Here is a 72089-nt window from a genome sequence, read left to right on the forward strand (position 1 = left end):
AAGTCGTTCTACATTTTTGCCATTCTAAAATCACCACAATTTCTTCATTCCCATTATTTAACAAAACCATTTGCCTTTTTTGTAGATCTTCCTTCTCAATTTATTCATGATATTCCTCACTTCTACTAACCTGTACAAAGGCAATGTTAGTCACTAGCAATTGACCTGACCTTTTCATTGCCGTTATCTTTTCCACTCCACCTAACTTATGACCGAAAAACACTTTCTAACACATCAAGTATGTTATAAATTTTAGCTGGAGACAACTGAAGCTTGTGATAGAGGCTGGAAGTAGATTAGCTTAGAGGGTCAGGAGGAATGGATGAGCTCAGGGTGCATGTGCATAAATCAAGCATTCAGTGATGCTGGCAAAGACTAAAATACCAGCTCCAGCAGACCAGCACAACTTTAAGGAGATTCAAAGAGAGGTTAAGGGGATCAGAGAGCATGGAGGAGAGTAAAAATATCAATGAGAGAGCTTTTGTTTATGTCTACTTACCAGATATACAAATTACTAATGATGAGCAACACTACAAGCAAATCTTTTAATGATGCCTTTTTCTAGCTACCAGTGATGACAGCAGCATTGGCAACCCTCCCGGAATGGCACATGTGTGGGTTCCTCAGTCTGATAGTGAGCAGTGGATATAGCCTACTATCTGATGTAGCAAAACTTTTTTTCAATTTAGGAAATTATCATTTAATCACACGCAGTTTGTTCTATTCTGAATGGTTTAATTTTGCCACTGGTTGATTTAATGGATTCAAGTAACCCCAGGACATCAAAAACCCATGAGAAGGGTTAAAATTGCTTGCTTTTAAAGATCTTCAAAAGCCTCACTTAGAATTTACCTACTTTGAAAATTTAAAACAAAAAAAAAAAAAAATGAAAGTTAAGCTTACAAAGTAAGTGTATGGAAATCATTTTGATTTCTGCAATTACTTTCATGTGAATTTTTGCATTTAACTATGCATGAATTCCTTAATAAATACTTTTTAATTTAAGAGAATTTAGTAATCATATATTTGAAGTTTTTCCCTTTTTAAAAACGTCATTATAACCCAAAATAATCTGGGAAAAAAACAACAAATAAAATTGAATTATTTTCTGAAAGATCAATTTACTTCTCTAACATGTTTAACAATTAATGTGACATATTTATGTTAAAATTAATTTATATTGGGCTGAGGATTTTGAATCTTTAAAAATTATTGTTTGGTCACTCTTACTAGAAAGGAACTGTCATTTTCTTCCCCAAATATCATTAGAGTTTAAAGTTCTTGGATTCAGACAGGTTTTTCTCCATTTGAGAAGTGATATTATATTCTTTATCATTTATCTTTAGTGCTACCTGGTTTGTCGTGAATGGTTCATAAGTATTTTTTAAGTCAATAAAATTTAAAAGGGACTTTAAGCTCCCAAACTTTGTGACTTAGAAATATCAGATAAAGAAGCAAAAATAAAACCCCATTTTCCCTATGACCATGTAAATCTAGCTACCCAGTACCACCAAAATATATTTAACATCTTAAATGCCTAACTTATTGTTAAGGCATAATTCAGATACCAAGGGAACATAATGTGTGGCAAAAATAAAGTGTCATTAATATGTACCAATTAAGTTCCTGACCAGCTTGACTTAGTAAAATGACTGATTCTTTTATGTGGGTGATAGAAAGTACAGAGCTGAAGAAAGATACCGGGATCAGAGGGGTAATCACAGAGAGATCTTGAACTGGACCTGCTAAAGGATGTCCCAGAACTTCAGAGACCCAGTTCAGTGATGGCAATGAAACTCAAATTTAGAGTGGCATGTGTGAAATTAAATAGTAAGAAATATTGACAATTATAATAATTTAATAAATGCTTTGCTTATTTCATGATAAAAATAATGTCCAGCTAGTTGGCTGAAGGCAGCCATTTCTATATGATATTTTACCATGCCTTTATTTCTAATTTATCCTTTTACTTTCAATTAATTTTTTCAAACGGATTGTAATTTTCTTCCTACTCAAAAGAATCTACCTTGGCTTTTTATGGTTACATATATAATAATCAGTAAATCTGCTCTGTCGCCTTTATTACCAAGCCTTTGGGCACCTCATAAAGTCAACCTTATCAATAATTTGCTAGTACATCACTTTTTTCAGTGGAAGTATAATTTTATCTTTGCAATTACATGGCATTTACTATTAAAGTCCAAAGTAGACATTGATATGTTAATATGCAGAAAAATCACCTTTCTGGGTATGGCAACAAGAGAATATAGTCTACAGCTTTAACACAGATTTAAACTTTTTATGGCATTGCTATACTAATATACTAATATTAATATAATAAATGTTCATTGGGTTGGACTCTATGACTATACTGTTTTTTTGTTTGCTTATTTGTTTTTGTCATTTTGTTGCTTTAATGGTGGTTGTCAGGAACAGCATATATATCTTGCTCACTACTTTAATGATAGTATAAATTAGGGGAATTTTTTTAGTTTTTTTTTAAGTTTTATTTATTTATTTTTGAGAGAGAGACAGCATGAGCAGGGGAGGGGCAGAGAGACAGTGAAAGAGAGAGAATCCTAAGCAGACTTCACGCTACCACCACAGAGCCCGATGCAGGGCTCCAACCCACAAAACCGTGACATCAAGACCTGAGCCAAAACCAAGAGTTGGATGCTCAACCAACTGAGCCACCCAGGTGCCCATTTAGTCTTTTTAAAAGATGATCAACAGAAGAATCTTGGTCTCCTGAATCCTAGAGTCTACTCTTTTTGAAGTTCATATACAAGCTAAATTCCTCTCATAAAGAATTTATTATTCTAGTTATGAAACAATTCCACAATATCCCCATAAAATAAAGAGAAGTATCCTTATTTTAGACAGGAAGAGTTTAAAAGAAAATAAAATGCAATAAGCACTATTACAACCCAGTCTGCTATTGTCTGTAAACCACAATGATAAACACACAGCATTTCCCTTGTTACCCACCAAGAGGCCCTTAAGGAACATTCCAATATTCTTTCCTTTCATCCCTTGCAGTCTGAACAAGTCCCAGTACAGTACCAGAGTTGAGGATCCTCTTATTTGGAAAAAAAAGTAAAAGAACTCAGAACCATTTTCTGATCCTTTTTAAAAACTCAAATGTTACCATTCAAATCTACCCATTACCCCTCTAGAAAAATACAGAGGTCTGCCTTTGCTAATAGGCAGATGATTGAAACCAAAAGAGATCTACAAACACATGAATGGCATGTTTTCATTTAACTCAATGATGCCTCAAATATCTATCTTTCCTCAGTCATTTCCCACTTTCTCAGACTCAACCAAGAAACCTCCCAAATGGCAAGTTATCTGGCAAACTGTTCATCTTTTCTGCAAAGAAAATTAACCACAGCCATTGCTCTTTTAAAAACGTGGGAGATATAAGGGCGCCCGAGTGGCTCAGGCATTGAACGTTGGACTCTTGATTTCAGCTCAGGTCATGATCCCAAGCCCCCCATCGGGCTCCATGCTGGGTGTGAAGCCTGCTTGTGATTCTTTCTCTCTCCCTCTGCCCCTCTCCCCTGCTCACTCTCTGTCTCTCTCTCTCAAATAAAAAAAAATGGATACACACACACACACACACACACACACAAACACATATGATATATATACACACAGAGATATGTACCACATCCTCAAAATTATTCATTGGTAAATTTTGCATGTTTCATGTTGATTTTTTGAGAGAAATAACAGGAAAGCACAAATAACAAAAACTGAAAATTGTTTTTCTTTGTGACCTCCCTATACACAATATTTATGAAAACAGTCATTCTTACAGCATAGAAACAAGGCAATTAGGAGGAACCTTAAGGTTGTTCTGGGTCCGTCTAGACATTGGCATGACTATGAAGGTTCCTGCTGCTTTGTCTATAAAATGGAACTGGTAATACTTACTCACTCAGCACTTTACATCTTTAACCTCCTTTGCAGTGAAGGCTGATGTACATATTTCCCTACTGTGTAACAAGGATAGTTCCTCTATGGAAAACAGTCACAATAACTTCTTAGGTATAGCCCACCATTACAAATCTTTGAAACAAGAAATGGAACATACCACCTGAAATAAAGCAGAAAGATGGCATTCATTTTAAGCCACCACAACTGGCAGGCCAAGAGTGAAGAAAGAGTATGGTCATTAGCATTAAGAACAGGGGGTGCTTGGGTGGCTCAGTTGGTTAAGCTTCCAACTTCAGCTCAAGGCATGATCTTGTGGTTCATGAGTTCCAGCCCCGTGTCAGCCTCTGTGCCGATAGCTCAGAGCCTGAAGCTTGCTTCAGATTCTGTCCCACTCTTTCTCTGCCCCTCCCCTACTCTCTCTCTCTTTCTTTCTCCCTCATGCATGCACACTCTCTCTCTCAAAAAATAAATAAACATTAAAAAATTTAAAAAAAGAATTGCCTATAACAAAAATTTAGGGTTGCATGGGTTGGAAGGTAGGACTGGGGGAAGAGAAGATATTTTCTCCTCAGGTTGAGGGCTAAGAAATTTCAAAATTTTAGATGTTAATAGATGAATAAGCTTCAAAAAAAATCTTAATTTTTTTCTATACTTGTATAGCATAGTATTCACCTCTAGAATGAAATTGGAAGTTTCAAAACAAAAATTTCAAACTAAGCCACTCTACAGTTCTAGCAGATATTCCTGGGAATTTGAAATCAAAAGAATTTGAGAACTGTTATGAAGGATTCAAAATCATAAATTCCTTCACTTAATCCAGGAAGCATGTAAAGTCATGGATATTTTCCCTAGTTTTTAAAATTTTTAAAAATGAGTTAGCTTTTAATGATTAAACACATTCCCTATTATATGGTTTATTACACTTGTTACTTAGAATAATTGGGTGCTTCTGGGAAATGGCCCTCTAAGAAATTTAACAGTCCACTTGATTAATATTTAATATAAGACTATACACTCAAGTCAGTTTAATAGTATATTAATATACTTAAACACTATTTACTGAAATCCTGAAGTAATCCCCTATTCCTCTGAAATGCATGGTTATTAAACAGGAGTGAGTTAAATATGTACAAATGGATTTTAAAATATATCACTTGTTTTTAAGTTTACTAAAGAAAAGATATTTTTGCAACCAGGATCCACTGGTCTGCTTTATATAACCCCCAATCTCCCCACCCCCACCTATTCCACCCAAGGCCTGAGCTATACTAAAATTTTGCAAAGCCTTGCATTGTTCTCCCTGACACCAGATCAACCAACACAAAAAAGCAACTGCCAGCTCAAAAGCAATCCGGTGATAGAGCCTGGTGCTATCTAATCAAGGGCAAAAGGTCACTTCCGAACAACTGGGCAATAAAAGATTATTTCTAGGGACAAAACAGAGAGGCCCAGAGGTGGGGGGTAGAAAGTGGGGAGGAGCTGGGAAGGAAGAAGGGCAAAAGGGCTCCCGTCTGTGGGAGGAAGTGCATTGACTCTAGGCAGCAGACGGGAACCATCTGGCTCCTTCCGAGGTCTGTTCTTAAGACAAGAGAGAAAGCCCCTTTAAAGGGGCCAGTGACTCTGGGCTGTGCAATTCAAATTTTTTAATAATATAAAACCAGCTTTCCCAGGCATAGAAAAATCAGAGAGAGAGAGAGAGAGAGAGAGAGAGAGAGAGAGAGAGAGAGAAAATAAGTCTTTTCCCAAATAGGAGATAGATCCACAAATGCTAACTGGAGGATGCATTGCTTTTCAGTAAACAAACTCTCTTGATAAGTACTAAGTACATGATCCAGCAAATAGAGTTTAAGTATTATTTAAAGTTAACCTTAAGGTAAAACACACACAGAGACACACATAATTTTTAAAAGAATATGAAATCCTCTTTCAATGATACAGTGGTACTAACTTCTTCTTCCCTCCTCCTTCTACTTTACCACTCTCCTCCCCACCCTCCCCAATCTTCTTCCTACAGTAGTAGTCTTCTCACTTGTTCTTATTGAAGCACCTTGGAATGGGTACAAGGTAAGTCAAGGGCCCTATTGCAGTCAGCCTAGATGCCTTGGTCTAGAGAAAGCCAGAATTACAGACAGTGTACCCTATTCCCCCCCCCTCAACCCCCCCAAAAGAGTCAGTACCAAGTCAACTATGTCCTCAATTTTCTCATCTGTGATTGATTTTTTTTTTTTAACCACTGAGTAATTACCAACTGAAATAGAAAGTACCCAGGCTGAGAGACTACTGCTGGCTGTGTGGCTGCAAACATGAGATCCTAATTACAGTAATTCAAAATCCACAGGACAGGAAGCCCAATCATTTTCAGACATTTTTTTTCTTTTTTCTTTTTTTTTTCTGGAGGAGTACAGCATAGCTAACAGGCCAGCTGATTGGAGACAGTTCAGGGTGGGCCACAGCATGATATTCATGTTTCTAAATACGAACATCTCTTAAAAATGGCTCTGTTCAAGAACTGGGATTTGGAATAAATGTCTGCCAACCATTCCAGCAGTTCTGCTAGGAAGGAAATAGAGCTTTAAATGTCTTCTCCTAGGACAACTAAACCTTTGTCCCAATAGAACACACTGAGAAATTATTCTACAGAGAAAATTTCATATAAGTAGGAAATAGAAAAGTAGATAAAACTGAAACTTGCTTTTTGACATCCTCGTAATCATAAGAAAAAAATTATGAGAAAATATTCAAATAATGTCATAAGAAATTATAGCACAAAAATATGTTAAGATTTCCTCTCAAGAAGAATATTGTCATAGGTAAATGCCATACTGTACATAAACAAGTAATATGATAATGGTGGTCGTGGTCAACTTTTATCAAATGTCAGTACACATCAACCACTGAACAGGAGATACAATGGGATTGCCACAGAAAGGTACCCAGAATCCATTTCTTCAAGGAGTTTATCATCTAAAAGTGGTGGAATAAACCCACCTGGAAAACATGCAAAAGAATATACAGATAAGCCCAAAACTAATAGTTTCTTAATGCTTAAGGGATACGGGAATACACTGTACTCTGGATTAGGGGGTTCTTTTGGGAAGGACTCTAATGATGAAACGAATTTCAAACAGAATTTTAAAGAAGGGTAAACACATGCTTTGGCAGAGTAGAGAAGACATTGGTCTTTTCTAGCCAAGGAAGTTTAAAGGTAGGATGAGAATATCTGGTTAACTGGACTTGATGCTCTAAACTGAGGAGATACAATAGTTGAGGACAGTCTAGGGAGCAAGGTCTACTGGAGAGCAGGACACACAGAAGGTTATAGGTTAAAAATCATGAGCTTCAAGTGCAAATCAAAATCACAAGACACTCATTAAGATGGATATTATTTTTTAAAAGTAACAAAATAACAAGTGTTGATGAGGATGTGGAGAAATTGGAACGCTTATGTATTGTTTGTTCGTAGGAATGTAACATGGTGCAGCCACTAAAACAAAACAAAACAAAACACAAAAAACAAAACAAAACAAAAAAAAGTACAGTGGCTCCTCAAAAAATGTAACATAGAATGATCTTATGATCCAGTTTCTGGGTATACATCCAAAGGAATTGAAAGCACAGACTCAAATGGAACGGTGTATATCCATTTTTGAAGCAGCATTATTCACAATAGCCAAAAGATGGAAAACTACTCAAATACCTATCCACAGAAAAATGAATAAACAAAATGTGGTATATACATACAATAAAATAATTCAGTCTTAAAAGGAAAGGAAATTCTGACACGTGCTACAACACTCTTGAACTTCGAAGACATTATGCTAAGTGAAATAAGACACAAAAGGGGATACATTGTATATGACATGCCAAATTTATAGGGACAAAAAATAGGATAATGTTTGCGAGGGGCTGCGTAAGACTGGGGAATTATGATTTAATTGGCATAGGGTTTCAGTTTGAAATGAGGAAAAATTTCTGGAAATGGATAGTGGTGATGATTGCACAACCAAGTAAATGTACTTAGTGCCACTGGATGATACAGTTATTAAAAAATGGTTAAAATGTTAAGTTGTATGTTATGTATGTTTTATCACAATAAAAAGAATGCACTAAGACAAACTTTAGAAAGAAAACAGAGGGAGCTTCAAAATAAACAAAGCTAGCTTTAAAACCATGTTTGCCACTTAATAGCCATATAACCATGGGCAAGGTACTTACTGTTTGAGGTCCAAATTCCTCAGCTATGGAATACAGATAATGACCCTCACAATACAGGTTTATAAATACAAGAAATAATGTAAAGTCACCACTTAGAATAAGAATTAACCAGGATTCTTGGTTTCAAGAAATGGAACCACAAATGAAGTACCTCAGGGAAGTTATTGACTTATTGAAGCAAAGAACAAGAGGGTGGGCAAGGCCAGATGCTGGCAAAAGGAACAACAGGAACTAAGCTGTTGTCTAATAATATCAAGTTCTTTTCATCTGACCTGCCATTTCTGCAGAGTAGTTTCTCCGACTGCTAGAGAATATGACTAATGGGATTTTATACATACGTTCCTATGCTTTCACAACTGGGCCAAAAGAGAGCTCTTCCTTTGGTCCCATTTGAAAAACTCCTGGGGAAGACTATAGATGCTGGCGAGGATGTGGAGAAACAGGAACCCTCTTGCACTGTTGGTGGGAATGCAAATTGGTGCAGCCACTCTGGAAAACAGTGTGGAGGTTCCTCAAAAAATTAAAAATAGACCTACCCTATGACCCAGCAATAGCATTGCTAGGAATTTACCCAAGGAATACAGGAGTACTGATGCATTGTACCCCAATGTTTATAGCAGCACTCTCAACAATAGCCAAATTATGGAAAGAGCCTAAATGTCCATCAACTGATGAACGGATAAAGAAATTGTGGTTTATATACACAATGGAGTACTACGTGGCAATGAGAAAGAATGAAATATGGCCCTTTGTAGCAACATGGATGGAACTGGAGAGTGTTATGCTAAGTGAAATAAGCCATACAGAGAAAGACAGATACCATATGGTTTCACTCTTATGTGGATCCTGAGAAACTAACAGAAACCTATGGGGGAGGGGAAGGAAAAAAAAAAAAAAGAGGTTAGAGTGGAAGAGAGCCAAAGCATAAGAGACTGTTAAAAACTGAGAACAAACTGAGGGTTGATGGGGGGTGGGAGGGAGGGGAGGGTGGATGATGGGTATTGAGGAGGGCACCTTTTGGGATGAGCACTGGGTGTTGTATGGAAACCAATTTGACAATAAACTTCATATATTGAAAAAAAAATGAAAAACTCCTGGGGAAAGACTGATTGGACCTGGTCACATGCAGAACCCCTAGCCCAATTACTGTGGCTGGGCCAGGAGGTGAGAAAACCCCATTAAAAGCCCAAGTTAAGGAGGGAGGATGGAGATAGCCACTGGGAGAGTAGATGTGAACCCAGCAGCTACCTTATTGGATGACTACTACAACCAGTTTGGGAAATAATCATCTAGATTTTATATACAAGATAAATAGGAGCCATCTTAGATATCTGAACAGAGAAATTATCATTTTATCTAAGAATTATGCATTTTGGAGCACCTGGGTGGTTCAGTTGGTTAAACCTCCATCCAATTCTTGATCTTGGCTCAGGTAATGATCTCATGGTTCATGAGTTTAAGCCCTGCGTTGGACTCTGTGCTGACAGCATGGAGCCTGCTTGGGACTCTGTCTTTCCCTCTCTCTGCCCCTCCCCTGTTTGCACTCTCTGTCACTCTTTCCAAATAAATAAATAAACTTTTTAAAAAATATGCATTTTATGTTGTTTTGAACTAATTAATTCAATCACTCATTATTAACACTATTTGAGATAAGTTACTACATACAGGATAATTTTCTGAATAACTGAAATTTGCTTCCCTAAGTATTAACTAACATTTTTATTTTGAACTTTACCTAAAATATATCATTTTATGGGGCACCTGGGTGGCTCAGTCGGTTAAGCGTCTGACTTCTGCTCCGGTCATGATCTCATGGTCCATGAGTTGGAGCCCTGCGTCAGGCTCTGAGCTGTCAGCTCAGAGCCTGGAGCCTGTTTCAGATTCTGTGTCCCCCTCTCTCTCTGACCTTCCCCTGTTCATGCTCTCTCTCTGTCTCAAAAATAAATAAACGTTAAAAAAAATTAAAATATATCATTTTATGATAAAGTATAAAGACAATTTTTATATATTCAAGATAATTTATCATGAAAATAAAATATCATACTGCATTGCACTAAACCAATACTCTCAGGAAAAATTTTCGTGCTCAGAACTGCTCAAATCCTTCACTCCAAGACTCAAAGGGCATCTTTAGGTCATTTGTTACTTCTTTTGTTACTATTCTCATTTTTCTGCTGCAAAAAGCAAACAAAAAAACACAAACAAAACAAAACAAAACAAACACAACCCTTTCTTCCTATCATCTTTCATCCTGCTTCTAACTGCTGAGTATTGAACATCAGATAATTAATGACTATAAGTAAAATAAGACTTTCAGGGTACATTTCATACGAAAAAAAGTGGACTGGCTTTGATCCAAAGAATTATTATAGGTGTTCAAGGATCTGTTCTTCAGGTTCACAAAAGTGTTTGGAAAACTGGAAGCCAACCTCTGCCTGAAATCCAGGTACTTCAAAATACTGAGTCAAGACATTAAATAGTATGGGGGAATCAAAGATCACTGACACACTGAAAGTTTCTAACCTAGTCATTAAAACATCAAATTAACTATATAGAGAATATCATCTAGCTTAAACTGCTTAGTTTGGAAATACAGTAGAAATTCAAAAGAAACATGTTAGAATATTTGCAAGGCAAATTTATTTCACCCAAGATATACTGGTTATTTGAGTTTGTCAACTAGATTTTCAGAAGAAATATTAACCAGATTAAGACAATCTTGACTCTAAAACAGATCATTAGTGACTGACAAAGTAGCTACTGAAACAGAGAACTCTCTCACAATTAATACAGTAATCCTTATTGGTACTTAGTGATTTTCACAATTTCTCTTCAAGGTGACTTTGATTCTGCTCTTGACCAAAGCATTGATGGTTGTGGCAACAATAACGTGTTTAAGGGAAGAATGACCCAGAAGGAACATGGAGAACATGTGTGCTTCATGAACATGTCTCTTCAGAAAGGCTTGTGATATTATCATCTCTCACCCAAAAACATAAAGTACATGGCCTAGTATTCTCAACAGCAAATGCTCAAATACCCAAAGAATTTAATCAAATCTGTGGTTGCACATTCTTAAAAGAGGAACTGAGTGTTGAAGGAAAGATTAGGGAGGACAGGAGAAATCCAGAAGAGCTCTCTTCCTTGTTTTCTCTTTCAGAATGCCTAGTAGGCATAGAAAATATTATTTTTATCATGTGATTAAAAGAAGAAATAAGTGATAAAATGTCAAGAGTAACCACATGCAAAAAGAATACAGTTCCTACGTAGGCTAACTGGCTCCCGTTCTAGGAGGGTAAATTCGCAGATAAAACCTGTGCCCCTGCCAAGGCCTGCCAAGGCGTTAAGTCTCTCCAGCTATGTAAACTGCAGAGAGTTTGCAAAGGAACAAATCCAGGACATAACCCCCTTGAAAACAACAAAAGGGATACTTGTCCAGACATTCACATTGCATCATGCCACTTCACAACTTATAATGAGTCTAGAAAAAGAGGCATGGTTTTGGCATGGCTAGTCCTGTAATTCTCATTCTATAAGACAAAACAAGCACATCGTTATTTTCTAGACTACATTTTATCTGCTTGAATCTACCTAGTGAGACATTGACAAAGCTCTTCAATCAAACTAAGCCAAATCAATGTGGGATTTTTTGCTATAAACTGCAAAACTTATTAGCAATCGATCAAGGCCTGATACACTTATTTTAGGGGTTTATTCAAGAGTCTTTTCCTTTCCTTCCCCTGTCTATCTCACTAATAATTGGCTCCAGTACTGAAAGTTTGAGGGAACTTTGTTATGTTTTCTGTGTATATGGGGGTTTTTTTGTATGTTTTCTCTATACAGTTCACATTATTCTAGATACTTAAGTTGTAAACTATACTACTGCACAAATACTTAAACTCAAACCTTTCACAGTGAGGAAGAAGAATTTTGTAGATAAAACCACATACAGGGACAGATGGAAAGATAGAGAAACAGACAGGTAGCTAATCAATGTGCCTTTTACCACCATGAGATTTAGGGAAGACTTATACCCTAAGTCTTCCATCTTTATCCAACAGACTAGATATTTATAACCTGCACATTGAAAATAGCTACTATGTGGAAAGGGCCATATCTGACATTCACAAAGTTAATAAAGTAATATCGAAAGTGTCAAAACATGCCCATTTTATTAAATTTTTTTCCCCTAGCATTTTTGAGCTTGTCAAAATTTTTCCAGATTTAACACAATTTTAGTTTCAGGTTTGTATAAATTCAGACTCAAATTCTTCTGTTTTCAGTAAACTTGGGAAAACTTACCTCACTGCCAATATTTGCAATATAAAATAGTAAAGGTCACAGCGATTTACAAGAGTTTTTAAAACCCAGTCTGAGAGATTTATGATACGTTGTGTATTCTTATTTCTTGCAATCTGTTATTCAAAAGATTAGAGGAGAATTAAGAAGGCTAAAGTCACAACTTCTTGCCATAGGCTTATTTTTCCTGCTTTCATCTCTTTGGTCTCTCTACTTATTCATTGATGAAAGTATGGAAGGAAAAATATATTATTCCCTATCTTAGTACATCACCAATACAGAAAACATGCAGTTCAACAATCCTTCTCCTGCTGAATAGTGAAGAAGAGTGTTTAGCATGGTGAAGATTAGTTATATATGGCCCAGAGCCATTCCTGAGAAGCTTATTAACTAGTTAAAGAGTTGGAACTAACGTATAGTAAACATTACATTGCCAACTGAAGGCAATCCATTTGCTCTGGAAATCAGGAGCATTGGTAGGGCTGATAACCTCTTCTGAAAGTGGAGGAGCTGCCTAATGGAGATTTGATATAGGGAAGAGCCAAGATGGCAGAATAGCATGGAAGTTGTTTTTGCATCTCGTGTCCGTGACATACAGCCAGATCAACACTAAACCACCCTGCACACCTAGAATACTGATTTGAGGATTAGCACAATGGAGGTCTGATATAAAGACACTGGCTACCTCTGCATGCAGGTAAGTGACTGAAGTGCCTACAGATTGGAATCCTTATCCTAATGTTTGAAGGATTATCTTTTATCTAGAAGCCATACTATATTAGTCTGCTAGGCTGTCATTGCAAAATACCACAGACTGGGTGCCTTAAGCAAAAGAAATTTATGTTCTCACAGTTTTAGAGGCTGGAAGTCCAAGATCAAGGTGCTGGCAGGATTGGTTTCTGGTGAGGCCTCTCTTCCTGGTTGATGGATAGTCACCTTCTCACTATGTCCTCACATGGCTTTTTCTCTGTGCTAACAGAGAAACAGAAAGAACACTCTCTTATGGCTCTTCCTCTTCACATAAGAACACAAGTTCTGTTGGATTATAAGGCTCCATCCTTATGACTTCATTGAACTTTTATTGCCTCCTTATTGCCCTGTCTCCAAACACAGTCATACTGTGAGATCGAGCTTCAACATATGAATTTGGGGGGAATATAATTCAGTCCCTAATATATACCTTAAGTCGAGAGAGTTATGGAGGACTAAGACTACCAGAAGACTATGATACTTAGGCCACAAAATGTAGGCCCTTGTAAGTTTCCTTGGGGGAAGAAAAAATCAGTCTCCATTGAAATATGCTTTAAGTTTATGTCTCTAGCTTTAATAAAAGTTTGTCACATGAACTATTTCTCCCTTTTTTTAGGGATATTGTCTATTCCCAATATTCAATTCCTTCTACATAAGTTCTGTGCGAGATTTGTCTTTTAGAATTTAGTGCCAGGGGCAAAATCTGTCTTCCCTGAGAACTTCCTGTAATTCCTTAAAATGCCAAGAAACTCATACTATAATATTTTCACTTTTTCTTCTAGTCTGGCAGGAAATTTTGGGTCATATTGGAAGTTCAAACATAGCAAACCTATTAACTGCTTATATTTGCAACCATCCTCTTACATGTTTTGCTTTTCACCCTGATTCACTTAGTACTTTTCTTAGTAAAAATTCTCTTAATATGCTTTTTAGCGGCCTCAATAAAACACATTTTCATGAAAAAGATAACGTTTAAACAAATCCCTGGCACTACAAGTATCTTTATAAAATTAAATCAGATTTTTATTTTGGGGGATGGGGGGAGAGAGACGGAGCACAAGTGGGGGAGGGGCAGAGAGAAAGGGAGACAAAGAACCTGAAGCAGGCTCTTAGCTGTCAGCACAGAGCCCAATGTGGAGCTGCAACCCACGAACCATAAGATCGTGACCTGAGCTGAAGTCCGATGCTTAACCAACTGAGCCATCCAGGTGCCCCTACGCCAGATTTTTAAAAATAAGATGGCAGATACCAGTTTCTGTGAAAATAACACGTATAAAAAAAAAAAAAAAAAAAGAGTGGCCACCAAAGAAGAGAATTCTAATTTATCTTTAAGTTTTCACTCTTGATACCCAGGAAAATGAATATCTGGCAATGAATATGAAAATAAAATTTCAAGAGTAGCAAAACCCATTTAAAAGTAGAAGATAAAGCTTCCAACAGAATCAATATATAATTTTAAGCCATTATATACAAATTCACTTTTATACTGGTTAGTAGTGTATCATCTTAGCTAGCAATAGTCGCTAGGAAATAAGCTCCACCCTTTTGCTGATGTGGGCGCACTGTTCTGCATTGTACGTCTCTGGTGGTGGCTGACCACCGGACTGTGCAGGTTAAAGAGTAAACAAAAGGGGCGCCCAGGTGGCTCAGTCGGTTAAGCGTCCGACTTCGGCTCAGGTCACATCTCGCGGTCTGTGAGTTCCAGCCCCACGTCAGGCTCTGTGCTGACGGCTCAGAGCCTGGAGCCCGTTTGGGATTCTGTGTCTCCCTCTCTCTATGCCCCTCCCCCGTTCATGCTCTGTCTCTCTCTGTCTCAAAAATAAATAAACGTTAAAAAAATTTTTTTAAAGAGTAAACAAAAGAAGCACCAGCAGCATGGCAGCCAGGAGGAAAAGGACAGATGCCCTTTCTGAGTCTCGGCATGTGCTAGGATGTGACTTCAACGCCTCTCACTGATAAGATTCATGCCTGTGGAAAAGCTGAGTTTTTTAAGTTTTAGAAAGAAACTGTAGTTTCTAGAAAGGAAAGGTAAAAGAAATCATAAACTACAATATTTAGCTCTTTTTTACCATGGTACAAAATTAGTGCATTGGAATAACATGTCTCACTATGTTGTGCAAATGTTGTACACATATTGTGTAAAAGTCCAGAGGATGTGTTTACAAAATATCAGCAACATGTGTTGATAATATTTAAAATCTATCAATCATGTATGGATGTCAGAAAACAATATGTTGTTGGATCTGCTGAACAAAGAAAAACTAACACAAAAAACTAGGTAAGGTCTTCCTGAAATTCTTCACAAATATGACAGACCTCCATAAAAACTCTGCCTTGTACTGTGGTTTCAACTAAATGGGGAAAAAATTAAGTAAAGCAACTTACATTCCGATAGGGGAGTGATAGGAAGTCTCTGGGAAAATAAGTTTTCACAAAGTAGGTAAGAAAGACTAAGCTAAACCTTGTATGGAAAATTAGGTCAAGATGAAGACTGAACATAAGCAATTACCTTCCCTATCTAAAACCTTCTAAAACAAATAGGAAAGATGACATGGGAGAGAATAATTCCTGAAGCATATTAGAAAACACAAAAGGGGGGGGGGCGCCTGGGTGGCTCAGTCAGCTAAGCGTCTGACTTCGGCTCAGGTCATGATCTCGCGGTCCGTGAGTTCGAGCCCCGCGTTTGGGCTCTGTGCTGACTGCTCAGAGCCTGGAGCCTGTTTCAGATTCTGTGTCTCCCTCTCTCTCTGACCCTCCCCCGTTCATGCTCTGTCTCTCTCTGTCTCAAAAATAAATAAACGTTAAAAAAAAAAATTAAAAAAAAAAAAGAAAACACAAAAGGGTTCAGTTAGCAGAATACCAAATGCTGGCAGGGATATAGAACAATAGGAATTCTCATTTATTGCTGGTGGGAATGCAAAAATTATGTAGCACTTTGGAAAAGTTTGGTAGTTTCTTATAAAGTTAAATACACACTTACTGCTGTGGATTGTTTGTATGCCCCCCCAATTCATATATTGAAGCTTATCTCCAACATGATGATAATTGGAGGTAAAGCCTTTGGAAGGTGACTAGGTCATGAGGGTTTAGCCTTCATGAATGGGATTAGTACCTTTTTATAAAAGAGACTTCAGAGAGATCCCTTAAGCCTCCCACCATGTGAGGACACAGTAGGAAGATGGCCTTCTATGAACCAGGAAGAAGGTCCTCAACTAGACACTGAATCTGTCAGCACCTTGATCTTGGACTTTATAACCTCTATAACTGTAAAAAATAAATTTCTATTGTGTATAAACCACTCAGTCTATGGTATTTTGTTATACCAGTCCAAATGGACTAAGGAAATATATAAAATATACAAATTTATTTTTTCATATGTCATGACAGGAAAGCCAAGATCCTGGAAAAAAAACCTACTGCTCATTTGTCTACTGTGCTCATATCTCACGCTCTATTTTCACTGCACAATGATGCTTATTATAACATACAGTGTGTCTGTTTATTATCATCTATGTCTCTTATTGGAGCATCAACTCTGTGAGGGAAAGGATTGTAGCTATCCTGTTCAATGCTGTATCACCAGAACTCTAGCAAAAATTTTATAAATTTGTTAAATTGAATGACTCAATTCCAACTTAGATGATGAGAGAAATATCTAAAAAGAATGGCTGCAGCATCAGTACATCCCATATTCATTTTGCCTCCATTCACTGTAGTAACCTAAGTGAACATGTTATAAGTACAGCACCTAGCTTAACATTTTTCAGAGAAAGTCAGTGATCCTATTTAATATAATGATTCAATACTAGGAGTAACAGAAATGTGCTAAATTAATCTACATATTTAAATTAATTTTGTAATAGCTTCCAAAGAAGAAATGGAACCTAGAAGAAAAAATCAAATTATATATACTCCGTATTTTACCAGGATTCCTTGATCTGGTAATATGGTAAACCCAAACTCAGTTAAGCAATTTCTGAGCATCATGCTATATGAAGTATATATCTATTTATATATCTATAATTACATCAAAAAGAATAAAATACCTAGGAAAAAATTTAACCAAGGAGGTGAAAGACTTGAAAATTACAAGACACCAAAAAAGAAATTGAAGATAGCACAAATAAATGGAAAGATATATGATGCTCATGAAGTTGAAGAATTAATACTGTTAAAATGTCTATTCTACTCAAAGCAATCTACAGACTCAATGCAGTCCCCATCAAAATACCAATGGCATTTTTCACAGACTAAAACAAAGAATCCTAAAATCTGTATGGAACCACAAAAGACCCCAAATAGCCAAAGCAATCCTGAGAAAGAAAAAAACTGGAGGTATCATGCTCCCTGATTTTAAGCTTTACAACAAAGCTATAGTACTCAAAACAGTATGGTGCTGGCAGGAAAACTGACACACAGATCAATGGAATAGAATAGAGAGTCCAGGGGTGCCTGGGTGGCTCAGTTGGTTAAGCATCTGACTCTTGATTTTGGTTCAGGTCATGATCTCACAGTTTGTGAGTTTGAAGCCCCACACCAGGCTCCATGCTGTCAGTGTGGATCCTGATTGGGATTCTCTCTCCCTCTCTCTGTGCACTCTCCTCTCAAAAAAAATAAATAAACTGAAAGAAAGAGAGGAAGGAAGGAAGGAAGGAAGGAAGGAAGGAAGGAAGGAAGGAAGGAAACAAATTTTAAAACTTATACCGTCCCTCACACCCCTCATTTTCATCCACAAACCAAGGAAGTAAGGTAGTACAGGCCAAAGTACAAAGCATGTTTACATTGTTTTAAGGTTGAAAAAAAGAAAAACAGTTAACCTATTCTTAAATAATAAAAGATATAATTATTCTCTTTTGCCTTGAGCATTGATCTCGGTTTCTTGGTGTCTTAGTCTGTCTGGACTAGTACAACAAAATACCACAGACTGGGTGGCTTATAAGCAACAAAAATTTACTTCTTATAGTTCTGGAGTCTGGGAAGTCTAAAATCAAGACACCAGGAGATTTCAGTGTCTGGTGATTCCCTGCTTCCTAGTTCATAGATGGCCTTCCTCTTGCTGTATCCTCACATGGTAGAAGGGGCAATGGAGTGCTCTGGGGTCTCTTTTATAATAGCATTAATCCCACTCATGAGGGCTTTATCCTCATGACCTAACCATCTTCCAAAAGCCCTACTCCTAAATACTACCATGTTGGGCATTAGGATTTAAACATATGAATTTGGAAGGAACATAAACAGTCTATAGCACTTAGTTTCGATTCCTAAGGAAAAGTAGCAATGGTCACTCCTAGAAAACTATGGGTAAAACAATGAAAGATAGATCTTAAAGTCATACATGATGCACTGTCTTTGGAGTCCGATAACCAGAGTTCAAATTCTGATTCCCCAAGTTTTAGCTCTGGGGAACCTGGGCTACTTACTTTACCTCTCTGCACCTGGATTTTCTCATCTTATATAAAAGAGGATAATAATGGTACCTACTTCATACAATTGTTGAGAAGATCAAATAAATCATAAAAGAACAGTACCCAGCTACCCCAGCACACAGTAAGCAGTCAGTAAATTTGAGCCACGAAAATAATGAAAGGATATAAAAAGAGAGGATCCCTTGGAGGAACTTACAGTACAGTGAGAAAAACCAACCATAAATGAAACAAATTATATGGGAATGAATATTAACATGCATAAGAATAAATATATACCTTACAAACTAAAACTTTAGGAAAAGGAGATTACAGGAACAATGATAAGTACCTTTTGTTGAGGAAACAATCACAAAATAAATGAGTTCAAATGTCATATTTGGTAATAAGAACTCAAATGATGGAAACCCCAGCCGATATCTCCACTACTCTGTGACCTGGGTTTCTGTATGGAAAAGACGAAACGGCTAGTCTTTTTGAATTTCATAGAAAAAAGAAATCTCAGAAGACAAATAGCACTTTCATCTCTTAAGGGTGGTGATATCTGGAATACAGAGCTAGGAAGGTACTAGTACTGAATTTATAAAGGTTTTTACAGAAAAAAAAAAAAAGTCTTTTTGCTTCTGTAATTAAGAGAAGACACCAGACTGGAAGCAATAGGTGTATCTTGTTCACCAGCACAGCCTCAGAAGCTGGCCCATGTCCGCTCCCTCAGCTCTATCCCAGGAAATAATCGCTTATTTCTCCAAATCTCAGTATTTCAGTTTTCTTCTCTTAGACAATTTAGTGCATTTTAATTCCTTATTATGGGTGTGTAGAGGTTGGGCTCCATTTGCAAGTGTTGAATCACTACTTAGTTAACACACAGTATAATAGTAGTTTGAGGTCTACATGTATGTTATGTTATGTTATGTTAACTAACTGAAATTTAAATAAAACTTTAAAAACCATTTTTGCCAAATTCCTCAATTATTTAAAATGATCATATTCCCCCTTTAAAAATGATCATACTTTATAACTTTAATTTATCACACATTAGAACCTCTCTAGAAATCTTAAGAAACCAATCGTTTACCCAGGTTTCAGAAGTGCCTCGTTTTCTGTAGAGCAATTTAGTTTGCTGCCTTTTAAAAAAATAAAATAATAAGTAAGCAGGCACAACAGTAATACATAATGCCAAATATGTTTTTTACTTCCTACGGATTGCAGAAAAGATTCAATATTTTTTCTTTATTTACCACACTATTAAACACCTCAGTCCCGAAACCGCCATCAACACTAAATTCTAACTGCAAGTGATTTATTGAGCCTAAAAGCTTAACTCTACTTTCAATTTCCCTTTCTCAATTGAGAACACAAAACAATTTTGCCAACATACAGAGTGCTAGGCTAGTTGTTATTAGGAAAAAGGAAAATAATAAAAACCTGTGAGCCCTTACAAGTGAAAAGCTTAAATAATCATTTCTATCATTCAATCTCATATTTTAGGTTTTACCCTTCTTTTGGGGGACATCAGGAAGGAGGTTGGATATTTTTTCGTTCATCAGTATTGCAGTCTTAATTCTCTTTTACAATTTAAAAGAGCTACTGTGCTTCTGAAGCTTCTCTGGTCAGGGGCTTTTTATGCCTAAAGTTTCAAAACCTAGGGCAAATGGTTTTCTCCAACCCTGCTTAACTCAAATATGAAACAGGAAACTGTGATGTCGTGTCTAGTAAACCATCAAAAGCACTCTGTTTAAAATAGAGAAATTAAGTGAGCTCACTGCTACTTTCAAATACCTTAATTTTTGGTAGAAGACTTACCTATCTAGGAGTCATTGTAAAAGGTTAATTAAATAAAATAAAAATAGGGTCGTCACTTCTTCCTAAGTGCATCCTAAGTTGTCTTAGCAAATGAGTTCCTTCATCGGAAAAGATGAAAGATGTCAGCATTCTCCTGTGAGAATGATGTACACTTAAGAAGTTACTTAGCTCACAACTCAGAAAGTTCCTCTTATTTGTGGAACAAGAGAATAATAGAACTTGAACATTCAATAGTATCATAATGGTACTATTTTAATATCGATAACTTTGTGGCTATACATAGCTAATCACAACTGTAGGCAACTGAGCAGTCATTTAGAGCACTTAAGGAAAACAAAATAGTCCTCTGAGGCTCTGACATGATAAACATACAAGTTCACTATCTAAACATTAAGTCATCTTTTAAATGGATACTTTAAGTAATCACTTCCTGTACAACCGGAATGAAATATACACTGATTTTAATGACAGTGATAATAAAGTTGGTTACGTAATTCCAAGCCAGTCACCTTCAGGAAAACGATGAGCATTAGTCTTCAGAGACAAAGTTTCTTAAGAGAAATTACTAGCACTATTAATGTGGTTAACATAAAAAGTGGGGGGATGGGGAAGAGAAGGAACCTAGCTCTCATAGCTGAGCTGCAGTTGACATTATTTTTTAAAGTCCTTTCTTTACAGGATTATTTTGCTATAACTATTGACAATATCAAATAATTGTAGTTTATTTTAAATAAAAATCATAGATTGTTATTACTGAGCCCTCAGTGACCCTAATTTTTAAGCTCTTTTTCTTATCAAGTGTCTTAGTTTTCCTCCAGTAAATGTGTTCAGCTGGGTTTAAGTACTGGGTTTACTACTGGAAAGCTGAAAAGGACAAACTCCGTTTTTTTCCCTTCACAACTCTCTGAAAGAGCTCCACTTTATTAAAAAGATAGAAAAGAAGGAAGTAAATGAAATAAAATACAAATTCTGGTTCTTTTCAGAATGACTATTTTCAGAAAGATTATTCTGGTCTGTATCATATTTTGGAACCAATTCCTCTAGTCTAAAAGATTCAATGAGTAATAGAAAATAATAAAGGGAGGATAAAAGTACAAGAGTGTTTTTACTTATAATTTTATTTTAGCTGGCAAAGAAACTAAGAGATAGGTAAAGAGTATCCAAATAATTGTTAAAATCCGTCTGTAAGAAATGGGTAGTGGGATTTATGTGACTTTTGTTTTCTTCCTCATACTTTTTCTAAATTTTCAAAAACAGTGTTACAATAAACACATGTTACTTTTATCAGCAGAAAAGAGGGTTTAAGTGCTTTTTCTATTTCTGGTTGCCAGGTCAGCCTCCTGATCCAGCTCTTAGTGAAGATATGGAGCTTATACTTTTTCCTTAAACTCACACTCCTGGCACAGCACTGAACATGTTCTGGGTATTCACCAAGTCTGGACTGTCTAATTGATGTAGCATTCCTTCACTTTTACACACCTCTGTACTTAAAACACTGTTCTCAAGAGTATCTAAATACACTTTTAAATGGTATAGAAATTCTCCACTAAAGTAACTCCTTTATATTCATCAACTCTTAGGAGCAGATGAGTAAGGTGACATTTTCATGTTGTTGGTTCAAAGTTGCTCAGAACAAAAAGCCACTATCTTTTGGTTTAGAGTTAAGATTCACTCTAAAAGTAAGATGGTTGGGCGTTCTCAGACATGACCCAGTCTTTAGATTTTTATCAAGGATGCTGCCTCTACATTACAATTATAGATGTACAGTTTAAGTATTAAAATTGAGATTACTTTTTTCCCAAAGAGTGATCTCCACTTCTGGCAACAGTGCTGGGAAAGAGATTGCCATAATCTCCTTAAAGCCAGGTTCCCCCCCCCCCCCCAACCCAGTCTTTCCATCTTTAATGCTTTGGCCAGTATGTGAGGCAGAGTAGGTATTTTATAACTGTTACAAATTGAAAAAGTCAATTAGTCTGCCAACATAGCTACAAACCTAGTTTGTCATGAAATCAATGTAGTATGTTCAGGGAGGAGGATAGTCTAAAAAAATTTATTTATTTAGAGTTTTAAAACAAAAACCCTATCAAATATACAATGAAAGGGCAAAATATACTGTTTTCTACAACATGTTAGGCATTTAAGACCATTTCATAAGAATACATGTGGCTAATAATTAAATGTGATATCAAATAAAAACTTCTTAAGCTGGTATCATCTTAACTAACAAATGGATTCTAGAGTTGAATTCATAGAACATAAAAAATTGTTTTGAATAAGGATCAAGTTATGAAAATTGTTCACCTCATAAAACAGATATAGATATAATAAATGCACCCTGAACCAAAACACATGACTTAAAGCGATACAGTTTCCTTAGCCTCTCTAAGGAGTGCTTTCTTGAAGTTACCCATCAGTGTTTCAATAATATTCTTTTTTCTTTTAATTTTTACAAGTTTTGTGTTCAATCATATATGTGACCCAGATATTTAATGCCACCTTGCTAATGCTGAGACAGCTATTGTATCCATAAAACCACCACACAGTGTCTAAATCAGGAGCTGAATATGTTCATCTACCTTTTATCGGCTCTAAAAATGCAGAGCAAACATTATCTATTGTTAATTACCTGTAAAGTAGGGCTTTAGCCACTTCCCCTGTTTCTAAGAGCCCTGAAGTGAAACCTAAAAGAAGTCACCCATTGTTTTCAATTGTGCAAGGGCCAGGAGCAAACAGGGCTCAAATTGCAGCTCTGAAAGGCCACAGGAAATTGGCATACCACTAATCTGCACTCAACTATTCAAAGAAACAAAGCCCGCATTCCTGCTGAAAAACTCACCAGCAGAAACCCAAGGCAGATCTGTTCAGTAAGGACCACAGAATAAATCTGTAGAAATAAAAGTTTTAATTAGAGGACCAGGAGACCTGGCTCTAGTTTCCTAGCTCTGAGAGTAACACGCATCATTTAGATTTCCACCTTCCCAATTTTCCCCAAAATGAGACTATACAATTAGAAGAATTTCCACTTAATAATTTGAGCAGGGATGGAGTTAGAGGGGACAACATAATAAAAGGCCAACTGTTCACTGCAGATAGCTGAGTTATAATCAACTAGTATGCTAAAATAATCAAAATCTAAAACAATTTTAATTGCTTTTGTGTATTTGGGCTATATACATTTCTTTTAAATGCAACAACATTGTTTCTAAACCATAGCAATGGCATGCAATTAAGAAATTGGTCAGTATCTTTCAGTCGAAACAGCACAATTTAAATTTCAAGTAAAATACAAGTATGAATATAAGGATAGTTTTTTCAACTAGATGCTCCATCACAGCATAAGTCATGGACAGAACACTGCTACATCACCAGCGGGCATGGCATACCCATTTGTTCTTACATAGTGGGCATCGAAGAGAGAGCAGAATTAATGAACAGAGCCAGGGAAGTTAGGTTTTAGTCCTAACTTTACTAATAAATGGGAAAATCTTATTTCTTCCCTGTGTCAAACTTATCTATAAAACTAAGCTAATCATTTGACTCCTCCTTAACTCACAAGGTTGTTGAAATACCAAAACTTTATAAACCCAAGTACTAACAAAAATATTGTATGTAATATACAATTCAAGATATTATGGTATTTACTAAGAATAGTGTTCTGATTTGAGTAATAACTTGAATTATAGAATGTTATTATAGCTCTACCCAAAGAGGATTCAAAAGCACTTATAGCCATTGTGCATTTTAAAAAGGTGATGTTTTGACGAGTTTTGTGACTATGCCAAGTTCAGCGAGAAGAGTAAACAGTAGTTTAGTATCTAGGAGAAAGAGCATTAGAACCTAAGAAGCTGAGAAGGGCTCTGGCATTCTCCAAGACTCCCAAATCAACTCAGTATTAATTACTGTTAAGGATATTTCTGACTCTTAATGAAAATATTATGAATATCTAAGAATAGATTAGTAAAGTGAAGGAGTAATTGCAAGCACTTCCATGTCCGGCCTATTTGGGATGTTATAGAGAGGATGCATTAGTACAGTGGGTAAAAGGTAAGATGATTCAACGGCCTCTAATGTCTGTCTTCTCCAGTGCCAAAATTGTACTGCCCCAATTCTTAAAAAACTATTCTCTTCTGGAAACTTTAACATAATCAGTGATATTACAAAAATATTCTATAGCAAATAATCACAATATTTTTAGAACTCTATTTACTAGTATATGCAAGACTAAAATGGTTTAAAGTAGGTTACATATTGGGGTGCCTGGGTGGCTCCAACTCTTAATATTAGCTCAGGTCATGATCCCAGGGTCATGGGATTGAGCCCTATATAGGGCTCTGCGCTAAGCGTGGACTCTGATTAAAATTCTCTCTCTTCTGCTGCCCCCTCTCCCCTCCCAGGCTCGCACTCTCTCTAAAAAAAAAAAAAAAAAGTCAGAATGTATCATATCAGAATGTATATTACCATAGTCCCCCCTAGTCAGAAAAACAAGATCCAAATATGGGCTTTTATACTCAATTGTAAAACGCAGGAAAAATCGTATTTATTGAATGCCTAGTATGAGCAAAGCACCTTGGGAGTGCCAACAGGTCTACAACATAATCTCAATCTCAAAGAATCACAATATAAAAGGAGCGACAAGACATAAATGTTAAGTGTCAGAAAATGCCACCCCCAAATATGCTGCTTTAGCATAGGTATTACTTTGAGCTAAAAGCACTAAAAAACAGCACTTGCATAAAAGGTGCTCTGGTCTCCCTTTTTCTTCCTGAAAGCAGGAGATGAAACTCCCTTGGGAAAGATGCCTTCCCTGGACTAGGAGGAAGCGAATATTCTTAACACCAGGGATGGGAGTGGAGACCAGAGAAATCTATACAAATGGACCTTGTTAAGATAATTTAACTTCTTTTAGTCTCCCCATATGTCTCAGTTACTTTTCCACAATTGTCTCTCTTTGTTCAACCTAGTATATAAATACTTAGGCCTAGCCACTTCCTTGGGTGTTCATTTTCCTAAGGGGGCTTCCATGTACATTTAAAAATCTGTATGCTTTTCTCCTGTTGATCCATCTTATGCCAATTTAATTCTCAGGCCCAGCCAGAGATCTTAAGAGGGTAGTGGTGAAGTTTGCCTCCTCTCCAACATTAAAAAGTAAACACGAAAATTAATGAGCAGTGTACACAATGCTGTCACTAAAAAAATTCTGGGAGAGATTATTTTGTCATGATTCAGTTGAAGTAGAATTTAGACCTAGCTATAAAAGAATAGAATTTAAAAGGTAAAGACTGGGGTGCCTGGGTAGCTCTGTTGGTTAAGTGTCCGACTTTGACTCAAGTCATGATCTCATGGTTCATGAGTTCGAGCCCTGCATCTGGCTCTGTGCTAACAGCTCAGAGCCTGGAGCCTGCTTTAGATTGTCTTCCTCTCTCTCTCTGCCCCTCCCCTGCTCACACTCTGTCTCCCTCTCTCTCGAAAAATGAATAAATATTAAAAAAAAATTGTTTAAGGTAAAGGCAGTCTCTGAGGTCAGGTTTTGAAGGTGTGTTTTAGGGACAGAGAGTGAACCAATTCCACTAGATAGAAGACTTAAGTTGCAGAAAAGCAGGAGAGAAGAGTGAACAGGCTGGTTGGGGGTCTGACAGCACATCTATGAAAGCCTAGTACAGGAGTTTTCACTTAATCCTGTAGTTAACACATAGGGTGACTGCAAGAACAGAGGATAGGGCAAGAGGGAAAGAGAAAACTCGGGGCTTCAGAAAGACATACAGTCTGATGAACTGGAAAAGATTAATTTTTAATATGGTTATTTGTTATGCAGTCATGCTGTAGGCCAGTAACATCATATGATAAATGACACAAATGTTTCCAAGTGTAAATCATCATATTCCAACTAGGCAGCCACCAACAGACACACATTTTCCATTGGGTCAAAGGGACCCAAAATTTTATTTGCACACAAAAATACAGTTGTGTGTTTTGTTCCCCATAGGCAACATCTAAACGGCCCCCATCGTGAAATCACCGCTGTATGCTCGGGGCTGCCTGTGGTTGAGTTAGTCATTTCTTGTGCCATAGGAAGGAGGTGACAGTTACTGCTTGGATATGTTTGTAGGGCATAACCTCAAAGGGACTTCCTCACCACACTCTATAGTAGAAAGAAATAAATGTTTGTTTTGAAAGATAAGCATAGGTAAGTAGGAAAAAATGCTCAAGGGCAAATACTTTTGAAAAAAAAATGCTTTATGAAAGAATGTTGGGTTTTGTTGTTTTTTTTTTTTTCAAGAAAGGCAAGTTCAAGCAGACCACTTTTTTTTTTTTTGAAGAGTACTGCCTGCTTTTCTTCTTTCCAAAATTTGCCAGATTTTACAATCCATATGAAGCATATTTCCCTAAGGATTAAGAGACTCCCCTCCAATTAAAATTTTTAGTTAAGAAATTAAGGGACCACATGGTACATATTTCATTGCCAAGGAGAAAAGAAATCCTATTATCTACATAGAATGCAAGGAAATGTGAGCTTTCACACTTGACTTTTTTTTTTTTTACTAAACTCTTGAAATCAAGCAATGCCAGTTTCCCTAAAATTCAAGTTATTCTGCTTTATAATGATCACCTCTCAAAAAAGCATTTCCAAGTCTCTACATGTGCCACATACCACCTATAAAATGTAGAAAATTTTTAACTCCAATACTCTCACTTAAAAGCATTTCAAACTATAAAGAAAAAAATGACCAATTATAATCCCGAAATTATTTTGTCCTTCATTTTATATAGCTTCTGCAAGAATTTGGATTTTACTGCCTCCCCGATTGTTACGGTGAACTCTATTTAGGAACTGCGTATTAAACTCCCAGTCTTCAAGTAGAGACAAGGTCTATAGTACAGGTGTCTTAAAAGTACTTTTCATATATTCTGGGGCGCCTGGGTGGCTCAGTCGGTTAAGCGTCTGACTTCACCTCAGGTCAGATCTCGTGGTCCGGGAGTTCGAGCCCCACGTCGGGCTCTGTGCTGACGGCTCAGAGCCTGGAGCCCGTTTGGGATTCTGTGTCTCCCTCTCTCTCTGCCCCTCCCCCATTCATGTTCTGTCTCTCTCTGTCTCAAAAATAAATAAAAACGTTAAAAATTAAAAAAAAAAGTACTTTTCATATATTTTTCTCATTCTTCTGGTTCTCTTTCCTATTAGATATTTATCCTTGAGTAAGTCATTTTATCTCTCTGAAGTCAACTTTCTTTACTTTGAAATGAAGGAAGGGAAAACCAAGTAGTCTTTAAGGTTCATTCCAGGTTTGCTTTTGAGTGACTTCAAATTGTTCTGTAATCTTAATTCCCGACCACCTAATACATCCCAACCACTCTCCTTCTTTTGTCTACCATTGTCACCACCATTTTTGACTTTGACAAACAGGCAGAGAAAAAACACAGGGGAGAAGGAAAAACAGGACACTGAAGTTGCAAACACTGTTTTTAAAGTCAGTGATTCAAAACGTAAGGCCTAGGGGAAGAAGGAGGCAGAGTGCTGAGGAAATAGGGGTTAATGTTTTCAGAAAATCAGGAGAACATGGTTGGCTTGCTGAATTTTCTAGTTCTGGAATTTAGTATTTCTGACAACAAGTTCAAATAATTCACTTTTTTGAGTGATAGACCATGAACTCTGTCTAGGGAGCTGAGGTAGAAGAAATAATAATTTAGTTGCTGTTTGATTTTCATAGCGTTTGATTCTATTCTCTGCTTTATTGTTTCCTGCATTCAGTCTACTTCATTACTCATTAACTATTCTGGGAGAGATGTGGTCTAGGGGAAAAAAAGATTCTTAAATCTACACAATTAGAATGTTCAGTGGAGAAAATCTTGGGTTTTTTATACATTTCATTTATACAAATGTTCTCTTTGCCTTATGTTACCAGAAATAAGTGGATCCAGTGCTGAGTCATCTAGATTCCTCCTCCCTCATCTCAACCTTTATCTGAAACCCATCCCTTCCTTTCAATCTCCATTGTCCTTATGACATTAATCATACCAATCATTATGTTAACCATTTAGCTGGTCTCCCCTTTCCACTCTAGTTTATCCTCCACAGTGCTGCCTGAAGAATTGTTCTGAAACTCTAATCTGGTCATGTCACTCTCCTGTTTATAATCTGTGCTGTCCATGACTCCCTATCACCCATGGGATAGAGCTCAAACTCTTTAACATGACATTCACTTTCCATAACTGGCTCCTATCCTTCCCACAGGCACCTTACATTCCAAACATACAAAATTACTTGCAATTTTCCCAGCATGCCATTTCCATTCCCACTTACATGCCTTACACTTATCTGAAATCTTTTCTCTCTCCTGTCTACCTGATGAATTACTACTCATCTTTTATGTCTTTTCTATGAAAACTTCCCTGACTTGCAAAGACAGATGTGGCTGCTTCCTCCCAGTGTTTCCACAGCCCCAGTCATCAACGGACATAATAGCACCAATCACATTGCTAAAAACTTATGAATTACTAGGCAAAGACTGGGATCCTTAGCACCTAACGTATTAGTGTCGGATAAATGATTAAAAGGTCGACAGAGCCAAGCAACTCTTCTTTTCTCTCAAAACTGCCTATATTATTGACAATAGAAACAATCAAAACTCTGTGAAAACAAAAATTCAATTTGGTTATTAATCGCCACACGTTTCCTTAATTTGAAGCTTTTAAGAATAAATCTAGCAAGGCAACCAACAAATATTTATTAAGCTTCTACTCTACTGCAACAGGCACTGTTCTAGGTATTGGATAGCAAGGGGTTAAGCTGATACATTTTGGTTTCATCATTATTCTACTTTATCTTCCCTAATCGAATTGTATTCCTGGTATTAAAGAGCAAAAGCCAAAGAACGGACAAAGACAGGTACAAAGAAGAAATGATAAGTAATTCCAAGAGCAAGTCTATAAACCACAAACTAACCAGTTAGAACTCCACATACTCAGTAGATAACTCTGACACCAGCAGTCTTCTTCAAGGAGATAAAACCCCTCTACATTTGGAGTACAAGGCAGATTCTGGGTGGCCCAGAAGAATAAAATGTCCTTCCATTGAGGAATCAAATTTACTCACAGCTTCTACTGCAAATCTGCAACATGCAAATTCTGTGAAGTTGACAGCACTAAGATCTTGGACCCAATTCCTCTGCTTTCTGAAGTGCCTCTGAAGCGCACAAAAGCTTAAAGAAGGGAATGTGAAAAGCAAAAGGTCTTTTGGCTCTGGGTATTATTTTGACTGACTTGACTAGTCAATCAATTTTCATGAAGATACTTTCTTTATTCAATAACTGATGTTGTTAACAATTTGGCTTACAAATGGAGGACATCCAATTTGAAATAAATTCTAGTCCACTAGTCCATTCCTTATTAAGAAATCTTACATTTTTATCAGATCTTAATTACTTAATTTATAATCCATTAGCCCAAAAGCAAGTTAAACGGTCTAAAATCATCCTTTCCAAACACAAACACCAGCCTCTAAATTTTCCTCACTACCTCTACCTCTGGCCTTTTAATACCTAAATGAACAACTCTTTTAATGCATTGGCTGTTTTCTTCTCTTCATCTTCAGCTTCAAAAATCTCCTCTCTACCTCAGCTACTCATCAGCACAAAGAAACCTCAGATTTCTTCAGGAATTAAAAACGGCCTACCTTCTAACGTTTTGACTTGAAAAGTCACCTCTGTTCTTAGCTGTCTACCTTTCCTATTTAGGTGCTCTCTGTAAACCCATATTTCATCCTCATTGGAAATTTCATTCAATTATTCTGGTCAGTCATTTCAGCAACTACTGACCTAAAATTCCTAACCTCTTTCAAATTCACCATTTCTTATTGGCCACTTATTCTCTGGCTTAAGTGCCCCTTTAACCAGCTGCAAGCAATATCTAGATGAAACGTGAAAATGCTTAGAAGGCCACAAAAACAGTCTCTGTTCAATCTGAGCTGAGCTCTGTGCATGTTCTTCACCTCATCAGTTCTGTTGACTGTGCAACAGCATCCCCATATCTAACCATTCTAGACCTCTACCCTCAAGAACCAATTTCAGTCCCAGATGGTCTTCACTACTGATTTATCAAAATTCCTTCCTTGTTCTCCCTCTTAAAATTCCATTATATCTTTCTCTTTCTTCTTTTATTCTTTACTCTAGAACAACCATTCTTGCAGTGTTAAAGCACCCCTTTGTGCTCACTCTTCTCCAGCTATTTCCCTCTATCGCTCTCTCAAATACCCTTCCTCTCTTTCTACAAAGGCTTAGGTTTTTGTTATTCTAAAAATCCTCCTCAGATGTTACCTGCCTCTAGTTACTTTCTTATCATCTCAAAATTTCTAGAATGAATAGACTTAAAGCGTTACCTACTGTATTTCCACCCATTTGTTTCCTAATCCCTTGCAATCCTTTGATTACAATTTCACCTAGATACCACCCACCAAATTCAGTTTGGATTCTCCACAGCTTTTGACATCTAATTAACTAATTTCCATCTTGAAAGTCTCCTTTAGATTCTAAAACACATCAATCTCTTGGTGCCTATCCTTCTTTGACAACCCCTCTTACTGTTGGCTTTATTTCCTCCATCCCCTAAATATAGGTATGTACCTCCAGGTTTTGTCTCTAGCCATTCTTTCCTTAGGGATTTATGCTACAGATTCCCCATCAACCCCATGTGGATGACAGTGGATGACAGGCCATCACCTACTTCTATTAAACTCTAGACATTTTTTTTTAACGTAGGTTCCATGCCCAATGTGGGGCTTGAACTCACAACCCTGAGATCAAGAGTTGCATGCTTTACAGACTGAGTCAGCCAAGCACCCCAAACTCTAGACTTTTTATTCAACAACCTGCTGGCAACTCACTCACACTTTACGTTTATCCCAACATAACTCATAACTTTTCCCTCCCCACATACCTCCAAAACTAATTCCACCCATTTCTTTCCCTTCCTTCCTTTCCTTCTTTTTCTTTTCTTTCTTCCCTTTCTTTTATTTTACTTTTTCTTTCCTTTCCTTCTTTTTTTCCTTTTCTTCTTTCTTTGCTTTCTTTCCTTTTCTTTCTTTCCTTCCCTTCTTTTTCTTTTTCTTTTTTTCCTTTCTTTCTTTCTTTCTTTCTTTCTTTCTTTCTTTCTTTCTTTCTTTCTTTCTTTTCTTTCTTTCTATCTTCCCTTCCTTTCTTTTTGAGAGAGAGAGAGAGAGGAAGGGGCAGGACAGAGAGAAAATCCCAAGCAAGGTCCACACTCAGCACAGAGCCCTATGGGGACTCCATCCCACAACCCTGGGATTGTGACTTAAGCCAATATCAAGAGTCAAACATTCAACTGACAGAGCCACTCAGGTGCCCCACCATTTCTTTTAACAGAAATACCATTTGCCTATTCACCTTGGTCCAAAGCTTCAGAATCATTTTCAATTCTTTCCTCTATCCCAAACCCATGTTATAAATAACTGCAAAGTCCTACTATGGATTTAACATTTGTACTATTTTTCACATTGACCCCTTTTTCCATGCCTACTAACCTCCAAGCCGCTTATGACTCTTAATACCTCTGGCTTTCTTTTTTCTAAACTGGCCTGCTTATATTAATACCTCCCATTTTAATCTCCCACAATTCCCCACATACCTATAATCGAATTCAGAAGTTTTGGACTGTGGACATGCCTTAGAATCACCTCAATGCTTTTAAAAAAAACAAATGCCAAAGCCCTACCCCCAGAGATTCTGATTGAGCTGGCCTGAGATGGGATCTAGACACAGGTTTTGTTTGTTGTTGTTTTTACTCAGATGATTTTAAAGCACAGCTAAATTTGAGAACCACTGCTAGCCAGTCAAACTGGATCTCAGTTTTCTAACACCCACTTTGTTTTCTTACATCAAATCTATTCAGCTAGTTTTGTCTGACTCCCTCCTTATGGCATGTATTTCTCTGCCTTGGACTGACATTCGTCCATTATGCTTTAACACATTTGTTCAATTTTATAACTTATAAATTAACCTGAAACTTTTGTTCAAATTCCCCTTCCAACCAACCTCTCCTTCCTTCCAACCATTTACCACATGGTCATATACAGTAAGTAGTTTTCTACAGTTTTTGTTTTTGGCTACTAGATCACGACTTTAGGTAACTAACATCTGAAGAAGGCTTCTCATCTCTAAAGATGGATTAGGTGCCTGGGTGGCTCTGTCAGTTAGGCATCTGACTTCAGCTCAAGCCATGATCTCATGGTTCATGAGTTCAAGCCCCACATCTGCACTGACAGTGCAGAGCCTGTCTAGGATTCTCTCTCTGTCCCTCCCCCACTCATACATGCATACCCTCTCTCTCAAAACAAAATAAATGAACTTTTAAAAAAAATAAAGATGGATTAGATAACCTCTAAGTTTCTACCTAGCACTAAAATTATGATTTAGTTTATCAAAACTAACTCTTGGCTTACTAGTGAATGATAGAATCTTATATATTTTCTCAAATATATACAATTCAAAAAAGTCCTAGGTTCTCTGGTAGTTTTTGCAATTAGAATTATTAACATATCTACTATGATTTGACTAACAACATCAATCTTTTTAATAGTGCAACATAGAGGGGTACCTGGATGGCTCAGTTGGGTAAGCATCTGACTCTTGATTTTGGCTCAGGTCATGATCTCATGTTTTCATGAGTTTGAGCTCCACAACCTGCTCTGCATGGACCTTGCGGAGCCTGCTTGGTATTCTCGTCCTCTGCCCGTCCCCAGCTCACACTCTGTCTCTCTCAAAATGAACTTAAACAAAAAATTTTTAATAGTGCAAAATTGGGGCTCCTGGAAGGCTCAGTCGGTTGAGCGCCCGACTTGCTCAGGTCATGTTCTCGCTTGTGGGTTTGAGCCCTGTGTGAGGCTCTAGGCTGACAGCTCAGAGCCTGGAGCCTGCTTCAGATTCTGTGTCTCCCTCTCTCTTTGCTCCTCCCCTGCTCACGCTCTCTCTCTCAAAATAAATAAACATTAAAAAAAATTTTTTTAAATAGTGCAAAATAGAACATTTAAATTGCCTTTGATTACTATAATCCTAATGCAAACAGAACAATGGTATGAAGTAACATCACATAAATCCTTTAATCTAGATGCCAAGTTACTATTACCTTTTGCAAATGGATTAAATCAATTTGTCATATTATTACCATATAAACCTGGCCAGAGGAAGCACACATGCTCAGTTTTCAAGTGAAGTTGTTAACTTTAATATTAACGTATAAAAAATAATCATGGTAATGAAGTCATTTGCTACTTATTCCTGATAGCTAAGGGCAAAGAATATATGCTGAAAAACATTCCACTTCCTAAATTATAGTCAAATACATTAATAATGAAGTAAAAACTTCCTAGTAGAGAATGGAACGGCAAAAGCTAATGTGCAGCATAAAGGTACTGGCTTGCTAAGAAATGAGGAAAATCCTGTATCAGGTAAGATTCCTGGCTATACCCTAGATATCATCAACAGTTTATCTTCCAAGCTGGGCTTATGTTTCTACATCCTCAAAATGAAGACATCAAGCTAAAAAAGCAGTTCCAAAATTGTCTGATAAAATCACTCAAGAAGCTTTTTAAAAATACAGAATACAAAGCTACTCCCCTGGAGATTTTCCTTATATAGTAGGTCTGAACTATTAAGAGACCTACAAATTTTTAACTTTTAACTAGTGACCTATTTGGTTTTATACATGGTTGAGAAGCATTAAGCAAGATACACTCAAACCTACTTCTAGCTCTAGAATTATTCTGCATATAGAATAATGTACATGGTAAATGTTCAATAAATAGAGCAAAATGGCTTGGTAATAGTCTGAGAGAATATTGGAAGAATCAGTAAGTTGTTTATTAAATACTTGGCTATTTTTATTGTATCAAATCAGTGAAATAATGGGGAAAAAAATCCTCCAATTGTCAAAACCTCCAACTGGCCAAAAGGAGGATTTAAAGATTTGTTTTCCAGATGTTTAAAGACATGAAACTCTTGGAATTAAAAAAAAAAAAAATATATATATATATATATATATATATATATATATATATATATATATATAGGAGGTAGGGTATGGTTTAAGATGAGAACTGTCTAGACCCTCTGTTCTTTGTTTCACTATTTCAATGTTTCAAAAAGGGATCGTACTTTTTCGCGAATAGCTATACATAAAACTGCCATGAAATACATCATTCTGAAGATGGGGAAGAGAGTAGATTTAGGAAAAGGAGGCAATTTCAAAACTTAAATCAATCTTCTGGAACTGAATCCTGTGAGTTGGTTCCGATATCAATTTTAAGGTAAAAACATGACTAGTTTTTAACTCACTTCCTTTCACTTTAAAGAACATTGTTTTTTACATTTCACTTTTCTTAGTAATAATTGGAATATTCTATGGTTTGGATTTTGAAAACCATATAATCATTATTGCAGACTATAATTTAAGGTTTCACCTTAGGCCTTCACAAAAAGAATCAAACCTGCTTTTCACATTTCATTTTCCTGCTGGGTTATAAACTGTTGACAGGAAACTACTCAATTACAGAAATCCCATTTTGGTTTTATTCACAATTAAATTATCTAAATAAAACTCTGAAATGAAAAAATTGGCAGTCAGAAAATATGCTGGAAAGGAACTATTTCTGTCAAACTGTAGTAGCTGAGGAAAGGGACAAAATCATGGAATAAGGAAAGAAAGCTAGCCCATCTATTTGGTATGTTATTTTCATTTAAAGTATCAAATAGGGGCACCTGGGTGGCTCTGGCTCAGTCTGTGTGTCATGATCCCACTGCTCATGGGATCCAGCCCCTGCTTGGGATTCCCTCTCTGCCCCTCCCCCCACCCACGCACTGTCTCTCTCAAAATAAATAAACAAACATTAAAAAAGAAAGAAATATCAAATAAATGGTAGTGGGCACTGTAAAAAATTTCAGCTTTGCTGGTGCTTTCAAAGACTTAGCACTTTAAAATGATGATCAGTATTAGGTTGGAAAGCCTAGAATTCATAAGCACTTATAAGGACACACCCTAATATTTTTTTCTTCTAGGTATAAACCTTCACAAAGAAGGAAGTTTTGAATCAAAGTGTTTATGCTTTGCCATCTAACAAGCCTGTCAGAAGTCTGAAACTCTAACATACTGCTACTTCCAAATCATGCAAGAGTGCACATAAAGCCCTAGCAGCAGCAGACCACCATCTTAATATTATAATTTTAATGTATTCTGCATATAGTCAGAAGTTAAAAATCCAAAACATACCGCATTCTCATTAACACTATAAATCTCTTTCAATACAAGCTACAGCTTCTTAGTCTGGGTATTATAGCTACAGACAGCTCTTACACCAGATCCTAATTATACCAAGAGTCTGAATAATAACAGAAAAAAATTATGCAGTATTTTGAGGGAGTCTGTGTTTATATACTTCATTAAGGAGCCAATCTTAAACAAAAACCCAATACTAAGGGACCACTGATAACCTTACATAACTTGAGTATGAAAGAAAATAACTTCACATTTTGAAATACTATAGATTACGAAGTAGCCTCCAAAACAAATATTCATTTATAAAAATGCTCCTGCTTTCAGAGCATAGAGAAAATTTTTGATTATATCAAATGTCACAATGCCAACTAATAGGTTTACTGGCTTGAGGGAAAGGATTAAAACAAGTTTCTATCACTTATGCCTTGTCCAATTAAAACAAAATCAAGGCTCATTTACAAAGAAGTACTAAAACAAGTAGCCAAATCATCTAAAAGATAATGACCAAAACAAAAAAGCTGGTAAGAAAAAGTTTTGGTAGCCTAAATCACAGGTTCAAATTTTGTCAGCATCTTATTCTGAAATGCAGAGAATTATTCAGGTTTGACATAGCACTTAGGCATGGGGAATTGGATAAAACTGAGTTTGAAGATTCACATAAACGAAATTTTATCAGATCAAAGATTCTAGCTATGAGTGGTTTCAGCAGATCAAAAAATAAAAATATTTATTTTGTCTATATAAAGTTTCAGGCCCTGAGATATCTTATTCCACAGAACATGACAAAATGTCATTTGATCAGGCCATACTAAACACTTATTAAAATCAAAAGGTAGGGACAGGAATGTTTTTAAAGCCTCTCTTTGATAATGTGAACTATTTCTCTTGGTACACTCTAACATCTAGCATGTTTTACTAAAGTGACAGAGCTAGAGACTCCTAGCATGCATACAGAACTAAGTTCTTTAAGTTTTACTGATAAAGATTAATTTTTGACTAATCCAAGAAAATAAAACATTTTCATAAATTACAGATATGTTCCATTTTCCAAGAAATTATGATATACACAAAACCTCTTGCTTACAAAATAGCCAAAGTAGAGAGTGATTGTTAATATTAACTGCAAAAAAAAGTTCACTTTATAAAGTGATTCATTAAGGCATCCGTTGAAAGAATTTGGATCACAAAATTTTGATTAATGCATTTCCCAGGAAACATCTAAATCTGAGCTCACCTAAGAGATAAAATGGGTGTGCATGAAGAAAGAGTCAAAGCAAATGACAAAAATCACCATAATAGTACAGGCTAATAAATGAAGAAATCAAGAGACGGTTTCATTAATTAATATATTTTCTGCATTATAGTTAACATAGGTACTTTCTTCGTGTCACCTTACTTTCCGTTACGTATTGATATTTTGTTATATTCAGACATGAGTACATTTCAACAGTCTTTTGCAATAAATATCATAAAATAATAGATTCGCATAATAAATATTCTTTACAATAAAAAAGTTTAACAGACTTTTGTCTTAAAAATAGTCAGAATTCAACTTTGTGATTTATACATAAAATATACAAAAAGCACCACAATTTGTGGTTAAGGCAATGAAAACACAGAAAAAATTAGAATTACCCAGCTGTTAGCTAACCAAAGGGCCAAAAGGACCATTAAAGGGCCAAGATCACTTTAGGCAGCATAGTTCTGTGACACCTATAGATTGATCAGCTGTAAATATCAACTTCAGTTATCCAAGTGCCCTCAATGACGAGAAATTTGGTAAAAAGTGTGGGGTGTGGCAGGAAGGTAGTTGAGTCCTTCACAAACATGAAAGCTAGAATAAAGATGAGCAAGAAACAACCAATTTATCTCCAATGTGAAGATTTATATTGTAAAGCAAATCTAAAATTACATAGGAAAAGAAAAATACCTGGCATCTCCAGAAAAAAAAAAAACTGAGGAGAAAGAACTTTGAGGGGCAAGGAGAGGGCAGTGGTTAAACGAAAATTTTTATGTTATAACAAAAACATATCCCCCCATGCTTCTTAAGGGGCCAATGCTATGAAGACAGCCCTACTGGAGACAAACTTAACACATAGCTTAATTAAGCAATAAAAATGTTGTTTCTTTAAAAACCAGTTTCCCTGCTCCCAGAGTACCCAATCAAAAACAGCTCTAAATCACTGCAGATTGACTGGGTATGTGTGTGGATATGTTCATTTATACAACAACTTTTTGAAAAGTTGCTTGCAGAACAAAACGGCTACACAAAAGCCCACTGGCTCTCAATACCCTCCTGCGTGGATGGCAGAGGCTCTTGTCATAAGTGGGAGCCAGGTGCAGTTTCACAGTCCACTCTTACTGAAGATCATCCATTACAGAAGAGTAAGATCCATGAGTCAAACCTTAGGAACAGGGGAAGAAAGGTGGGAAAATTGTAGAGAAAATAAAACCAGTATGTCATAGAATCTTTTTAACAGCCACAGCTTGAAAGCCAGAAGTTCAGGAGGTCCAACGCATTTCCAGAAATCATGATGGTTTACCCTGACCCCTGGAGGGGCAGCTCTCCAGCTTACAATAGACAGTGTTGGAGTTCTTACATCTGCATCCTGGGCGATGGATCCAGTCATAACACCCCCTGCAAAGCTTCAGGCATCCCTTAGCAGGAGGGTAACAGAGTAAGCAAGGTAAAAATAGAGACATGGCTCCCATACACAGGTACCTAGAGCAGCAGTGGGACTGTGAACAGGAGCAAGGATTATCCGAATAAGAATCCCCTTCATCGTCATTGGAGCAGTGGTAGAAGATGCCCTTGACTAAGCACATGCAGGTTCCATATTCCACCATACTCTCGGCAGAGCAAAGGCACTGACGATTGCAGGCCAAACAGGATGGCAGGGTCCTGGGAGCTGTGCATTCTCCACACTTGCACTTCCCACACTGTTCACAAATAAACTTGTGCTGTGTCAGGTCCTCTTTCAAGGAACCCTTCAAGTCATCAACAATCAGTTGCTTAGGCTGGGTCCGGATTGCCCTTTCAGACCTATGGCCAGGCACAGGTCTGGTTGGTGGTGACCTTCCTAACAGTCCCTGCTCTGAAGAGGCACTGCTGTTGCTCCCAGAACTGGCTGCACTTCCAGTGCTGGTCGATCTGCTCAAAATGGGGCCTCGGGCATTATTTAAGAGTCCTGCATGTCCCAGGTGGCTTGTAGGTCTGTGTTCATAGTTGTTATTCACATTAATTGGTATGATTTCGTGAGTCCTTTCATGCTTTTCTTGTCTTGGTGCTGTTCGAGGCGCAGGTCTTTTCACCACTGATGGCCCTTCTGTGTATTCATTGCTGCCTCTGATGGCCTTGATCTGGTCTAAAGACAAAATAGCAGCAGGCTGAATTTCTCTCTCATAGTCTAACCTCTGACGGCTATCCAATGTAGGCTGCTGGATCACAACTAATGAACTGCCACTGCCATGCTGATTTTGGGGATCCATGTGTAGTGATCGCGAATTCTGGCAATCAGTGGAAACCTGGCATGCATCTGAAATCCTAAAAGGAAATCAAAGATGAAAAAATAAAAAAAAAAAAAACAGAGAGAGAGAGAAAATAAATGACAGGAAGCATTTTTGGGGGGGAAAATCCTGTCAAGTCACAAATTGCCTAAACCACCTGGTAATGATCTCCTTCATCAGCAGATTACAATGATGCTGGCGTCCTGGCCAGAGTCCAATTCTAAGAGGCTGAGGACCACATCACAGATGAAGAATGCAGGCAAGAGACCCCATGCCATAAAAGTGAAAAGTTGTTTTCAACTTCTAAAAAGCAGAATCAAGAAGTAATGCCTTCCTGTTTGTCAATCTAACAAATAATTAAAATGGAGTATGTCCTTATAGGGAATATTGAGGATAAGCCCTGGAACAGCTCTCATCTAAAGAAAGCTCGTATCAGTTCATCAGTGTTTTCCTTACAGGAAAACATCCACTTTCTAAAAATTACGAATGGCCTTTCTGCTGTTTACTGTTATAAGCACTAGATTAACAATGAGAAAGTAGTCAAGGTATACTTCATGCATTACAAAAAATCCAAGAGACATCAAACTAAAATGGAATCTCAAAGTAAGAGGGCATTTTACATAGAAACCAAGATTATAAAGGTAACCCATTATTTATCTACAAGATGTAAAGATGAGTATAGAGGAATACAACAGCTCTTGGTATTTTACAGCCACTACAACACACACACAAAACTCAATGTTGTGATGTTAAAAAGCATTCACATTTGAAATCATGAAAGGATTTTTTTAAAGTTTAAATTAAGGGGTCACTCACATAACAAGATAACTTTCATGTACAAATAAGTATTGGGCCTTTAAGGCAGTATGGAGAAATCTGGGCCATTTTAATTACCACATTTCCTCTAATTTGAGAATCTGTATTTACATGACAGATCTTGATTCTCAAGAGCACTGCCAACTCTGAATCAATGTGCTTCTTGAAATAAGATAAGTACAGTAATATCCCGATAAAAGTAAGCATTTGTATTTCCACACTAATAGTAAGTTCTTTCTAATTTATAATGCATTCTTCACACACACCAAAAAAGCACCAAACGTAAGAACATTTCCAATTTCAATCAATGGAATCACACAAATTCCTTCTAAAGTCTACAGATCCCTTCCGAGTCAAGAACGAAAAGGAAAAAATGCCCATTCTCAACTGCCACCTTGAGCCAAAACACCAGCTGAAGGAATAAGGCAGACAGAAGTCCATTTCATTCTGTTAACTAAACTGATTGTCTATAGACTCTGTCTTCTATGTTAACTTCTTGGAGTTGCCCTCCCTCATTCTCCCAACGAAGATCTCCCAAGTTGCTCCTTAACTCTGCCTTCCTCTGTACAACAGAAGAAACACATTCATGATCTGCCTGGTTTAGTCCTGGAATCCTTAAGGACTGTTCAAATACCCCTTCGATACTCTGCACACACAAGATCATTCCTCCTTGCAAAGAACTCTTAACCCAGTGCTTTAAAAGCAGAGTATCTCCAAGTCCTAAGTCAGATCCCACAGTTAAGAAAAAGGCGTGCAGGATTTGAAGAGTGTAGTAAAAACACCAGGCACATGTTTCATCTGCGTTTTAAAGGATGGTCGTAACGAAGTTCAGGCTGCCTGGTAAATCAGATTAGCAGATAAAAAGAAAATTAGCCACCTCTGATCTGAAGCAAAGCCCCTTTTCAAGCACTGACAGTTCTCGGATTCAGCCCCAAACACACTCGCACGCTCTCGGCAACCTGTCTTCCCCACCGAAACAGGACTCTAAGTCCAATACCTTCTCGTACAGTCCCATCACATCCTAAGGATCACCGTGGATTTCCGACCCATTTTTGCGCATCTCGCCAAGATTTCTTACAGGTCGCGGAGAGCCTTGAGAGCTAATGCAGGCGCCAAAAGCAAGCCCAAGGCATGGAGAGTCAGAAATAAAGATCTGTCTACACTTTAAAGGAAAAGCCGGATTCCTAAAGAGCCGGGAAGAAATGAGCCGGGGGCAGGGGCAGCAGAGAAGCGTCGCCACACTGCAAGTTACGACGGTGGAGCTGCGCCCTCTGCAATCCGAGCTGGGAGAAGCGGTGAATAAATAGTTGACGGAGAGGAAGGAAAAGGAAAAAGTTATGAATGAAAACAAGTTTTCTCTCTCTCCCTCTCTTTGGGCAGGAGGAGGGGGAGGAGGCTGAGGTTACCATTACCTCAGGAGGGCGGACTTCCCATTTTTAAAGTGGCAGCGCCCTCTCCCCTCCCCTCGCCGTTCCACCGCTCTCAAAACAAGAATAAAGTCGAAGCTCGCTTTGGCGCAGACTAATTCCGTCCAGGGGGTTACCCGCGAATTCCGAGGTTTGCCTCCCTAAACGCGCGCCCGCGCGCACACACGCCCTTTCCCGGCCCCCTGTCTGAGGAAACTCCTTCACAGAAAGCCCGCCGTTGGCACAAGTCACGAAGTTCCTCAGAGTCCTCCGGGGAACACCCCAAAAGCCTCCCAGAATCCATCTTTCGCGTGGAGGGCTCCTTCAAGAGGACAACCCCGGCCACCGCGCCAGCACTGCAGGAAACTGGGGATGGGAGACCCTGCCTCACCGTCCTCGGCCGCGGCCGAAGGTCGCCCACCCGATTCCCCAGCCCCGAGCGCCCCGGGAGAGAGGCGGCCGGAGGGGCGGCGCCGCGCGCTGGGGTCGCCCCTCCACTTCCCCTCCCCCTCTCCGAGCCCCGGAGCCCGCACCTGCCGCGCAGAGCCAGCCGGGTGCGCGCGCCCCCCCGCCCCCGCCGGCCGGGAGCGGCCGCCGGACACTCACCTAGGTCGAAGCGGTAGCTGGGGACCAAGCCGTGCGACCCGGCCCAGGTCCCGGTGCGGGCGGCAGCGTGCTCACGCCGCATCAACCGCGGCGGGGAGGACGAGGAGGCATTGCCCCTGCTGCGGCGAGTCCGCCCGCGGCCTCCCCCGCCCCCACCGGGCAGGAGCGCTCCCCGCGGCCCCCTTCCGGCTGCGGAGGACAATTCGGAGTCTCCGCGCGCGGCCCGGCGCAGCAGACCTCTCACAGCTCGTGTTCGCCGCGCAGCTCAGTAACATCCACCTCTGGGGCTTTTCTCTTGCAGCCCCCTTCCACGAACCAGAAAAAAAAAAATCCCTTCGGGGGGGCCCTCGAGTCTCCCAGAAAAGCGAGCTGGGGAGCGGTAGTGAGAAGAGTTCGTGACGGGCCCACAGGCTGGCACGCCGTGCTCCGCGTGAGTTCTTCTCCGGTTCCGAACGCTCCTCGCGCGAAAGGAAGGAGTGGCGGCCCCCTGACGACTGAAAATCCACGTCACGGACGTTCGAGACTTTGCGGCGCCCGGGACGGGGCTCGAACCTGCGTCTGCGGGCGGGTCACGGAACCGCGCAGGCCCCGGCGGAGCCCGGGAGCGCACGCCTGCGAGGCGGAGGCTGCCGCTTCCCCGGGCGGGGGTGGGTGGGATTTTTTTTTTTTTTACCCGCTTTTTTAGGGGTAGCGGTGGAAGGACTGAGGCTGGGGGGGTTCTTCTCAAGGGAAGAGGCGGGGCGTCGTCTCTTGGCCCCCGCGCAGGTCGAGGCACTTAACCGATCCTGCACGCTGGGCAAGTGGGGGGCACAGCGTCCCCCGGAACTCCGGTCCTGGCAGGTCAGCCTCTCCCGGGCAGCGCTCACTCCCAGTCCTCCGACCCTCCTGTTCCACGGCCGAAATGCCTGCTACAGAGGATTATCGATGGGAAAATAAAACAAAACAAAACATTAATTTCCTTTTCTTTCTAGGCACTTGGACGCGTAGCGCGCTCAGCCGCCCGGGCGGAGAGTAGAGCGGGGTGGGCCGCTCGCCAGCTCGCCCGCCGCCCGCAGCCCGCTGCCATGTGCTGGCTGTTGCTGCTTCCAGTGATTGACAGGCCGGCGCACAGTCGGCGTGTCAGCAGCGAACCAAAGTAACATGCAGTCTTGCACGTTTTGCCGAAGTGCTTTTGCCCCTTGGAATGCCTAGGAGTTCAAACAACGTTCAAGCAACGCCTCTGCGCATTGGAAATCAATACACAGAGACGGGAAATTCAGGTTTTAAACAATTGCTTCGCTCGGGCTTCGGTCGCCAACAATGCCTAAACAAACATGTATTTGGTCCACACACCGAGTGCCAGACCCTCTTCGGCATTAACCACTCTGTTTTTCATACAACCGACCGTTTCAGACTTTAAACTTGTTACCCTTCGGATAAGGAAAAAAAAAAAAAAAATGAAAGGGACCCTGTTTTTTCTCTTAACAGTAGCATTTAAGAGCATTAGTTTTAGCAGTGGGAATACTACTGGTAATTTGAAATGCAACCAGTAATCTTACATCCAAAGCGAATTCAAAGAAATGTTCAAGTCCTTGTAAAAGCCAACATTTCTCACCTAATCTTTCCTAAAATATCTACGGAATGAAAGGAAGGAAACAGTTCTTACCTAACGCAAAGATTGGAAATTGCTTTTCAGGCACATTTACAGCGACTGTAGCAGTTCCTTATCCAGGGTAAGGAGCTCGGTCTGCTGCTATCACTCTGCAAACCACTGCGTGCCTTACAGAGCAATCCCACTCCGGCTCCGCAGAATTTCAGCAGCTCGCCTCCACCTCCACCTCCACTCCAGGACACGCCTCCAGTGATATCATGTGTCAATCACGCGGGCTGCCTGAAAACCTGGAACAGGATTTCTCCAACAGTCGTTTTCTCTTTCGTTTATGTGTACCAACTTGGAAATGTTGCCCTGTACTCTCTGTGATAAACATCCTCTGAAACTTTGAGATTACCTCTAAAATTCCTACAAATGCAGTTTGTCACAGAAGAATCCTTTAAGTTATCAATCTCTGTGAAAGTATTGGTGAACACAACTTTTAAGGTTGAGTTAAAAAATACTTTTGAATAAAAGAAGATTAAAAAGTTGTATGCCAAGCCATCACTTCTGATCAGCTAGAGAGAAAATGTATATTGATATGTAAAAGATGATAATATAACATTACAGTTCGTATTTGAAGCAAAATTCACAATATGTGCAATCTGAAGTTTCAGAAGGTAGCACTCCTTACTGCAAACGTATATAACATTACCTCATAAAGGTGAAATTTCCTGCTGTAGATTTTATAACAAGTGCTCTGTCTTGGTTTGGGATATGATTTCCTAAAACTCAAAAACCCCAACTTTCTTCAATTTTGTAATTAATTTGTATCATTTTGCAAAAAAAACCCATCCACAACCAACTAATTTATTTTTAAAAATCAGTTAATTGGAAATCAATTAAAATAGATTACCAGGAAGTTTTATAATTCTTAATGATACATGTTTTGTTACTGGGAAAAAAAGATATTTTAATCAGTAGGAAACTCGCTTTGTTTCTTACAACCTATGGGATTTTAGACCTTTATTATCAAAATTGTGTACTTTATGCTTCAGTGAGGATAACTATATGTGAAATTCAAAATTCCACAGAGATTCTTAAAAGATACCTAAAAACCAAAAACATATAGTAAGTGGAGAGGAAGTACTTTTTCCAGGTACTAGATATCAGAAGTAGCTTAAAGTCTTTGACAAAATACAGCAAACAAAACAAGTCTCAAAATCTAGAACATGTATAAATTTGGGTATGGAAATTTTCAGTTCTTAAGCTCCTTTACAATAACAAGTGATTCTGTTGAAGCTGTTTTTTTTTCTAGACTTTCAAATGTTTGAGCAGTTAAAAAAATTAGAAGTTGTATTTGGAATTAACCTCTTTGGAACCTAGGGCATTGCTAAGACCATCAACAAGAAGGAAGGAAGCATCACTAGAAAATAATATAGAACAAGAATGAAGCCAGAAAGCTACATATTCACTCAATATAAACGGTATTAAAATGGGCTTTTAAAAAAGATAAAATCAACATTATTGTACATACTTTCTATTTTTTTTCTTAGATTTTATACTTTGGGATGTAATGAACTTTAACCAATGATGGATAGGTTTCTTGACCATTATGAATGGACTTGGAATAGCCAAATCAGAAATAGAATATCATATCAGAGTATCCTGTTTGGATCTTCAAAATTGTCTTCTCAGCTATTACCACAATTTTAGGATGAGCGGTCAGTTCACCAATATGATAAAACCAGGAGAGGGAGCACTGAACATTCTACTTCCATAAATCCTATAAAAATATATTTGAAAGATTTCTGTTACAAATAAGCTTCAAACTCAACCACAGATGTATAAAATTATAATTTGCATGAGATTTAAGTATTTTTGAATTACAATAATAAGTTAAATCCATGAAATTTTAACTGTAACAGCATCATCATGGGTCATGTTCTATTTAGAAATCAAATATTAGGCTGCACAGGTTGACCAATGACCCTTTACATCATTTAGCAATAAAATACATCAGTATGTTTTTCTCTAACTATTACATTACAAATAAATATAGGTGTAGTCTTGCCACCTGATCTAGAAGACATTTAATAAAACCTGCCTCTTTTTTTGATTACCTACAACTCATAAGAATTTGTAAACATTCTAAACTTTTAGTTTAAAATAGACATTGCTCTTTATTTAGTAAGTTTAATTTCTGTTTACCATACCTAGGAATGGATAGCTGAAGTATGAAATTTTCCTGGAAAGGAAAAACAATGTAAATATCCATGGGAAAGTCTTACGATAATGTTCAGTTCACTATTAAGATATGTGTAAAAGAATAAAGTGGAATGGAGAGTGAGCCCGGATGTCTTGTTCACTTTCGTGTGGAAACAAGAGAAGCCATCTCTTCTGCTGATTTGATTTTTGAAAGAAAGAGTAAAGTAAAATGAAAAAACAATCTGATAACTCCTCACAACCGCTAGTAATTAAAAAAACAAAAAACAAAGAACGGTGTAGTACTGAGAAGCTTAACTTACTCATTTATCTACTTTATTTGCCAAAGTAGCAGAATCATAACGTGTTCCAAGCTTTTGAAAAATAATACCTTATTAATTCTTCCAAGAATTAATCATATTAATAAATATAATTTTTTATCTTGTTGAGAAACAAAATAACCCCATAAATTGGTAAGTTAGCCTATAAGTATCTAATAAATTAATGAAGAACCAGGAATGGAAACTAAGTCTCTACTTTCCTTTTAGGGCAATAGTCACTGTATTACTATACTTCCCAAGAAAAACTGGCAAGGATAGCCATTTTATTTTCAGTTTCCTTTTGTAAACAGTCTTTGTAGTTGACAGAAATAGACCAACCTATTCTGTAAATTTTCCATAAACATTCTCTTTATTTTCATAAGCTCAATTCTCATCCTTCTGCCCTATTTGAAACACAAATGTTCTGTATTGGCTTCAAATTCTGGAAGTGGGCAAATCAAACAATACATTGAGTAAATTACACTGAATGATTTGTAAAGTTTCTGTCCACTCTATAATTCTACAACTAATCATTTGTATACTTTGTCACAAGTGATTCTATTTTTCACAAGTTGTAAGAAATGCACATGGAAGGGCTCTGAATTGCCCTCTATTCCTTAAGTGTCATATTCCTTTACAGAGAATCAAAGTGACAAGAGTTCAGACAAACGGCATCACTACTATATATTAAAGATTTTAGTAACTAAATCCACATGGTAAGGTTGTATAAGGAAACATCTTTGCCCCAGTACAAAACAGTCTTCATTTCTTATCTAGTCAATTGAAGAATAAATCCTCTCTTCTTTCCTCCTCCATAATATTAAATGTTCACTTCTGAACCTTCCCTTGTTCTTCTTTCTCACAAGAAAAGAAAATCTGCCTCTTCTCCTGATTTGACTTCTGAATGCCTCCTATAGTGATCATCTGGTATCATCTTTGATTCTGGTCAGCAAAAGCTATTAATCTTTCATTTCCATAACTATTTACTGCTATCTTCATCTTCAGAGACAAATGCATAAGAACATAGGTTGATTTAAAACCTATAACTGCCCCCAGAGATGAAACAGCGAAACAGCAAAACAACAAAATCATGTTTTCATTAAAATAAAAACGACTTAAAACATCTCCTGGGGCTTGCCTACTTTAATCCTTATTTCCTATATTGAAAAAAGAAAATGCAAAAAAACTTACAAGAAAAATTTTTTGAACACTTTGGTTTTCTTTAAATTGCAATTCTCTTGGAGCACTTAAAAAATTCCATGTACAAATACATTTCACGTGGTAACAATAATTGATAGGCTACATGTGTTGAAAATCTGAGTTTTGGCTATATCATTCTTCTATATCATGATCTATAACTTTAGCTAATATGCCGTATTTGCCCATAATGTCCCTATGTCCAATACTCCAAGTGTGAAAATGGCATGATATTGAGAAAAGAATAACTGATGTAGCGTCAGATGATACGAAGTTCAGGTCTCGGCTTTGCCACTTTCTAGCTTGGTGACCTTCACTTAATTTCTCTTAGCCTGCTTTCTCATCACTAACCTGAAGTCAATAACAATCCTTCACCTTCCCAAATTGTAGCACTACTGTAGGCTTAATGTATGTATATGGAGTACTTTGTAAAATTTATAGCTCGGTATAAATTCTGTAAGTTAGCTATAAGTTAGCAGTCTCAGACACACTGTATGATGAAGAAATGTTTCAGGTTTCCTCTTTCTAGGTGCTTCATCCCTAAATAATGAATTTATTTATCTTATAATTGTTTCAATTCAGTCTGCTTTTGTTTTTCTAAGGCTGAACTCAGTTTTAAGTAATTGTATTTCTGCGTGTGTGCATGTGTATGTGTGTATGTGTGTGAGTTTGTGTGTGTGTTTTAACTGAGATTTTGGAACAGCTATCTGCTAATAATTTCAGATTAAGAAACTTTATGACCCTGATAACTTTAACATTTATCTGGAATGTTTAATCATTTACATTTTACTTTCAGTTAAGATAAAGTTCATTGCAAATAATAAAAATATCTTCTATGAAATTTGTAAGCTCTTTGTAATCATTTGGATTTAACAAAACAAATATATGTTTTAAAAAAGTAATTGGATAGCATTTTAAAAATTGAAAATAAATAGAAAAGTAGAAAGCAGATAACCTTCTACATACTTTCATACTCTTGCTTCTTTCTGATAATCTCTTAGAATGTTTAATTTGATAATAAGTATGCCAGATATGGTAGCAGATAGTTTCTGCCAATTACCAAAGTACTATATGAATCTAATGTTTGTATTAATTTTTAAAATTGATAGCAGAGAGGGAGGTCATGGAGCCAATGAATTTCAACTAACAAAAAACCTGTGAAGCGCCACCTATTGTTGAAAATAAGTCATTTCAAATTTCAATCAAAACTTGAATATTGCGCTTTAGTCTAGCAATTGGACCCATCAGTTTATACTGATCAGTGTTTTATAGTCTTTTTTACCTTAAGTTACAATATTATGTTATGATTTAAGGTGTTAGTTTTCAATAAAACTGCAAAACATGTACTATATACATTGGATGCTTTTTGAAGAATCTTAAAGATAAAAAATAACCTACTGTACCTGTATGAAGTTATAATATCAGTGGAGAAGATCATAAAATAATGATATTGACTTTTAACCAACATATATCCAAAATTTGGACATATATCCAAAAAGATGTTTTCCCACTCAAAGTAGTTACTTAAAAAAGGTATATACTTCTTCCAGCAATGCCACAATTGGATAAATCTTTCTTTAAAATCCTTGATTACAAATACCATCTGTACCTACACATCGCATTCTTTTGAAGAAGCTCAATCTTGTATATCAATGCTGTATATGGTATAGTGCATATAGTGCATATATTATAAATAATATCAGTATTAGAAAAATATTTCCCTTTTGAAGATGGATTTGGATTTTGTTAACTCATAAATCTATAGGAGCCAGTATATGGAGTAGGATGAGTGCTCAAGCTGAGTAGAAGTCTCAGAAGAAAAACAACATACCAAAATAAAAATTACAAAACTGTTCAAAAATGTTAAAGGATCACTGGCTACCGTGGGAAGAATCAACAGTGAAAGGAAGTAATTATTCCTTTGACACGTAACATGAAGTATATATTGCTATAAAATATAAGATATTAGTTATTATAGGAAGAAGAACTTGAATCTCATTCTAGAATAAATAGGATTCGTAAGAGAGGCAAAGAAAAAGACAAGTCGATCTTTAGGTCATGGCAGAAGGAAACACCAGAAGGAGAAAATAGGCAACAGGCACATCATGATCACAATTGTTTTACAAGACCGGCGTGACTGGAAAGCAAAGCTTCTTTTATAAAATCATAATTGTCAAAATTGGAAAACTAAGGCAAGGACAAATTTCAGAGGGATTTTAATGCCACAGTGAGGATTTGGACTTGATCTCAAGGAAATCAAGAGCAAAGGAGTTACCTGATGAAAGAGTCTCTTCCTAAAAGATTTGTCTGACTGTGAGGATTGCAGCAAGAAAAGGCTAATGTCACATAACTGCCTTAGAGATGAGTACAGTAACCTAATGAGTGGTAAACAGAACTTGGACCAGAGTACCAGTGAGAAAAGAGGAGAGAGGACAAGATCTAACTTAATATGAAGGTTTATTACATGCCTAGTTATTAAATGATATGATAACAATAGATAGAAGTTTTGCCCACAAGGTTTTAAGAAAACCTTAAAGAATGGTAAAATATACCTAATTTGGTCAGTTATACTAAGGACACTTACTGAAAATAAACCAGTAATGGAGTGGCTGGCTGGCTCAGCGGATGGTGTGACTCTTGATCTTGGAGTCATGAGTTCAAACTCCACATTGGGCATAGAGCTTACTTACTTAATTAATTAAACCAGTTATATAAGGATATTTGAGCTCATAAAGTTTACACAATTCCTCCAATGTTATGAACCTTCAAGAGTGAGAGAAAGAATTCATAATTCATCAGAGAAGTTAGAAAGGTATTGTGTACTCTTTTCCATTTTCTTCTGTTCAATTTTGGAAAAAAAGGGAAGAGAAAGAATTTCAGGGACAGATATGTTCATAAGAGATCACTAATATTTATAACTATATCTGGCCAACCCAAGGAATGACAATTTGATTATATTATGCTCCTATCTCAGAGACATCAAGCAGTATATATGCTCCAGAATTAACCAATTCAGGCATAGAGAAGATTACTTGAAAAATTCTCCCATGTCAGGAGATTGTGTAAATACTAGAAAACAAAGCCATAAAAGATCTCAAATTCTATATAAAAAATTGAGATCAAAGATTTATAACAGCAAGTTAGCGATACTCTTGTGATTTTTTGAAAACACATTTAAAACTTTACAATTCACTGTCAAACTGTATGCAATAAATAAGTCATGGACTTCCCTTTCTTGCAAGACCATTTTAGTTTATGCATTCATTTACCAAGTGTACATTAGTAGTGTGCTTGGTACGGTGCTAAGTGCTGGTGATGCAAATTCCTGCAGAAGCCCTAGTAGTGACATTCTCTACCATGAAACTATGCCTCACAGCTGATTGGATTATAGGTGGGCTCAGGACCTAAATATAGCTAAAAAAAAAAAAGAAACAAAGAAGAAGAAGAAGAGCTGGGCTATTATAAGCCTGGTAGTTATGGAGAGAATAAGACAGTTATTTTATGAAATAGAGCTACGATGTCATGAGGCAAAAGGCAATGAAGGACTGTAAGTGAATAAAATTTAGGAGAAATGAGTATCGTTAGGTAATAAACAAAATACCACATCTAATCAAATCTAAGATGTCATTATTTGTATGGTACACTTTTATTTTATGGACTACTATGAAAGAAACAATACTGCTGATTACTATAAGACACAATGCTTTCTTATCACTTAGAGTTTTGTTTTCTATTTATTGATAGGGCTTTTAATGTGCTTTTGTACATAGATTTTTATCATATGTCAGTCTTATACACACAGGAAAAGAAAAGATATGCAGAATAAGTTGACTAGGGCTCCTAAAACTTCTTCATAGTCTAATTCATAGTCTATAGATTCAGTCATCAGTGCTAGTGTTTTTCTATACAACATAATGTTCTGGCCATCAAGAACACTGGGCAGAAGTTCTTAAAAGATGCAACAGTTCTTCAAAGAACACTGCATCATTATTTTCAGAATTTCTTCCAAGCCACTAACACTTAGTCTGCAAGTTTTGATACTGGAGCATTTTTTTATCTTATCACAAGTGCCAATAGAAGGTTTTCAGACAATAGTCAGAACTCATAGCTCTGCCTCATATGGTCCTTAAATAGTTTCCCAAGTCAAACATGAAGAGGTTGTAGTTGTCTACTCATGCAGCCAGGAATAACACCACGTTTGCCCATGGTCAGGCAATAACCACCTCATCACTTGTCTCGTGCCTGGTAGACAGTAATTGTACAATGCAACCCAATTTCAGAAGTATTAAACTGTGGTTGAAAATGTGCCTCTTGGATAAAAGTGGCTAGCATTTTATCTTTACAGGAATCTTAATGCTTTCCTTATGTAACCTTTGTACCTATGATGCACAAAGAGGTTTAGTATTTTGCCCAAGATTATACAGTTGACAAGTGGTGGTACAAGGATCTGAACCCAGGTATATGGAGGGTGAGGGAGTTGGTTGGTAGAAAGAAAAGAAGACCAGAAAGGATGGGATAGCTGAATTGCTGTACTAACAGGGCGTGTGTCACTGAAGATCTGCCACCAGCCTACTGTTGATCCCAAAGTTCCTTGGCTCTTAAGGTGGCTCAGCTATACAGTGGTTTCTTTCTTTCTTTATTTCTTTCCTTCTTTCTTTCTTTCTTTCTTTTTCTCATGATATTCATATTTCTTTTTTTTAATTTTTTTAATGTTCATTTTTGAGAGAGAGAGAGACAGAGCACGAGTGGGGGAGGGGCAGAGAGAGAGGGAAACACAGAATCTGAAGCAGGCTCCAGGCTCTGAGCTGTCAGCACAGAGCCCAACGCGGGGATCGAATTCACAGACCGTGAGATCATGACCTGTGCCCAAGTCGGACGCTTAGCCGACTGAGTCACCCAGGTGCCCCCGTATTTCTCTTTCTACCATATTTTATTGGGGTGGCCTGACTTAGTATCTGCTCTTTACAACTAATAATCCTAATAAATATAAGCATGGATATAAGCCTGGGAGAACTGGGAATGTTGCACAAAGAAGGGCACACTAAGCTTAAATTTGTTGGATAGGAAACAAAATTGGGGTGGGGGAGGGGAGGAAACAGGGAGGCCTTCTAGAAGAGCTAAATATGTGCAAAGATACAAAGGGTGAAATAATCAGGGAATATGTTCAGGAATTCAAAGTTGTTAAAGCAGAAAGTAAGGAGGTGGAAAAGATAAAGAGAGGGCTGGGTAGGAAAGCAGAGGTCAGAGCACACAGGGACTCTGTTGCCTTGTAAAGAAACTGCCTGCTATCCTGTGAAAGAGTGACTCTGAAACTTGCTTTAGCAGTGATATATTTTTGAAACTCCGAAATATGTGAGAAATAAGGTGGCATTGCACTGAAGAAGCAAGGATGGAGTGGGGGAAGAGGACTCCCCAAAGACAGCTCATACAACATTGCTTTAATTCCATTTCTAGAGTTGAAAGTGCATGACCAGAGGAGTAACATGAGAAAGATCATCTTGTCAGTAGTGAAGAGGATGGAGAGGCAGAGTAGATCATCGCTCTCAGTCACTAGGAAGCCTCTGCCATCATCCAGGGGAGAGACTGAGAAGTGAGGCATGGCACATCTTATTCTGGATTAGACTGTGAGAGAAGTTTAAGTGAAGAGGAATTTCTTAAACAAGCACAGCAGATAACCACACATACCTGAAGACAGAAAACAAAGTACGGTTAGCTATACACAAAATGGAAGTGGAAAAACACAGAATGATGGCAGATGTCTTTTTTTCTCTGTGCAGATTTTCTGATGTGTCTACATAATGAGATGAAAACGGACGTAAAAGTTTGTTTCCTGCTGTTTTGTTATAAAATTATGATAATCCATAATATTTATAGATTACATACGTGAGTTTATTGTGTAACAATCCCTTTGCTAAGAATTTTAGATGCATCATCTCTTTTAATCCATACAAAAACCGTATCAGTTAAGTATTATGATTTACAGAGGAAGACACTGGTGCTCTAAAATATTAAATAATGTACCCAAAACAAATACCCACCTTGCAAGTGGCACAGCTAAGGTTTGAAAATAGATTTGTTTGACTGCAGAACACCAGCTCTTTATTCTACTAGTTAAAAACTGTCCAAAAACACTAAATAAATACTAATATTCCACTGTAAGAATATAGTATAATTTACTTAAAGATCCCAGTTCCAAATTTTAAGAAGAAAAAGGACAGATTTTCATGGCACTGGATCTCAACCCTGGTATCAAGATTTCATGAGACTGATTTTCACTATCTTACCTGATGCCACCCTCCAACCCTGCTTGCTAAGCCACGTGTAGTGGAAACAATGATGTCAGTGGTAACAGCAAATTTCTCCCATCAAAGAGCATGTATCTGAGGATTTGGCTCCTCTGGTTTTTCCTATATACCTATATCTTTTGCCTGGCCCATCATAGGGAATTTGTGCTTGTATGGCAGATCACAAGTACAACCCACACTTCTAAAGATACCTTATTCCTATTTAGGGTCCATTGTGCACATGTGCATGGTAGTGGTTAAAGTAATTTTCTTAAGATCCCAAATCTACCTTTAAATTCAATACTATTTTTGTGAGACCTAATACAGGAAACAATCAGAAGGTTTCAATCAAGAGACATGTAGAAGTAAAAATAAAGGGGTTCTTCTCCTTATTAACCTGCACCCCCAACACACACACACACACACACACACACACACACACACACAGGTTAAGTGTAAGAAACAGGGACAGCATTAATAATCAGATACAGGAAATATGGTTCCTAGGTAGTTGATAATGAAATGTACCTGAGTATGGCCTACAATTCCTAGAGTGACTTCTTTCCTCGGTAATTAATGTGCTAGCCTTCTTACCATTTAACAGATATAACCAAAAGAGCCTTATATATATACACACAAACATAATAATCATGAACCGCTTTAAATTTTTTTTCCACATGGCACTAAAATGCATGCAAAATCTGTGTTTTTTTCTGACTAAAAAGTACATTGTATAAGCCCTCTCTCTTATGCCATGCCACTAGTTGTATCTTTATGAAAATGTGATCAAAAAATGGAATATTCAGCAACCCCATAATATATAGATCTTTCCTCTCCCATCTCTCATTGCCAATGAGAGATTGGCATTCTTACCAAAGCAAAATTATTCAGCATTCAGAAGAACCATTGCATTGGCCTTGAAATGTTTTATATTATATGATTTGTCACACAAGAAGTATTTCCTACCTCTGAGGGATTTATGTTGAATAAAAAGACTATACCAAGTAAAATGTTTATTAAAAATGAGGAAAAAACAAATGTCAGAAGATGTTTTTTAAATGAGTGTGGGGTTTCCTTTTTAAAATAAAGAATTTACATCTTATTCAAGCTTTGCCTTTAGTTTTATACAGAAAGTCTCATTAATGCAGTGAGAACTAGCCTCCTTGCCACATTAATTTTCTTTCTTTCTGATACATGTCAGTCTGTGTGGCCATATGCGGCCTGGGGCTTTGGGTTTGTGAATGAAGAAAGTGAGGGAGGGAAAGGAGAGACAAAAAGAAATGCAGGAAAAGGGAGAGAGGGGTGTCTTAACTAGTGAAAAAGCTGAACAGTAAATTATAATTAAGAATAAATTTGGGCTTATGTCTTGCACATTCCATATTAAAAACTAAAGATTGAAAAAGAGTAACAAACTCACAGTTGTTTTTTGTCCCATAATTATTTAATACAGTCATTCTGAGTTCTGCCTTCTATTTTTAACTGTGACCTTTCCACTGAATAAGAATCACATATACCAGGTCTGAATTATTACAAAGTAGGTTCTGAATTAATGAGATTAATGAGATTTTTTTATACTATACAGGGAATTCGATCCTGGAGTAAGAGTGTTATTAATGAGTGGTCCTGCACTCCATGACAATGTGCCATTTGACGGGTGTATTTTTATAAGGCCCTGTGCAAACATCACCAGTTGGGCTCCCACTCAGTTCATTGTGACAGTAAAGATCATGAACATACATCACTGTAGCAATCCTTATTCATTAAAGGAGACTATTGGTTGAAACTGTTCATTATGTAGCAGTGCCATAGAAAGTTTATGCAGTTATGGTGGTTTAAAAGATGTTAGTTTCGTCTACATTGGAGTCCTAAGAGATATCCAGCACAAAACTGGGATTTTTGTGGACATTTATGGATAGTCTGTAATTTAAGCAACTTGTACATAGTTCACAACTTATCATTTCCTGATGCAGATTTATAATACAGTCTGATGTTTCAGGAAAGCTTTATGATCACTTTATACGCTCATTCCAGTGTTATGAAGTAAACTGATTATACCATCACATTTTAGTTAAAAACTCAGATATAAGAATCAAGGTGAATTCAGTGAGCTTTAACTAATACAAAAGTTTAGAAAAAAACCACAATGATTGAGTTTCCAGTCTGTTGCTTATCTGCCCTGGCATGTTAATGTTGCTTCAAAGTGGATACATTATACTTTATCAATATAAAGCCTACACCGTATTCAAAATGATACCAGAGTCTCTTTATAAGAGAATAGCATTTCTTTTTTTCATAAGGTCAACCGAATGGAGTGTGACTCAGTTGCACTTTTTAAATTATTAAAAATGTCTCCAATTCTAATTGTATCAAGATAGATATAAATATGAAAGCTAGCCTTATAAAGCTTCTAGAGGAAAGCATAGAATATCCTCATGATCTTGTGAAAAGCGATACTTTCATAGAAAGGACACAAAAACCACTATGCAAAAAAAAAAGTAGATTGGGCTTCGTCAAAATTAAAAAATTTTTCTCATCAAAGGACATTATTAAGAAAATAAAAAGGCAAGATACAGACTAGGATAAAGTATTTGAAATGCATAAATCTGACTTGTATTCAGAATATATAAAGAATTATAAATCTATAACAAAAAGACAAATGACCACATTTTCAAACAGTCAAAAGACTAAAACACATAGCAAAAGAATATATATGAATGGCCAACAAGCTCACAAGAAGCTGTTCAACATCATTTACTCATCAGGAAAATGGAGATAAAACCACAAAGAAATACAATTTCTTATCTGCTTGAATGGCTGGTTATAAAAGACTGACAATACCAAATGGTGGTAAAGAAGTGGAGCAACTAGAATGCTCATGCACTGCTGATGGAAACATAAAAATGGTACAATCATTTTTGAAAGCAGTTTGGCAGCTTTTTATACAGTCACACACACACACACACACACACACACACACACTCACCCTATGACCCTACAAGTCAACAAGTCTCCTCCTAGGTGTTTTCTTAAAAAAATGAAACATATGTTCCCAAAATGATTTCTACAGGATTATTCACAACAATATATTATGATTATTCATAACAACTTTATTCATAGTAGCCCCAAACTGGAAGCCACCCAAATGTCCACCAACAAGAGAATGTATAAATAAATTGTGGCATATTCATACAGTGAAATTCTACTCAACAATAAAATTGAATGGAATACTGATACACACATCGAAATGGATCAATTTCACAAATATAATGCTAAATGAAATAAGCCAGACACACAAAAGTATACCATATGATTCCATTTTTATGAAGTTCTGAAAACAAGCAAAAACTAATCTATAAACAAATCAGAACACTGATTGCCTATGATAAGGAGTAGGGATTGACGGGGAATGTAGCACAGGGAAACCTTCTGGGATGACAGCAGTGGTCTATTTATTAGGATAGCAGTTACACTGAATTACTTTTATGTAATCATCACACTTAATAATTACACATTTATGTAATCACACACAATAATCACACATTTAAAATCCATGCATTTCATTATATGTAAACCTTACCTCAATAAAAAGAAAATGATTCTGAGTTCTCTCCTACATTTTTTTAATGCAACATTTATTGAGTTTCTACTACATAGAAACCCTGTTTAGAGACCAAGGATACAAAGATAAATAAGAATAAGACGTTGTCCCTGACTTTAAGGAATTTAAAGTCTAAGAACGAGTATTTATAATCTGGTAAAGAAGAGAGACAAATTTCACAGCAAAATAGCAGGAACCTTAGCAGAGCTATGGGCACTAGACCAGAGAAGGGAACCCACTCTCAGAGAACCGCCTCGGTAAGGAAGATCTCTGGAGAAGGTGACACCAGAACATTATCCTGAGAGTAAAGAAGAAGATGGAGGGAAAGGGATTCACAGGCTGGGTAAAAATCATAACAAACTCATGTGGATAAGAAATGGCATGGCTTGAGTGAGGCACTAGAAGCAGTTAGGTATTATTCCAGTTAACTGCTTTTAACATTCCTAATAGTCTCCCCAATATATTTGCCAAGATGAGAAAATTAGTTTGTACTTTTAGTGTCTAAGCCCTACACATTTTTTTCCAGTACCAGTGGCACTTATCTTGCTCCAGAACTGATCACCCCTGCCCCCATCTCTGCCTGAATTCCTGAACAAATATTTGTTCCACTCTATTATCCTATCAGAGCTTTTGGTTGTCATACAATTCCCTCAATTCCATCATCATGGAATCCAAGAGAAAACCCTGTACAATTCTATATGCAATATTTTTTGAGACACTGTCTTCCCTTGGCTTCAGCATCAGCATCATTTTCTCCTTTTGGCTTTTTTTTTTTTTTTTTTTTTTTTTTTTGCTTTGCTTCACTCAAGCTTTATGTTGGCATTCCTCTGGTTCTGCTTTAAATAGAGTGACTATATATTTATTATCCAAACTGGGTCAACTTTTGAGAATGAAAAGGCTGCAATTAATAATTACCTTGGGGCAATGCATGTTCACCGGAACCATCGCAGGCAAGCTGGGATTTATGGTCATCCTATTCCTGGGCCGGTCTTTTCTCACTCCACACTCTCTCCCCAAGTAATCTCAACCACTCCAATGGCTTCTTTATCATATTTATCCAAATGATGCCAAATATCTCCAGCCTGGACTTCACTTTTGAGCACCAGACCCATAAAGATAAAGGTTTATTCCACTTGGATGTCTTACAGGCACTTTTAACTCATTAACTCAGAAAGAGAACCTACAATTATCCCCTTTACGTTCTCATTCACATTCATTCCTAGCATTTCCTATCTCTGTAAAAAGCCAGCTCTATCCTTCCACTCACTCCAATCGAAAGTTTTTTCTGCCCACTCATATCCAATTAATCACCAAGCTCTGTCAGTTTTTTTCCTATACCCAACTTGAACCCTCCACTTCCCTCCAGCGACACCATTGGTACCCCAGCACAAGTCATATCAACTCTTACTGGAACTAGCCTCTATGCTACCCCCTGTGTGATCTTCTTAAAACACAAATCTGATTACTTTTTTTTTTTTTTAACATAAAAGCGTTCCAATTGTTTCTCCTTATCCACAGCCTCCAATCTCAACTTATAACATGGTCTCAGGTTACTCTGTGAACTGGCCCCTGCCTCTCTCTTCAGCCACACCTTGGCCCTCTATGCTGTGGCCACATTGGAATTCCTTCAGTTCCTCGAAGGTGCCAGGGTTTCTCTAACCTCAGAAGCCTCGCATAATTTTTCTCCTTCAGTTATATGATGCTCCAATAATACAGTTGTAATTATTTTTTATTTTGAATAATTTGTTTAAAATCTGTCTTTCTTTCTAGACTGTTAGGCTGCAGGATGTGCCTATTGTGTTCACCATTATATCCCCAGCATCCATATAGTGCCTGAGGCTCAGTCCATGTATTTGTGCAATTAAACAAAGGATCTCCCTCTCACAGGAAAAATCTAATTCATTGACTAAGGGGGAAAATTCAAATTACTTCTGTGTTTTATGACAATGAAATCAACAAAGTATTAACAAGAATTGTTTGTATATTTCTCCATTCAAATACATTTTGCATCTTCTGGGGGGGGGGGCTCATTGTCCCATCAACAAAATAAGGAGTATATATATCTACTATATCCCCTTCTTTCTCACATTATTTGCTCATTTGAATAAAGTTAAAAACATAAAGGTAGAAAATGAGACAAACCACAGTCTAAATTCCAGATCTGGGGTTTTCCCAAGTAGGAAGGATAAAATGTAACATGGTGATTTAATAAATCTGTTGTTTCCTTTCAGATTAGAGACAAATCACAAGGGTAAATGCTTAAGACAATTTTCCAATCAAACATTGCTAATCCTGTTGATTTCTACCATTCAAGAAACCCAGGAGAAATCTAACAGTGGAGTGCTTTGTGTTTCTTATTTAATGAGTATTTGGCAAAAACAATGAGGTGGGGGAAAACGTTCTTGAGGCCCAGAATCCAGTGTCACTTGCTTACAAAGCAACCATTGGGACATGAGGTGATTGACCACCTGTTTTCAATCTTGGGTCAACATTTCTTTTAATCCAGGATGTAATTAAATCCCTAGTATGTGCAGAGATATCTATTTCATATATATAATTCCCTAGATGTTTAATTATAAAGTAGTTGCAATCATTTGCCCAAATCAGTTCATATTATGTTATTTTGACATCAGGTTTACATGTTTTGGATGGAGCTGTAAAGGACTCTGATGGGGAGACACTGGTATAATACATAGGAGTTCATCCTGTCTCCTTCATTTCCATCTACCAACAAGGCTGGCTTCCTGTCTTGCCTCTTCTTCCAATATTAAGATAAGAAGAGGTAATTTTGTCAAATCTATGCATGGTGCATTTGTAGTTATCCTACCTGGGTCTGAGTTATAAGGGAATTTCTTAAATTCATATTTTGTTAAAATATGAAAGTCACTTTTTTTTGAACTATTAATTGTGCAGAAAAATACTTCCTTTAAAAATAAAAATCCTTTAACTCTAAGATAGGAGAAAATAATAGATGGTATTCTTGTTATAACAACTACGCCATGTAATTTCATCTTGGGTTAAGTATCTTAGGGTATTTTGGGATGAAAAAAAATCGGAGACTGCTCTTCCTGATTTCATTTTCTCTAAATCTGAAGTCACATAAAGAGGTATACATCCTCTTTTAGTACTCACGTATTCCATAGTTAATATCTTTGTATTCTACACAAAGTTATAGAATCAAACAATGTAACCGTGATTATAGTAAAACTAATAAGCTGACATCTTTCTGTTTGTGTTCAAGTAATAGGAAGAAGAAACGGGAATTGCATCAATTAATTTTTTTTTTTTTTTGCAAAGACAGTATCATCTGAAAGTCTTATTACATTATATACATTATTCTCATATCTTGGTAGGACATCTAGAATATCAAATTAGCAGTGTATTCAGCAACACACTTTTTTCCTAAGTTTATTTATCTGTTTTGGAAGAGAGAAAGCATGAGCAGCAGAGGAGCAGAGAGACAGGGAAAGAGAATCCCAAGCAGAATCTGCGCGGTCAGCGCAGAGCCCAGTGCGAGCGTCCAACTGATAAACCACGAGATCATGACCTGAGCTGAAATGCAGAGTCAGACACCTAACTGAGGGAGACACCCAGGCACCCCCACGATACACATTTCTAACTCCTGTCTCCATTGTACACACTGGATACTATTTCAAGAATCAACTTTTCTATTTTAATATTTTACAGTGATGTTACGTCACGCTATTTAGATATAGTAACTTCGTAAAAAGACCAAAACAAGAGAGAGTGATTTGTTGGTCTAGAAATGAGGAAACAAATCTTTAGGTTCTAAGCTAAATCCAAAAGCCACAATAAAAAACTATTAATCAAAACATTCAGTTTCCAAGAACCATGGAAAAGAGACCAAAGTTTTATTATTTTTCCTCTTTGTTCTTAAAAAAGTCTTCATCCCTTTTTAGTTTATAAATGCTATTTTTATTTTTCTCTCCCCAACATCTCTGCAAAATTCATATTTTCTTAGTACTCTGGGAAATAGATTTCTAAGCTAAGCCACTTACCTTTTTTGTTTGTTTTATCCTTTTCCTTTTTCTTCTCAATCAATAACTAGTTTTAAAAGAATTTATGGAGTTTCTACTATGTGTTAAGTAGTGAGCATTAGCTCTTCCATTCTTTACAAAGAGGTTTTTTTTTTTTTTTTTTTAATTCCCATTTTATCTGGCTGCTTCTCATGAAGGCCCTGGAATATCCTATTAAGTAGTCTGCATTTTCAAAGTAAGGAAGCCAAAGAAGGATTCCAATTAGGGGTGTGTAATAAAGAATTTGGCCCATCTTTGTTATCAGTTCTGGGGAGGTAACCTCCACATCCTTGGATTTCCTGAGTGATAGGAGTATCTTTGTTATTCATGGTGGTCCCCTCCAACCGACCACTGTCTGATAGGTTTCTAATGAGGTGCCTCAGAGTGGGCATTTGATGACTAGATGATTTTATGCTGACTAGATGACTCAGTGTGGGGCAAGCCACACCCGTAGTCTTAGGACAGAGGGTGGGCCATGCCAGAAAGACCAATCATGTGATGAGAAGGTTGGAGCTTTGAGCCATGTGGCATCAATCTAATCTCAGAGGAGGGGAGGAAAGCGGGAAAGTGAGCTCAACCACAGGGGCAATGATTCAATCACATCTACTTGCATCAATAAAAACTCAGGTGAGCTTCATAGGTTGGCAGTACTCAAAGAATATATCGCCACACATGGATGCCAGGGAGATAATGTGCCCCTGGGAACATGGAAGCTTCACATTTGGAATCTTCCCAGTCCCAGAGTCCACCCTATGCATCTCTTTCTTTGACTCATTCTGAGTTGTATTTTTGTACTATAAAAACTGTAATCATTAAGTGCATTAAGTACAGCACTTTCGTGAGTTCTGTGAGTCATTCTAGCAAATCACTGAACCTGTGGAGGACTCTGGAGACCCTTGAATTTGTAGTCAGCTGGTCTGAAGTGAGGCCAGCTTCAGCCCAGTGAGCTCTGGGCTGCTGAATTTTTGACTGGTATTAGAAGCCTTGAGAAGACTTGGCAGTCCAGTGCGGGTGAGAACACAGATCTGCATCTTAGACAGTAATGTAAAGGCTGGGGTGGAGGTGACTAATTGGAGGTTATTGTAGTTGGCACAGTAGACAGCAATGTGTCTCTGAATGATGTGGCTCCAGGTCAGGTTCCAGGAAGGTTTCAGGGAAGACGCAGCAGCATTTGGATGAACCTTGAGGTAGATAGATTGAACACATTTAAAAAATGAGAAAGAAGCATATTAAGTAACCTGAACAATATCACAGAGTGAAACAAGCAGGTAAATAATTGTATTAGTTTCCTATTGCTGCTGTAACAATTTACCACAAATTCAGTGGCTTAAAATAATACAAATTTATTATCTTACAGTTTTGGAGATCAGATGTCTGAAATGGGTCAGCAGGGTGACCTTCCGGCCACTCCTCATTCCTTGCCTTTTCTAGTTTCTAGAAGTTGCCTGCATTCCTTGATTCATGTCCCCACATGACCCCAACTCTGCTTTCATCATAACATCTCTTTCTCTGACTAGGATTCTTTTGTTTCCATCTTTAAAAGAACCCTGGTGATTATATCGGACCTACTTGGAATCTTCAGGATCATCTCCCCCATCTCAAATTCCTTAACATAATCACACCCGCAATATTCCTTTTGCCATGTAAGTTAGCAAATTCATGTGTTCCAGGGATTAGCTCATGGACGTTTTGAGGGTAGGGAGTCATGATTCTGCCTACACAGTAATCCCATTTAAATGGAAGGCAGGGATGTGTAAATACAGTAGGAAAGTAAATGAGGGTTATATTTAATGGAGAACCTAGGTCTACAGGGCAGAAGACAATAGGGAGGCAATCATAAGTTTATCAGCAAGATAATGGTTTGATTGCTGGTATGATTTTGGAAGCAGGTCTTGTAGTGTAGGCTGGATTAAAGGGGGAACAACCAGAGATTTGTTAGGCTGCTCTTGGAATAGCCATGTATGTATGAGGTGCTGAAGCCAGAACCTCCAGAAGAAACAAAACAGAGGGGATTTGGGAAAGGGGCAATTCACGACACTTGGCAACAGATTGGACATGTGATCTGAGAGAAAGGCAACGTAAAAGTTTTGAGCTAACAAGAGGTAGAAATGGCATTACACTAAATTTTAAAAACAGTTTATTTGGCAGGAAAACAATAAATTACATTCTGAACACGGTCAGCTTGAAATTATATGGAGAATTCTATGAGGGTGGAGCTTCATCTAAGCAGACACCAAAAACTTGGGAGAGCAGTAAAGCATGAACTTGGATATTTGAGTCTCATGCACAGAGCAGATAGTTAACCATATGGAGAGAATCCCTAAAGGAGAGTACAAAGAAAAGAACAGAAAAAGTTGAACACAGAACTTTAGGATTTAAAGGTTGTTCATACATTTAGTAAGAAATTATTATTATAGTGCTCACTTTGTTCCAGGCATTGTGCCAGACACTGGTGAAATAGAAAAAATAAAAAATCAGTCCCTGCTTTCACACACCTTAGAGGTCTAGTGGAGATGTTGGACAATAAAACAAAGATTACAGCAAAGAGTGGAAATGTTAAGTTATCAGTGTTCAAAGGGTACTAAGAATGATACAGTCATCTGCAATCTGAATCATGAGATCTGGGGGTTGGAGGAAAAAGAGGGAAGGAGAGACAGGCTCTCCTGATTAAGCAGAAGAAGGGGCCAGGAAGTGACATTCTAAGACAACCGAATATATTCCAAGTCATGCAAGTTTGGAAAAACCTGATAGATTTGCAGAACTCTGATAGCCCAGTACTCCTGGTGAAAGGAGTATAAGATTTACTGTCAAAAATGAAAAAGCTCTTGGAATGGAGCCAAGAGAAAACTTATTTGCAGCAGAGAAAACTTAGCTGAGGTCAGCATCTTGTATAGTACCTGGCATATAGTTGATGCTCAATAAATATTAAATGAATATATTAAAATCTGGAAAACACTCTTACATACATTGTTTTGGTAGGCAGATTAATGTCCTCCCAACAATGACCATGCCTTAATCCCTGGAATCTGTGAATATATTGTCTTACATGACAAGGAGGAATTAGGGTTGCAATCAGAATTAAGATTGGTAATCAGTTGACCTTAGCATAGGAAATTATCCTGGATTATTGGGGTGAACCCATTGTAATCAAAGTTTCTTTAATGTGAAATGGAAAAATAGCAGAGGAAGTCAGAGGGATGCAGTGTGAGAAAGACTCAACCAGTCATTGCTGGCTTTAAAGATGGAAAGAGCCAGGAGGCAGGGAATGTGCGAAGTCTCCAGAAGCTAAAAAAGGTAAGAAAAGAGATTCTCCCCTGGAGCCTTCAGGAATGAACACAGTCCTGCTGGCACCTTGATTCTAATGCAGTGAGATCTATTTTGGACTTCTGACCTCCAGAACTGTAAATTAATAAATCTTTGTTATTTGAAGTCACTAAGTTTATGCTAATTTACTACAGCAAGTAGAAAGTAATACAGTCATATTGTTATACAAATGATGCCAATTAAAATGAAAAGAGGTATTCAAAAACTGAGGAAAAAAGAAAAGACATAAATCACCAATATTAGAAATTAAATAGAAGATATCACTACAAATCTTCAACAATTAAAATAAAAATAAGGGGTTACTATGAATAGCTTTTTGTTTATAAATTAGACAACTTGAAAGAAACAGATCTATTACTCAAAAAGGGAAACTAATGAAATTCAACCAAGATAAATAAATAATATAAATTCTTTTATACCATCAAAGAAATTGATATTATAATTGAAAAGCTCCAGGAAAATAATTTCCTATACTCAAATATCCTCACTGGAGAATTCTATAAAATCTTCAAAGAAAAATTTACACCAATTTTATGCCATTTCTTCCAAAAAACACATTTTATGAGGCTAGTATCACTCTCACCCAAAACCGAAAAATCGTACAAAAAAAGAAAACTACAGAGCAATAGCTCTCATAAACTCAGATCCTTTAAAAGGATTAGCAAATTCAATGTAGCAATGTATGAAAAGAATAATACTCCATGACCAAATAGGATTTATTCCAAGTTTGCAAGACTGGTTTAACATTTGAAAATCAATCAATATAATACAAGTTAAAGAAGAAAAATCACATTATTATATCAACTGATGCAGAAAAAGCATTTGACAAAATCCAGCACTCATTTATGATTACAACAAAACCAAACAACCTCTCAGCAAGTCAGAAATGAGAAGAACTAACCCAAATTGGTACAAAGCATCTACAAAAAACCTACAGTTAACATCATACTTAGTGGTAAAAAACTGAATGCTTTTCCTCTAAGATTGGTAACAAAGCAAGGATGGTCACTCTCACTACTCTTATACAACACAGTGCTGAAATTTCCAGTCACTCCCAAAGGCAAGAAAAAGAAAAAAAAAAAAAAAGCCATACAAAATGGAAAAGGGTAAATAAAACTCTCCCTATTTGAGATGACATGATTATCTACATAGAAAATCCCAAGAGATCTACAAATAAATTTCTAGAACTAACATTAGTTAAGCAGAGTTGCAGGACAGGACATGAGGTCAACAGACAAAATCAATTGTACTTTTGTATACTAACAATAACATGTGCAAAGCAAAATTAAAAACACAATGATATTTATGATTATTCTAAAGAAAATGAAAGATTTAAGTAAAACCTTAAAATATGTGTAGAATTCATATGTTTAAAATTACAAAATACTGATGAAAGATATCAAATAATATCTAATTAAATGAAGACACATGCCATTTCATGGATTCACACACAAAAAATCTGTACAAAAGTGTTCAGAGAAACTATACTCATAGTAACCCAAAACAGGAAACAATCCAGCTGTCCTTTAACAGGGGAATGGTTAAACAAACTGTGGTACATATTTAACATGGAATACCACTTGGCAATAAAAAGAAACATACTATCACTACCCACAAATGACCTGAGAAGGGAATTATACAGAGAAAAAGGGGAGGAGGGTCTGTATTCAGAATGAGGGTTGAAGAGAAGTAGGAGTTCATCAATCTCTTGGTGTTTACAGATAAGGACACGTAATACCTGAGAGTCCAGGTGGGATACTTTTAGAATCAGATCAAAGCAGGATTTGAAACCAATTCTGGCATCCACTGAGTTACCTTGACAAGTGACATATATTTTTTAGCCTTTGTGGCTTTTTTACAGAATGGAAAGAGTAATTATATCACTGTGTTATTCTCAGAATTAAATGAGATATATGTATGAATTGTCTGAAATATTATAGATGTTCAATCAATTCCCTTCCCTCCTCAGCAGAAACAAACGAACAAATAAAACCTTTCCCAAAATTATTCAGCTTTCAATACCCAAGCTCCAATAAGACTCCAAGTTCCTGACTCCCAGTGCAATGTTCTTTCCAGTCTTCTGAACCAGAATTCCTAAATTTGAGGCAGAAAAACAAAAAGTTACATCAGAATCATCATATATAAAATATATTAATGTGTACTGCTTTGCTAATTCGTGGACATAATTACTTGGTGATTTTTCCATATTCACTAACTACCTTAACAATTTCAGTCATTATATATAGAAATTAGAAGACTAAATTGTTGACATAAATGCTACCTCTTTTCTTTAAACTTAAACAGAAGGCCCCCCTTCTACTTCTTAGATATAGGAGTTTTCATGACCAGTAAAGTGACAGATGAAATAAATCTTTGCCTATTAGAATGGAATAGTTCATTCTACCCAATAGGAGCAAAAAAAAAAAAAAATTTAATAACTTCTAGTTCCTTTTGTCTATTTGATTCAAGGACAAAGGATACTTTCATATTCCATTTTCTAGCCTTAATTAACTATCTCTCACAAATCTTCACTTTGCAATGAGTTTATTTAATGCATTTTAAAAAATAATGTCACATTGGGGTGCCGGGTGGCTCAATCAGTTGAGCATCCAACTCTTGATTTCAGGTCAGGTCATGATCCCAGGGTGGTGGGTTCGAGCCCCATGTCAGGCTCCGCCCGAGTGTCGAGCCTGCTTCAGATTCTTTCTCTCTCTCTTTCTCTCTTCTTCTGTCCCTCTACCTCATATACCTCTCTAATATGAAAAAGTAAAAAAAAAATAATAATAATGTCACATTTACAAACATTGTCATTTCTGGCATTGTACCTCACTTTTGCCAAAAATTAAGACATTTAAAACATATGCTTAACTAAACTTAGACTAAATTACCTAAGGCTGCATGTACATTTTTGTTTCCGTTGCTCAAGAACATGGAAACACTTAAATTTAGTTGACCATTGCCTCCTTTTAAATGTAAGTTTCAGTACTAAAGAAATGTACTTATTTATCTAAAGCTCTTTCGGGAAAATGCCACACACTTTTGAAAATGCCTGGCATAAACTGAGCTCTTGGTAAATTTTCACTGGGAGCCACTATTATTCTTAAAAATGTTAATATTAAATTTATCATCTCCAGCTTTCATAAGGCAGAGGTGATCTTATTCACAGATCCCACTCTAAGAGAGTATGATGATGAGGTGAGACACAAAAGTCTGCATTCCAAAAGCAACTTCTAGAACTTGGGTGCAGGTAGCCTATAGTCTACTTCCTGAGACAGAAAGGCAAGCCCATCTTAGAGCTGGTCCTTTCCCACCTTCTTATGCTGTAGGGCCAGGCATAGTCAACTGGGCATCTTGGTTTTGGAAGCCTCCTGTTCTCCAGTTCCTAGCTGTATACAAAGCCTAAAAACACAATGCATTTAATAGTGTCCAAACTCTACTCACATTTAATTTGAGACTCATCCTATTGATTTAGTTGATCTACTGTAGACCTTGGTGCTGACCATCTGTTTTATATATTTTTTACATATTTATATTTATATACTTTGTATATTTATATTCATATATTTATAAACAAACCATGGGGGTGGATGTCAACTTATTAAATTGTAGATGAATATAGGTATGCATAATGGATTTCACATAATGTTTATTCATTTATTCAAAATTCTCTTAAGACAAGGTTTAATCTTCACATTCCATCAACAGGTCCATAGCTATAGTTAAAACTTCTAGTTATTTAAATTATTACTAAGAAGGGGCACCTGGGTGGCTCAGTTGGTTAAGTGTCCAAGTTCGGCTCAGGTCATGATCTCACAGTTCCCATGTCCAGGCCCATGTCCGGCTCTGTGCTGACAGCTCAGAGCCTGGAGCCTGCGTCGGATTATGTGTCTCCCTCTCTCTTTGCCCCTCCCCTGCTCACACTCTGTCTCTCTCTCCTTCAAAAATAAACATTAAAAAACTTTTTTAATAAATAAGTTATTACTAAGAAATAGTATCTCTGAGTCATAGAGACTCATCATGGAAGAAATAAGTTGCAAAATAATGTGCTATGCAGATTTCCTTTGCCATAAAAAATATTGTTAATTGTACTTCAATCTGGCAGCACATATCAAATTTTAAAAGTTTACAGTTTTTGAGGCATTATCTTTTAGAATGTTTGACCTAGAAGTATAAAAATGTTTACATTCTCCACCTACCTAGCTCCTAACCTTTCTGAACAAGTAACCACAACTATTAGTCTCTTGGGTATCCTTTTTAGAGTTTTTTTAATGATCACACAAAGAATTATGAATATTCATATTTTCTCATTTAGTCCACCAGTTTTAGATGGTAGAACATTCTATATTCTATATACTGTTCTTTATCTTGCCCCTTTCACTTTGTATTCTATTTTGGAGATCTTTTCATATAAGTATATAAATAACTTTCTTCCTCTTGTTTGCTGCTGCATAGTATACTATTACATAGATGATTTTAGTTTATTAAACCATGAGCATTTGGATTTTTGCTAAGCTCTTGCTTTGGGAAGCTGTGCTTCAATGAATAAACTTGTTCATCCTTGTATGAACACATCTGCAGGATAAAACCCTGGAAGTGGATTGTTGAGGTTTATGGACTTGTTGTTTGGCTACATATATCCAAATTCCCATCCAAGGGGATGGTACAATTTTTCACACCCATTAGAACTGTTAAAGAGAGTTTATTTCCTCAAGGCCTCTCCAACACTCTGTGTCATCAAGTGTTTGAATGTTTGCCAATCAGATAAGTAAGAAATGGTACCTAGGTGTGGTTTCATTTTGTATTTCTCTTATAGTAACAGTAGGGTTGAACAACTTTTCAGAGTATATTAAAGACTACGAATATTTCCTGTGAACAAATTATTCAGGTATCAATTCATCTATTGTATTTTTCAAATATTTATTTTTAATATATTTATAATCTCTACTGGTTTTTTGTTTTCTAATTTATTAATTTCTGCTTTTATTTTTGTATTCCTTCATTTTGCATTTCTCAGAATATGACGTTGTTCTTCAGATGCTTAATTGTTTTCACCCTTGTTTATTGATATAACTATGTAGGCTATGAAACATCACTCTAAAAATTGCTTTAGCTCTGTCCTGTATGTTCTGTATGATATATATGTTCTCTATGTCTTGTATTTTCTATATATTTTCTCTATAAATTTCAGTTTGTATTCCTTCTTTGAGCCAACAGTTAAAGATTTTATGGATTTGTTTGTTTTGTTTTTTCATCTCTAGGTAGCAGGAAGTTTTGTTGTTATTAGTTTCTGGGTGGTTTTCATTGCAATCAGAGAATTTTGTCTATACTATTTAACTTTAGGGAATTTGTTGAGGTTTCCTTTGTGGGCTAATATAAGGTATTATTTCAGGGATACTTAAGATGAAGATACATGCTCTATTATTAGGAAGGAATGCTTGATATATATTATAGAACTATTTACTTATCAATGATATTACTTAAGTTTTCTGTGTCTTTTCATATTTTTTTTGCATCCTCGATCTCTTCTGAACTGAAAGAAAACAAATCCACTACTAGTGTTTTTCTGTCAATTTCTCATTGCCTTTTCTATTTCTGCTTTATGAACGTTGCCACCATGTTATTTGGTATATAAAAGTTATTACTATTATGGCTTTACTTTGAATTGTACTCTTCAAATTTTTATTTGCCTTAAATAATGTTTTTGTTTTAAATTTTACCTGGCAGGTCTGATGAATGTTTTATGTTTGGAGAATCATGCTGGGTCTTTTCTTTTTAAATGAGTAGGACTTGTCATTACTTTCTCTTCCCCCACCCACCTTCTTTTGTACAGTTGGGATATTTGTGTTGGAACACTACCACTATTGTTCTATGATAGCTCTATAGCGATTTTGCAAAATACCCAAGAAAAATGATTGCCAGCATAAAGCCAGTCATTTGTCCCACTTTCTCTCAGTTCTTTTCTGTCTTCCTAGCTCCCCTGACCCAGCTTTGCTTAGTAATTGATGCCACCAGGTTTACACAATTCACCTGGACCATCATAACACCTGCATGTTTTTCATAACATCATCCTCACCACTCAATCTTGACTCCCAATATGCTCCAGGCTCCAAATCAACCTTCTAGATATTACTTGGATGTTCACTCCTTCATTTAATTAACAAATATCTATCTTGTGCCTAATTTCCCCAGCAACTACCTTTCTTCCACTAAAACCACAAACAGATAGAAATTCAAAGGAAAAAAAAACCTCTAAAAAATGTTGAATGAATGAATGAATTTTTATCTCCAGCTCATTGTCAAAGATAAACTTACACTTTGGGGGCGCTTGGGTGGCTCAGTCAGTTAAGCATGGGACTCTCAATATCCGCTCAGGTCATGATACCAAGGTTGGGGGATAAAGCCCTGAGTCAGGCTCTGCACTGACAGCACAGAGCCTGCTTGGGATTCTCTCTCTCCCTCTCTCTCTCTGTCACTTCATGCACATGTGTACTCTCTCTCTCAAAATAAATTAAAACAGAACAAAAAACAAACAAAAAATAAATTTTGTAGGCCAGCAAAACTATAGATGGATTCAGATTTCTTTCTTGGTTTTAATTGCTTTGCAATGATAAGCTACATAAAAAGATCCTCGGGACATGAACAAACAAACACATGGAAAATTGTGACTAGCAAATTGCAGTGCAGATGTGACAAACAAGATGATTTGAGGCATCGGTCCCTCCCATACCATGCAGTGGGGACTCTCCACCTTTGCTAACTCACTTTTCACTGAGCTACACTGAAGGTGTCAACCTTTGAAAATTCAAATATGCTTCCTACTCTCAGATTTCAGATTTACCAACAGGAGGAAAGAATCTGTCCTACTCTTCTGATATGTAGGAACCATAGAATGCGTTGACAAGCAATGACAATGAAGCATGCTTCTCAGGTGGAGAGGGCAAGCGTGAAGAACAAGAAACTAGAGATGGCTGGCACGAGAAGTAAAAATTTTGAAGGGCAACAATGTCATGAGGACATCTCAGGCTATAGGCCCCTGGCAGGTGGTGTGCATGTGTGAAGGGGGCCTGGTGGAAGAACACATGACCCCTCAGTCTACTCTCATTTTCTCTCTTTTCATAGAGATACGGGTACCAAGAACTTTTTTTACTCTAAGAAAACAACACAAACATTCTGATAGATAACAACCCCACTCTGCCTCATGGTCAGTTACCTAATCTGAAGTCATAGGGCCTGTGATAAGCACCTTCTAGATGAAGTAGCTACTATTCAACTCCAGCCAAAGGCCACGCTGTGGAAACATGGGCTCAGCTTGGGCAGCTTTCCAAATTTTGCAGAAAAAGTCTAAATCAAGGTTCTTAACTCAAAGTCCTCTGATTTTTATTTTTTAATTTTTAAAAAATGTTTATTTATTGATTTTGAGAGAAAGAGAGAGAGAGCAAGAGTGAGGGAGAGAGAAGGGGAGACAGAATCCCAAGTAGGCCTTACACTGTAAGCACAGAGCCCAATGCAGG

The 72089-nt window shown here is 37.2% G+C and overlaps 1 protein-coding gene across 3 annotated transcripts; it reads right to left on the minus strand.

Annotated features, from left to right (window-relative positions):
- Positions 1-13404: 13404 nt before the first annotated feature.
- On the minus strand, positions 13405-43844 carry SPRY1 (sprouty RTK signaling antagonist 1). Of its 3 annotated transcripts, XR_008296146.1 has the most exons (3): positions 43689-43844; positions 42044-42951; positions 13405-13428 (listed from the first exon to the last, which is right to left on the minus strand). XR_008296146.1 is itself a non-coding variant. In XM_027064048.2 (2 exons), the coding sequence occupies exon 2, from the start codon at positions 39195-39197 to the stop codon at positions 38238-38240; it is 960 nt and encodes a 319-aa protein (XP_026919849.1). In that variant the 5' UTR covers positions 39198-39252; positions 42044-42184; the 3' UTR covers positions 37041-38237. The 3 variants fall into 3 exon arrangements, 2 of the variants coding, with proteins under 2 accessions (XP_026919849.1, XP_014930102.1); XM_027064048.2 differs by lacking the exons at positions 13405-13428; positions 43689-43844 and adding an exon at positions 37041-39252 and having other exon boundaries at positions 42044-42184; XM_015074616.3 differs by lacking the exons at positions 13405-13428; positions 42044-42951; positions 43689-43844 and adding exons at positions 37041-39252; positions 41029-41451.
- Between the last annotated feature and the right edge of the window lie 28245 nt (positions 43845-72089).

This window comes from Acinonyx jubatus, chromosome B1 (assembly GCF_027475565.1).
Source record: "Acinonyx jubatus isolate Ajub_Pintada_27869175 chromosome B1, VMU_Ajub_asm_v1.0, whole genome shotgun sequence".
In the NCBI taxonomy this organism is placed as follows: Eukaryota; Metazoa; Chordata; class Mammalia; order Carnivora; family Felidae; genus Acinonyx; species Acinonyx jubatus.

Excerpts from the sequence above, each read along its gene's own strand:
- SPRY1 (XM_027064048.2), bottom strand. The coding sequence starts at position 39,197 with ATGGATCCCCAAAATCAGCATGGCAGTGGCAGTTCATTAGTTGTGATC.